This window comes from Sinohyriopsis cumingii, chromosome 5 (genome assembly GCF_028554795.1).
Source record: "Sinohyriopsis cumingii isolate HCF-2022 chromosome 5, ASM2855479v2, whole genome shotgun sequence".
Classification (NCBI taxonomy): domain Eukaryota; kingdom Metazoa; phylum Mollusca; class Bivalvia; order Unionida; family Unionidae; genus Sinohyriopsis; species Sinohyriopsis cumingii.
Window position 1 is genome coordinate 3,057,679 of NC_142965.1, and position 72,089 is coordinate 3,129,767.

At 37.7% G+C, this 72,089-nt stretch overlaps 1 protein-coding gene across 1 annotated transcript; it reads left to right on the top strand.

Annotated features, from left to right (window-relative positions):
- Positions 1–25,744: 25,744 nt before the first annotated feature.
- LOC149798533 (uncharacterized) lies at positions 25,745–46,141 on the top strand. The gene is made up of 4 exons (XM_089957347.1): positions 25,745–26,084; positions 26,465–26,606; positions 44,411–44,482; positions 44,794–46,141. Exons 1-4 carry the CDS (start codon positions 25,821–25,823, stop codon positions 45,273–45,275), a joined length of 960 nt encoding a protein of 319 aa, XP_089813473.1. The 5' UTR covers positions 25,745–25,820; the 3' UTR covers positions 45,276–46,141.
- Positions 46,142–72,089: the final 25,948 nt, after the last annotated feature.

The following is a 72,089-nucleotide window of genomic DNA, read 5'->3' on the forward strand; positions in this document are numbered from 1 at the left end:
TCATCTACAGATGGAGCTACTAGATTCAACTTATCCCATTTGAGCCATCTCATTATCAAATTAAGCAGCAAATGTGTTTTATCAAACCTGGATGGTCCAATTATTATAATTCGGATAGAATTTCGTAGTGCTGCATGATGTTTGACTGGCTCTAGCCTTCGTGTCACTGAGAAATCAATTACATCCATGTTGTAGAAATATAATAAATAATATAGGTCTATATTGTGTGAAATGCAGGTCTCGTACCCCCACAAGTTGACTAACAACTATTACAACAAAAAAATAACATATCAGATGTTACAGGTAAGTGTGAACGATGTGGTACAAAGAAATTTAAATTTATCCCTAATCCAAACAGTCTTAAAAAAATAAAGGAGGTGATATTGCCGCTTCGTTAACAAAGTTACCAAGAACTCCGTGGGCCAAATATCCAGGAGAAAAATATCTTCCAGGTTATAACTACTGCGGTCCTGCTACCATACTTGATATCAGATTTGATAACCAAAATCAAACAAGACCTGGAGAGTATCCAGTAAATGATATTGATAAAGCATATCACGCTCATAATGTAGCTTATAAAAGTAAAAACCTAAAATATGGACATATTGCAGACGTAAAACTAATCCATTCATTAAATTCCTTATAAAATAAATCTTTCCGAGAATCATTAGCTAATTGGTTGGTAAGATCTGCGATGAAAGGTAAACTAGAATTAGGAGCCGGTAACTGATCATCCGATTATTATAATGGAATCTATTTATTATAGCCCAAGATGATACTAGAAAGGTAGAACAGCGATTAGTAAACTCGCGAAGCAACAAAAGTTACACATGTTGCTACTGAAAAATGGTTAGCACGACAGGCAATATGCAAAATTATCTACCACCACCTGAAAAAATTCAGCATGCACATTTTAATGTCAGTGTTCCAAATGAAGTTCATCAAGCAGATATTCTATTTTTACCAAACGATACCATCAAAATTAGAAGACGTCAAATAACATGCAAATACGTGTTAACCATCGTTGACGTTGCAAGTAGGTACAAAGAATCAGAGCCACTATCAACAAAGACAGGAACTGAAGTAGTTTCTGCGTTTGAACGAATTTTTCAACGAGGACCCTTACAATGGCCACAGCTGCTACAAGTTTATCCTGGCAAGGAATTTCTTGGTGCAGAATCATCGTTGATGAAGCAACACAGTGTTCTAATACACGGAGGACACACTGCAATTCATCGTGATCAGGCAATTGTTGAACGATTTAATCGAACTTTTGCTGAGTGGTTATTTGGATATCAATATGCAAAGGAAATAATTAAAGTTAAGAGATCTCGCGAATGGGTTGCAAGATTACCAAGTGTGATAACTGCATTAAATAATGAAATTACTCAAACAACTGCGTTGAAACCAATTAATGCAATTACAAAAAAACATATACCCTTACAACGACATGATTGTTCAAAACAACCAATATTGGGTTTTGTTATTGTAAGATATTTATATGAGCCCGGTGAATTTGAAGGTGGTCAAAGAAAGAGCAACCGATCCTATCTGGAGTATTACAACGCATACAATTTCTAGCGTGGTAAGATCCACGGATAGACCCGCAATCTACAGATCAGATTCAACTGCTTCTCATTGCGAGCATTGAGGATCTTAAATAAGTAAACTGAGGCGACTCACCATCAATATAACCAACAATTGTACCTAATCGTGTTCCGTGAGACAAGTAAGCGTTTTCTCGATTTACAAATATATTTCTCTTCGTTGCATCAGCAATTATAAAACTGAGTTCAACATCGTCTATAATTAATCTTGTATAATGTCGTTTATGATCATATGCTCAGCTTTGAGTAAATTTACCGATTATTCTTCTACCGAGATCTTTTGCGGCTTTATTTTCATCATCAGAATAATTCTCCTGTGGTGGTTACCAAACTTCTTTCTGAGAACGGTGTGATATAATTGCTTCACTTACAATCAACGATATCCGTATTTTTGCATCGAGCATATATCGTATTAAAATTATTGGTGCCCAACGTTTTTCTGAAAAGTGTCTACCAAACCAAACATAACAGATCGGATTAAGACCTTCAGCAAACTGCAATGACTCGATAAGGGCGAATCCAGTTAGATCAAAATCGGGTGGGGGTCCATTTATTGATGCTATAGTCATCTCGTGTGTGGGGTGTCCACATCTTTTAAAATATACAGACCACTCTCCCTTCCCAAGAAAATTTCCCGGATAACACGCGACCGAGATAACGTCGTTGTGGTCATACTTAGTATTCCACAATCCACCGTGTCCGTATTCACAGCAGCTTAGCTGTACGTCTTCAAGGAATTCAAATCGTGTTGGCTTCCACGAATTGTTCTCTCTTGCAAAGTGAGCATAAGCTGACGGAACGGTGAAACAATTATTTAGTAATTGTTCAGTATTCTGCGATGAAAATTTCTGCGCAAGATTTTTCATTTCTTCCTGGAGAGATTCTTTACGATATATTTCGCCGTTAGGTCGTACAAATTAAACATATATTTCATTATCAGAATTTTGAAATAACCAGACTGATACAGGATCGCTTTTACTTATTTCGTGAATACAATCAAACATATTTCCCTCAGAGTATTTCTCGGGGGGGGGGGTAAAATCTTACGTTCGATCACGTGGAAATATTAAAACTGCGCTAGTCCACGCCTGCACATTATGATCAACGATATTTATTTGAGCTTCCTCATTATGTATAATGTTTCGAATAGTGTAAAATCTTATCTATTATCGTTTTTACTATTATTTGGAATTTTAGTGTTTTTTCTAACTTAGCGACATCATTTATGGTTGCTCCGGTATCCTTGACTAATTGAGCCCACTTGTTTATATTTTTACGTCGCTGATCCCTTAACAGATTTCCACGTATCGCGTTTATAAAATGTTCGATCAGTCGTTCGGCTACACAATTTAGTCTTGACAATGTCATCGGTGCAAGATCATTGACATTGGGTTTATCATTAACGAATAAATTCTATAAATAACCGCTGTAATATGGTTTATCAATACCAGTCAACATTCCTGGCTTGGAATTTTTAATTAATACTACGGTTTTTCCATTAACAAGCACAGGGTAACGTTTGTCAAGGATATTCCACCCAGCGGAATCACTGGGATTGTCTGTTTCTGAAAACACAATAAACTTTATTCTGAAAAAATATATTTGATCTTTGAGATAGTTAATAATCATTTCCGCCCGCTCATCGTTCATTGTAGCATCAATGACTTTATCATAAAGTATGGCTTTGTCTGTTGACCACACATGAGATGCCCCATCATCAAAAATTCTCTTTTAGCATCCCGAATACTGTTAATCAGAGTTCTCGTTGGTTAAACCAGAGCTTGCCTCCGCAAGTTGGGTTTTCTTCTGTCAAGATAGAATCTGGATTCAAGAAACGAAGTTGTTTTCCAATTTTCGATTGTGGATAATCTCTCAAACTGTTCCATATTACATTTTAAATAAGTATTTAAATTAAAAATATTATATATACATTGACTCAAATAAAGAAACAATATAAGTGGCTGAGGACAGGGTCTGCAACTCCTTGTTACAAATCTTGTGTAAATGAATTCTGCGGACAACATTCACAAAGCGTACGGAGAGAGAGAGTCTAGGTCCAAAACCGTGCTTACAGTGTGGTGTGGAGTTAGAGGGAAATCGCAGTTGTGTGTGTGCAATGTGGTGGTAAAAATATAGAGAACTAAAACTTGATTATGATAAAAAGAAATAACAGCCTTGACAGAGTCAAACACTCTGCCCTTGATAAAAAGCTGCACGATAAGTTTATAAGAAACCCTGAAGACTATATAGCAAGATTTGTAAAGACTAATTATTATTAATAAAATGGAGCCAAAAGAATTTGTCAGACATCCTATCATCAAGAATTATGAAGCATCTCGTGATGGTGTCATCAGACACTGTCAGCTGAAAAAACCAGTTGGTACTGTTGATAATACTCGTTATTTTAGATTTACTGTTGGGGAGAAGCGTTATCTCTCTCATAAATTTAGATACGAATGTTTATGTGGGGTGCTTAAAGACGGTCTTGTGATCGATTATATTGGGGAACAAAAGGTCAATAACTCTTTGGATAACCTGCAAGCTAACATACAGCGCGAGAATTGCAAGTTCGGTGGTGCTGGAAAGTATAAAAGGATTCCAAGAGTCGTTAAATCTGTAAATACTGCGACTGGTGAAGAAATAATATTTCAATCAATAAATGCAGCTGGCAAGTATTTCGGTATTTGCGCACCATCAGCACAACGTGTTGCAAATAAAGTATACAAAAAAGCATATTCTAAATGGTACAAACAAAAAATTTGCTTGAGTATCTCCCGTTTGTGTGGGATGCAGAAAACAAAGAGAGATAACTCTGCCGCGGATGTGTAACGCCCTTAATTGAGTTATCGTTGTCCTTCACAGAGTCAACCAGATAGATTTCAGAATAGTATTGACTCGTAAAAAAATACATATATTTTTTGGTGGTTAATTCTCTCTCCAAGAGTCACCCTCCAATGAGTTCCACTTGGGGGTCAGGTATTCCTAAAAGTCACAACTAACGGATGGAAAAACGATGTATTCAGTGCAACACCTATTACTGTAATGTTAACTGGACAGGAAGAAATTGAGCACGTAAGTAAATTACTGTGGCCTTAGTAGAACCGTCTATTACAACAATCTAGCATGTGTGCATTATATTTCAAGGAAGTACAAACAACGTTATCTACTTCAAGCGCAGACAGTTGTCTCTATTGTTTTTATAACATTATTTCCCCTGATTGTCAGTAAAGGTAGGTGCAATCTTTAATTAAGGATAAATTATTTTTTTCTTCTTCAGAAGCAATATTCTTGTTTTACTAAATCCGTCCGGTTTCCTGGTTCATCTGTATTTTTTCTGCTATTATAATTAAGAAAACATAAAAATAATAACAGCAAATAAACCATGCCCATCGCGTGAGCTATTTTCCAAGTTCCAAGTATTGGTTACCTTAAATACTATACGACCCGTTCTATCATTGGGGGTCCTCCCTGAAATGTTCGATCTTCAATAGACAAACACACCTCTCACCATGTCACCACGTGTTGGGTGATCCGTTTGCACTCTCCCGAGGTTGATTATGGGGGCTGTTGTGGAAAACTCTGTTGAATTTAGAGAATGGCTCCCGTGCATGTTGTGCCGTCCTTAGAATTAAGTAAGATATTATTTATGTACTGTGTCATCCTTAAAATTAAAATTGTATATACTGTAAATACTATATGTACTGTGCCGTCCTCCTTAGAGATCTAAGGAATTAAGGTTTACTGTAATGTAAATGTAATGTAAATATTCCTCCTGGACTTGCTAGGATGTCATACGGCAATCTAGGAATTCATATGGGTAGTTGTGCCAGTCTCCTTAGAGATCTAAAGGATTAAGGTTTACTGTAAATATATCCCCTGAGCGTGCAAGACTGTCAAATGGCAATCTAGGGTTCACATGGGGTTTTGCTGTCCTTAGAATTAAGTTAGATAAGATTTATGTATTGTGCCGTCCTCTACTAAACACGCCCTCCTGAGCCAAACTGGCTCTTAGTGCATTTCGTATGTCATGTAATATTTTTAATGATTCTATTAACTAGCACCTCAAGATCCTAATGAATAACAAATGCTGACGATCCTGTTTTTTTTTAAAATCATGCAACCCATGTTGCAAGCTGCGGCCTACACGCGTTTCATCGGATTCAGTGCTGTAAAATATTTTTGAGATAACGTATCGATTTGTTTTGTTTAGCGACAAAGTGTTGTCATCGGTTTTTCTCGCAAGTGCAACAGGATTACTTTATTACGAAAAAAGTTTTAAAATAGTCCATCAGACTAAGACAGACTGCAGTAAAGAAATTTCCCTTTTGTTAGTATCAGTAAATGGGTCTCTGTCCACAGTCGTTGTTTAAGATAGCCGAAACTGTAACGATTTCATTATGAAGACGCTTACACCTGTAAAGAATACGATGTACCAAGCTTAGACTGTTATTAAACATTAATCGTTCTTAATGTATTTGAAGGTAAAACTAAGTAATTGATGGCCTTACATAATAAAATTCACTACATATAGAATACATAAATCTTATTCCTCACGGAACGGCAAACGTGAGTAAATGACGGATGCCACATTCAGCTCAAACGGATGAAGGCTGACGATTGCAGACAGCAATGTCTCAGTTACGGGGAGCAGCAGGGAGGGCGAACCAACCTTTTTTGTAGGAGCGTCCAAATGTCGAAAATAAGCCTTCCTGCAACTGATCGAAAAATAAAAAGCGTCGGCAGATTTATAAAAGCGTCTACATTTTTACTGAGAAAATCTCTCCGGAATGTTTCCAATTAATATTACTCCATTGTCGTTGGTGATTTTTTCTAGTTTATTATGCACGTTGTTTACGCAATTACGTCTTAATTGAGGTCGCACCCTCCCTGATTCTATTCATCCAAATATTTTATCGAGAACTACACGAGATCGGGATCTAGGATCATATAAATTTATTGTTATAAATCCATGCGGAGTAGCTTGCGCTCGTGAAAGGAAATTTCTAAATTTAATTATATCCTTATCTCCGCTACACCAAGTTTGATGAATATTGCGTAACGTATGTGTGTCTACGCCATTAAACACAACTAAAACATTACAGTTATCCCTGATTACTTTCAGAATCTGTACGTATCGCTGAGTAACATATATCACATCAGTGTTTTTATGTCTTCCTCGAGAAAATATTCTAGCTGGATTGATTGTTTGTCCAGCATCACATCATCGTATACAACTAAATTATTAATAAATCCGTTTATGGAATCTACGGACGGTGCTTCATCAATATCTGTTATGAACTCGATAACATCGTTATCTTCGTCCAGTAATCGTGCGTTTTCATTAAAATCTTTAAGCACATCATAACATCGTTGATCATCTATAGACGGGGCTACTAAATGCAACTTATCCCATTTCAACCATTATCAGATTAAGTAATAACTGTGTCTTACCCGATCGTTTATTTTTTTTATCAGATTGTTTATAACCAGCTATTTTTTTTCTTATTATATCATTGCCAATATCATCACTAATCACTGACTCGTCCAAGGCAATCCTCCGCAACTGAGATATTCTTGTGACTCGAGACACTGCGAGATAAACTAAGTTTGACCACTCGATACGATCATCTATTATCCAAACAACTGTATCAGAAATAGTTAATCCCTGAGATGAGTGAATCGTCATTGCATATCCTAGTGTCCACGGAGATTTGTTCAACGATAATGCATCTTCAACAGCGTTGATATCAACTGTGATAATATCATTTAATACTGAATTCTGTTTCTCGGTCTGTCCTGGTATATCAACGTCAATATTCTGTCGTCGTGTATCAGCCGGTTGAAAACATAACGGAACTGGCAAGGTTGGAAATTTTTATTTATGTAACTGAAACAATTCCCGTTGAAGTGTATCATGAACTATTTTTCTACTTGCAACTATCAGATCATTCGGTTTCCACGTCTGCAGAAAGTTGTTCATCGAAGTTTCTGGAATTATTCCACGCATTACTTCACATTGAGTTTTATTCGGCTGTAGTCTGATTAATTTTTAAACTGTCTTAATTCTGCATCAAGCGTTCTATGATCATCATTTTTTTCTTCGTAATAATCGACAAAGTTCTTTAGCCATCCATGTGGAGATAGTCCAACAAACGGTGGTGGTTGACCGTGATCGCCACACATTATTAGAGCAATATTTCTTATTGACAACCAATCTAGAAATGTTTTTAATGTTTCTAACTGCACTGTGCATATTTCATCCCAAATGATGATCCTTGGAATATATTTTTCTCCCATCCTTAAAGATGTCCATGCATCACCCTTCCATCGGAAGAAGCTATGATAAGTACCTGATTGTACTCCTCGTTGTTTCATCTCTCGCGCGAGTCTGTGTGTAGGTGTCAGCACGATCATATCTGAGTTCTGAAATAGTTCGATCGCTCGAGTGGTTTTACCAGAATTTCCAGGTCCGTTTAGATAAACCGTTTTATTTCTAGTTATTGGGTCGTACACCGATGGTGCAGATAATAAGTGTAGTTTTTGATGTTTTTTTACAATAATAATCTTTAACCGCAACATCAGCTGATTCGGAATAATCGAGTATATTTTCGTTTTTTTATTCTCCACGAACCCCATGATGCACAAGTACCGATATGTAGTTGTTCTAGTAATCCTGAATATTTTTTATTGATATAAAATGAATCTGTAGCGACTCTGACAGCGAGTGTAGAAACTTTATTTATCATCGATAATAGATTTATTGAAACGTACGCGAGCATCGATGATCTTAAATGAGTATACTGCGGTGACTCACCGTCCATATGACTTACAATTGTACCTAATTTAGTTCCATTTGACAAGAAAGCTATTGATCGACTAATAAACGTTTTTCTGCTCGTTGTATCAGCGATTATAAAATCTAACTCGGCATCGTCCATGATCAATCTTGTGATCATATGCTCCTCCTTGAGTGAACTTGCCGATTATTTATCTACCGATATCTTTTGTAATTTTATTCTCGTAATTGGTTATATCAGGATTTTCATCATCAGAACATTTCTTTTGTTTTGGTAACCAAACTTCGGTTTGTTTCCGATATGATATAATTGCTTCACTTACAATCAACAGTGTTAACATCACACAATCAAGCATATACCATAATAGTACTATTGGTGCCCATATTTTTTCTGAAAAATGTTTTCCAAACCAAACATAACAAATCGAATGGAGATCTTTAGACATTTCAAATGACTCGATACAAGCAAATCCAGTTAAGTCAAAATCCGGTAATGGTCCATTTATCGATACTCGCGTTATCTCGTGCGTCGGATGACCGAATCGCTGAAAGTAACAAGAACAATCTCCGTATCCAAGAAAACCTCCAGGATAACACTCGACCATATCAACTGAAATAACATCTTTATGATCGTATTTAGTATTCCATAGTCCACCGTGTCCGTATTCGACACAACTCGATATTATATGATCAAGAAAATCGGACCGAGTTGGTTTCCACGAATTTGTCTTTCTAGGAAAATGAGCCACAACTGACGGAACAGTAAAATAGTTGCTCAATAGTTCGTCAATGTCATCAGTATATTGCAGCGCAAGATTTTTCATTTTGTCGTGGAGAAGATCTGTTCGATAAATAACACCATTTGGTCGTACAAACTGATCGAACTTGATTTTTACTTCCATATCTGATTCGTCGTTAGAAATCTGAAACAGCCATACTGACACAGGATCGTTTTTACTTATCTCGTTAATAAAATCAACCATATCTCCGCGATAATATTTAACAGTTCGATTTCGTGGAAACACTGTTACTGCGCTGGTCAACGCGTGTGCGTTATGATCAATGATATTTATTGGAGCTCCTCCTTTTTTATAATGTTTCGAATTATATAAAATCTCCCCTGTTATAGTTTTTACTATTATTGGGAATTTTAGTGTTTTTTTTCCAACTTAGCAACATCGTTTATTGTAGCTCCAGTATCCTTCACTAAACCAGCCCGTTTATTTATTTTTTCACGTCGTAAATTCGTCAGACCATTTCCAGGGGCCGCGTTTGCAAAATGTTCTGTTACTCGTTCAGCCATACAGTTTATTTTTGAAAATCTCATCGGCGCCAGTTTACTAATGCTGAGATTTTCATTTATCACATAGATTCCATAAATAACTGCTTTTACAGGATACACTCGCTCATAATACGGTTTGTCAATACCAGTCAGCGCTCCTGGTTTGGAATATTTACTTAATATAACGATTTTTTTTATTACCAATGATAGGGTCATATTTGTCACGGATAATCCAATTATCTGTTTCTGTTAACACGACAAATTTTGTTCTAAAAAGATAACTTCTATCATCGAGCTGCTCAATAATAGCTGCCACTCGTTTGTCATTCATCGTAGCGTCGATTATATCTTTGTCGCGTATAATCTTGAACGTTGACCATACATGAGATGCGCCATCTGCGTGAAATTCTTTCTTGGCGTCGTGAATTTATTGATCAATCTTTTATTTTTCTTATCAACTAGATGTTTTATTGGTAAATCAGAAGATATCTTGTCGAGGTTGAATTTACTTGTTTTCCAAGGCTTGATTCTGGATAATCTCTCGAATTCTCCCATATTATATTTCAGACAAGTATTTAAATAAAAAAATATCGCATATACAATGTCTCAACAGAACAAGTGCAAATGGTTGATGATCGGATCATTAACTCCCTGCAATAAATCCTGCAGGAAGGAATTCTGCGGGATTCACTTGCAGAGCGTTCGTAGATGTTGTTTAGGACCGATACCGTGTCTGCGATGTGGTGTTGGAGTATGAGGTAAAACAGAGTTATGTGCAAATTTCTACGGTAACAAATATCGCAAGCTTAAAAGATATTATGATAAAAAATGATGTCAGTGACGGAGCTATAAAATCCGTGGAGGATTATTTAACTAAGTTTTCAGACAAATCATGATTTAAACAAATAATATTATTGTATAATGGAGCAAAATGAATTTGTCAAACATCCTGTTAGAACAAACTACGAATCAAATCTTGATGGTGTGATCAGAAATTGTCAGAAGAAAGTAGCAGTTGGTTTTGTTACTGATACTGGTTATCTAAGATTTACTGTTGGGAAGAAACCTTATCTCTGTCATCGATTTGTGTACGAGTGTCACAAGGGGTTAATCAAAGACGGTCTTGTGATCGATCATATTGACCGGGATCCTGAGAATAATAATTTATCCAACCTTCAAGGTGTTACACAGAGCGAGAATAATACACGTGGTAATACTGGGAGATGTAAAACAACCGGAAAGAGGGCGGTAAAATCTACAAATATAGAAACTGGCGAAGAAATTATATTTCAATCAATGAACGCGGCTGCGAAATACTTTGATATTAACTCGCGTGTGGTAAAATACATCGCAGATAATATAACCAAATCCGCTCTTTCCAAGAAATATAAACAGAAAATTATTTTCCAGTATCAATAATGGAGATGAACTATCATCACTATCAAGTAATTACCTCGAATTATATTTATTAACTATTTATTTTGGGTTCCAGCATTTTGTACTCGTATACTACTTATTTTTTCAATTTGAGCGAAAGGGAGATAACTCTGTAATATAGCTTTCTCTGTAGATTTCTGATTTTTACGGTCGTAATTAGTCAATTAACCATCTACGTCGTAATTAATATCAATAATTATACTCGTAGAAAGATATTTATGGTTTTTAGCTTATAAAATAGAAGAATAAACGTATTTTACATCGTACAATGTAGCGAGTTATTTTTAAATATGTTATGAGAAATCGAGGCAGAACACACTGTTAGTGCAGATATTGACAATCTGTTCAGAAACCGCTGTTATAATGCAGAAATATTTAAAGCGTTCTATAGGTAATAAAACGTTTGATGGTACAGTGGTAGGAGATGTACATATATTTTATCAAGGCAGATCACTCTGTTTGAGTGCAGATATTTACAATCTGTTACGAGAAATCGAGGCAGAACACTGTTACATTTATATATTTACAACCTATTCAGAAACCACTGTTTTAATACAGAAATATTTACAATCTATCCAGAAACCGCTGTTTTAGTGCAGAAATATGTATAGCGTACAATCTATTCAGAAACCGTAGTTATATAATAATTTCCGAAACGTATAATTGTTAGATGATTCGATAGCTTAGTTGATAACGTATCGGACCGTGATACTCGAGGCCCGGCGATCTAGTCCTCATGGCTGACAACTGTCGGTAGTTACGCATATTTGCGATTTTTATAATTAATTGGGGCTCCGCTTAAAGCCTCGAAACTCAACAGAAAAAAAGATACCCCCCACCTCGTCACCGGTGGTGGATACATGTTTTGTATCACCCACGGGCTGATTATTGGGGTGGGTGTCAAAATCTGTTGAGTGTTGAGAAGGACCCCGTATATGTTTGTGCCGTCGTTAATTAAGATTTATGTTTGTACTGTCATTCATTCATTGTATATATTTCATATCATTCATTCATTGTATATATTTCATGTACCCCCTGAACTCGCTAGAACACTCGATTAGGGGTTCATGTGGGGATTGTCATTCATTGTATATATTCCATATATGTTTGTGCCGTCCTTAATTAAGATTGTCATTCATTCATTGTATATATTTAATATACCCCCTGAACTTGCAAAAACACTCGAATAGAGTCATTCATTCATTGTATATATTCCATATACCCCCTGAACTTGCTAAAACACTCGAATAGAGGTTCATGTTTGGATTGTCATTCATTGTATATGTTGTGCTGTCCTTGAAACATCCTCCTGAACTCGCTAAAACACTCGATTAGGGGTTCACATGGGGATTTATTTTTTTGATTTAAATATATATATGTATACCGTAAAATAATGAATCACGAAAATATTATTGATATTATTTCTGCTATTAAAAAATTGAAAAAAGATGGTATTAATATATCTGATGAACTAAATCCTGAAAAAATAATTTCCGATTTTGAAATTTTACAATACAGGTTCATTAAACGAATTCAGGCGGCGATGTTTCAGTCGCTAGCTACTGTAGAAGATGATCAAGTGAAGGAATTCGTTCCTCTCTCTGCTGCAGTAGAAAAAATTCGATCGTAATTATCCCGCGAGTACGAAGCAAAAAAATTAGTACTCGTATAAGACAATTAAGAAAAATTATGTCAGATCATGAAGCGACCGAGCATGTCTAATATTTTATATTATTCAGAAATATTTTATTTTATTTTTTCTGAAATATTTTATTTTATTTTATAATATTCAGAAACATTTTATTTTTTCTGAAATATTTATTTTTTCTGAAATATTTCTTTTTTATTTTATCAGAAATATTTTATTTCATTTTATCAGAAATATATTATTCAGAAACATTTTTATTTTATCAGAAATATTTATTTTATTTTTTCTAAAATATTTTATTTTATCAGAAATATTTTTATTTTTTCTGAAAATTTGATCATTTTACATAATTCTGAGTACCAACTACCCCATCAAAATTACGAAATTGATTGGTTTGCACAACTCTGAGTACCAACTACCCCATCAAAATTACGAAATTGATTGGTTTGCACGATTCTGAGTACCAACTACCCCATCAATTTCAGAAAAAATAAAAATATTTCTGATAAAATAAAATAATTCAGATAAAATGAAATATTTCAGAAAAAATAAAATATTTCTGATGAGTTTAAATATTTCTGATAAAATAAAAATATCAAGATCAAAGATCTATGATCAAAAATCATTACGATAAAAGTCTTTAAGACAGAAATCATTATGATAAAAGTCTTTAAGACTTTACATGTAGGTTCACAATCAATTCTTCCCCACGCAGGTCAATTAATCGTCCTATGCGGTCGGTGAGGTTGAAATTGATTCGTGACAAATACTGATTATATGTACGGAGATAAATAGGATTGGTTGGCTCTTGCACGATCAAACTCCCAGGAGATACTTGTGGTGTGAACGTGTATAAAATATATCCTTGTTGAACCTGATTTGACTTTCCAAGATCGATTTGATAGCTACCATCGATTACGTCACAAACAAGATTGACTGCGATCGTTGATGTTATATTAACGATTCCTGGTGAAAGATGTCTACCACCTCCGTAAAGGGTCATTGTTGTATCTAATAACAGTTGCTGGTGGTATCATCTTTCTCCATGCATCAAGTATTTTAGGAAAGTTTTCGTTGATAAGATCACTGAGAGATTTTTTTAACTCATCTGCATTGTACCCGGGAAATTTAAAATTCGGTAGATCTACATCTTTTATCGAATACGTGTTTATAAAATCTCGTTTGTCCTTGCTGGTGTTATTAATTGTTGCCTGGATTACTCGCCGGTTGATATATCCCATGTCAGATACAAGCTGATTTAATACCTCCACGCGACCAATTATTTCTCTACATGAACTCGTTGCTACAAAGATACATTCTTGGAAATATTGCCGTATTCGCTCTAGTTGTGTTTCGTATTCTCGGTTGATTTCCCCAAAATATTTAATGATATCAATCAGATGAAGAACATTACCCACACTCATCCCCACTGCATCTTCTTTAATTCCAAAATACCAGGATACATCACCTTTACTGTGCAATAAAATTAAGTGATCAAATATTGCGTCTTTTATATTAAGTAATCTTTGCTTGTATGCTGGGGTAATTTCACGATATTATTGCTTATCCGTGACATAATCAGACTTTTTCGGTTCTGGTGGTATTGGTTTTTCAGGTGGAGGAATTTCAGGTCATCCTAGTACTGATCTTATCGATGATTGATAAATATCAACGGCGTAATCAGGTGAATGTGTTTCAATCGTTGCTGATAAAGTTGGCTCATGAACGTTAATTGATATTTTTGATTCTTTTCCTGTTATTGATTTCATTCTGCATTGAAATTCGTCGTTGGTTTCCTCGACCTCATAACTGCCAGTTGGTATTCCAACAACGAACCAATCAGGTGTTCCATCTGGTTTTTTCTTATTAGCAAATACAAGCGAATTATTTGCTGGTGTTCCATTAAATGATTTCCATCTGATGTTTGGCCAGCTGTAATATACTCGTAATTGCGCTAACGCGATTTCATTTGCACGAATCGCAGTTGGAAAATTAACACTAAATTCAGGATTAGTCGATCTTACCTAGATCATTGTTGTTTTTGGTGGAGCTGTGTTTGTCACGATCTGCTGCAGTAGCTCTACTGATGTCATTATTAATACTCGTACCTTTAACAGCACTGTTATATATTTTAATCAGATCTGAAAACTCAAAATCAGAAATTTTTCCATCGCTGAGGCTTGCTGATAGCAACGAAGATAACTTCGAGTATGCGACCGTCGCTGTGTGTTATGTAATCGGATAATTTTTCATTCATGCAGGTGCATATTTTTTTTGCAACGATATTAAGAACACCTGCAATAGTTGTTGTGGCTGAAATACAGATTGTTACGGCTACTGGTGCCATCATCGTCATTGTTGACAATATAACACCTGTTGCAGCAACGACAACGGATACTGAATAAACAATCACGTCAACGATAACTAGTCGTCGACGATATTTTTTTTACTTTTACCGTATATTGTTCGATGATATCTTTCAACGCTGCTTGCCATTCACGCGCTTGATTATACCTGTATTGAGATGCATCGTCGATTGAGGTACTCATTATATTTTATGCAGTAACCAATTGAGGTGTTTCAGCTACAAATTCCAAACACCACCAGTAAGATGTTGTGGTTAATTTCTTATCAGCTGCTTCCAGAATAAATATTTCTTCGGTTCCCTTGTTTAATATGATAGTTACAACTCCAGAAAACCTATCAGTTAAATGACGCCATGGATACGTTGTAAATATCTCGAATTTTGCAGCACTGAACACAGATAGCCTGTACACGCCAGTGACTATTGCGATATATTTAATAGTTTCATTCTGCGTTGACCATGTTGCAAATCCCGATGATACCGTGTATACGATGTTGACAATATGCCCGGGGTTATTCCAGGTGGAATTTTACTCAAACTAATTTTGTTAACGATCTCAGGAATCCCCGCTACGATGTCTTCGACTGTTTTTTTTTAATCGTGTGGATGTTAGTTTTGATATCAGAGAGTTTTATATCAGCGGTGAGCGGAGTGCCAAAACATTCCTCTGCGGTTTCGTTAATTTTTCTAAAATTTACGCGGAGATTTGTGAAGGCGTTTACGTGAACATCATACTCGGCCCGCAACGTGGATAATTTACCATCTACAGTGTTGTAGTTGACGTCGACGTATTTTTTCGTTGCTGCGTCTTCGTCGGATGTTGCATCCCTCAACACTACTATCTTATTCCCGTTCATGTTGAGTTCTCCCGTCATTGTGTCACCGGTATTTTTCACGCGATTAGCAACGATTCTTGCAATTTCATCTCTGATGGTTGTAAATGATATACTTGTCTCTGATTTTTCCGCTGTCAGTAAACACAGGGATGTTATCCGTGACCGAACCGAGTACTCGTCAAACTATGTCATTCCATTTGATGTTACTCGTTTTTAAAACACCATATCGGTCCTGAAAAACAACAACTTCATCTCGGTCAACTCCAGCAAGATTCATAATATCAGCGAATTCATCCTTAGTTGCGTACTTTGACAAATCCATGTCATCGGATTTTTTCTTACTTTTGTTACATGTAGAGGAAGATCTTCCGTAAATATCAATCATTATATAAGATCCTTGATCTGTTTAAAACACCTTGCACGCAACGAAGCGGTTACTTGTATAATCATGCACAACTTTATGTGGCGGTTTGGATGATTTTGATATGGCGTTAAGCACATTAATTGCTTCACGGCCGCATATTGGCGGATCTGTCATTGTTCGTGTTGGTAGCGTTGAATACCAAACTTTTTTATGAAGTGGCTCGACATACTTGATAAATTCAACGGGTGGAGCTAACCCGTATGAATCAAAATAAACGATTCCACGTGGATCAATTGCGTATGATACCCAAATAGTACCGGGTCCTGAATTCGAGTCAAGATTAATAATACCCGTTTCAACGCTGTTTGGTCGTTGTGGTAATTGATCTCGCATAAAAACACCTCTAAAGGCAAATATTTTTAGTTGTTTAGCAGCATTAATAAATCAAAAGTTGATGCTGGAACGTCTAGCGTGTTCCTGGAAGCCTCAGACCTCATCCCCAACGAGATCCTGGTAATCATAGGCCGCGTCCCGTTTTTGTATCCGTTTCCTGTTGCTTTCTTTAGAGCCATTCCAGGAGCTGTTCCAACAGCACCTAACGCGGCTGCTTTTGCTACGGCTGGAACAGCAGCAGCTATTAATGCCAGAATGTCCGCGAGAAGTGGAAAAATACTACCTGTTTTAACCATGTCCTTGATGACGCTCGGAGAAAGATGAAATTGAACTCCTGTTTTTGATTCCAGCGCTTTATTGAGATGTTTAATCTGTTTATTTGTCAACGATAATTTGCTTGGACCGCCACTAGAAATCTGTTCTCACTTTAGTGATATTTTTGTTCCGCATTTGTTGGCGTTTTTTGATTGTAATTTTTTCACCTGACCGGGAGTCAGAGTGACATTAACGTGATTGTATGACATTTTATGATAAATACTTACCACGCTCCAAATAATGATTAAAGATTTTCCACTGGTGCATCAATGACTCTCATTCGACCGCTACCAGCTTCAAGTAACATGGCTTTATCGCTGAGTATGACCGCGATTCCTCTATAATTAACACCACCACCTGTTAATGTTGCTTTGAGATGTATATCAACGACAGATTGTTTTCATAGATCAAGATGCTCCAGCGAAAAATAATAGATAGGATACAAAGTTCTGAAATCATGTTGTGATATTTGCAAACCGGTATCCACATTTTGATCACGTCCCATGAATAACATCAAACGATGATATACACATCCTATATGATTTTGTCCATAATTAAGTTGTATATTCTCTGTTGGTTCTTGTTGTCCATTTATCCGTAAAGAAATATCTGTGATACCTAGTTTGTCAAATATCATATGAGTATGTTCTTGATTATTTAATCGATTATATTCCTTAAACGCAATAAAAATATGCCGCGGTGCAGAAACACTTTGTTGTGATGCTATATGCCATGCAAACTGACCGTTAGCGGTACTTTGTATACTATCCGTGCTTTTTGTCAACCATGACAACAGGGATTTATCACCTGTGTCCATGAAAGAAAGCAATTTTTATTCTTCTGCGATCGTTGGAGTCATCACCGGCATCCACAAGGAAAATTTTGTTAATACTACTTTACCAGCATCACCAACATGTCTCCACAGAGCATCGTTATCACCACCCATTCTTACAAAAACAACCGTGTGTCTAGCTCCAAAAATAACTTTTCTAACATTCCTATAAAATCCAAAAATATGCGATAGTGGAATTGTACATGACAAACTTCTTTTGACTCCTAGCAACATATTTTTACGCCTTGCCAATCCCAAGTTGAAATTTGGATTAGAACCATGAACCACCGGCGCCACATCAGCGTCATCGGCAGCAGTAGAGTGTTTTTTTTCGGTCGTCTTATATAATACGGACTATCATCGGGGTGATCATTATTATCTTTTACAAACATTATCGTGGGACCTGCTGATCTTGTATAATCATCAGAATATCTTGCTAATTCTATTATTGTTGTAGCAACGTCGACATCTTTCTGAATCGATTCGATATTTTTTCCATCAGTCATATAAGTGGAGCTATCAAACAGTGCCATAATACCATTGTTAACAAAACCAACTTTTACTACATCTTCGTAATCATTATTATTCGTTTTGTATAGTTTCACCTTCTACCTCAAGAAAAGCCTCAGCAGATAAAAAGTATCTACTTGTATCATGAACTTGTAGCTCTATTCTTCCACGTTGATCTGGTAATCGTGCGTCATAAGAATAAAACTGATAATCGCGTACAGACTCAACTTTAAGGACAGGTGCTTCCATGTCAAATGCTGTGTCGGACATGCGCTTGAACATTTTATTGTAATTATTTTTCGTCTAACACGTTGATTACCGCGTTCAGGAAATTCCACTTCGGGAAGTTCCACTTCCGGATATTAAACTTGAAATATTGTTCCCTGGTTCACCTAATCCCTGATTTGCTAATTCTGCCAGTTTTTTATTTGCAGCTTGATTTATTATTTTACTGACATCTGCGGGCATCACTTCAGTACTTGGTAATTTTACTGGTTGTCGTTTTCGTCGTATTAATCGTGCTAGTCTATCTTTGATCGCCGAGAACGCCTTACCAGCAACATTGATAATTGCACCAGAAGCTTTTTCACGAACAACATCGATAGGTTTCATCGATAATTGTTTTGCAACAGTTGCTACTTTTAGGGCTAATCTTCTAAATAATCCCTGAATAACATCACCAAGTCCATCTCCGTAAATTGCTCCGTAGACTGGTAGTCGTGAGTTTACTACTCTGACCGGTACAGGTCTACGATAATTATTATGTATGATCATCTTATCTTATTTATCATTTATCTAATCGCGGTGACTAATCATCAACGAGCTCATCAATAAGTTCCAGGTAAACACCGATATCGATGATGCCGCCGCGAAATAATCGCTGACAAATATCAGCTGCTTCATTAATTATTTCTGGTGAATTATTTCTTGCACGTTTTCCCCCTATGAGAACTTCCAACCGCGACACGTCATTGAGGATATTATCAGGACAGGTTTTAAAACCACTTCCCACTGTATTCAGGGAAGATAGATCACTTGGCCGCCAGAGTTCTCCATGTTGCGTGAGAGTCTGATTTAGTGTTTTGAAGTTAATTTCTCTCATCTTCTGCACATTCTTTGTGTTTGCAAGACAAAAATATTGTCTAATCGCAATGCAAAACACTAGACGGCACCTATCTTTCTTTTGCAACATAATGAGTGTTACGTGTTTAGGCTCGAACAAACAGTAACACAGAAAGAGTGTAAACAACAAGAAACTTTATGAGCTAAAGCATTATTGTCAGCGGCACGAGCAGCATTTTCCAAGGTTGCGAACTGATGCTCGTCAGGATAGACTCTAATGTCACTATGAACACAGTTCTTAAACTCTTCAACCAATATGACTTGTCTGAGACTTTCGTAATCTTTATTAACCTTTCCAAAAGAGCACCACGTATCAAATTGTCGTGCTTTTTCCTATGCAAATTCAACATAGGTCTGGTCAGCTTCTTTTTTTATAGTTTCTGAATTTTTGACGATAAGCCTCGGGGACTAACTCGTAACCCACCAATATATTGTCCTTAACTATATCATAGTCAGCGCTCCGCTCTAATGACAGTTAAATGTAAATATCACGAACTCTACCAGTGAGTACACATTGCAATAATATAGTCCAATGAGTACACATTGCAATAATAGAGTCCAGTGAGTACACATTGGAATAATATAGTCCAGTACTCTCTTGGCCACTTAAAACTCTCAGCAATTCTTTCAAAACGAAAAAAATTCTGTCTACTTCTTCTTCCAGAAAAGGAGGTACTAACTTGATATTTCTTAAAACATCAAAAGAAGGGGAGTGTTTTCCTTTTGTTAGTTCTAATTCTTTTAACCGAATTTGAAATTCCCCTTTATCCTTTTCATTTTGCATTTGCATTACTTCCATCTCTTTTTGTAACTGTATTTGTTCTTTTTGTAATTGTATTTGTCTTTCTTTCTCTCTTTCTTCCAATTACATTTGTTTGTTTTTTCTCTCTTTCCTTTCTCTCTCTCCTCTTTCTCAAATTGTAAATGCATTTGTCTTTCTCTCTCCTCACTCAATTTTTGCAACTCCATTCGTTTTACTCCCATCTCTTTCTGAAACTGCTTTCGTCTTATTTCCAACTCTCTTTCCATTTGTATCTCTTCTATCTGAAACTGAACCTGTCTTATATCTAATTTCAACTTTTTTAGCTGTACTTCCATTTTCAAAATTTCCAACCACTCCTTAGTAAAATTCGAAAGAATTCTCTACTTTGATGATATTTTAGGAAAAGCTTGTCGATCTCACTAAAGATTTTAAAAACATGGGGAAATTAAAATTTCAAAAAACAATGTTTTCTGAAATATTTTAGCCAAAATACAAAACTAGCGGACGAACCCCCAATTTATATGTTACGTGTTTAGGCTCGAATAAACAGTAACACAGAATGAGTGAAAACAACAAGCTTTTTAAAATTTAACAAATAATTTATTTTCCTGGAAAATTTCTGTAAAAATGAAAAAAGAAGAACTTACGGTTTCAAGAATCAAATCCAAAAATAATCTAAAAATAATCCAAGAATTATTTTGCAAAAGTCTTAGTAACAAATGTTCTAATAATTTCAAGGTCGAATCCTGATGGAAAATCCAAGATGAATGACGATGACGTATGCTGTGGTCAGTACTGTGCTTATCTACCGTTCCTTGTAGAAATACGAATGATGGCACTCCGGTCTTGGAAATCCAAATTATATTTGTAAGCAATATCTTTCCAAAATCTATGTGTGAGCTCTGCTCAAACTATTTCCAGAGAATAAAGGATTAATCCTTTTGAAATCCAATTGATCTGAAGAAAGCTATAGCTCAAAATCTGGCTACAACAAACTAATTTGACATCAGTGTAAAAAGCCCCAAACTGAGAGCTCTCTCTCTAAAACAAAGGTTATATTGTATTATAAGACTCTGTTTCGAAATTCCCCCAAGATGCGAAATCAGAAGGGGAAGGGTTCACGTGATCATGTTTATATCACGTACACAGAATATGGCCTTGACTAGACCAATAATTTTCTCTAAGAAAAAAAAAGAAGAGAAAAAAGTTGTTTACATCTTAAACCCAAAGCCCCATCATGACCTTGACAACAACCAATCATTTTAAAATAAAAATAGAACTTTGTTTAGTAATTTTGAATCAATGTCAGCATCCAGGCCAACAGTTGGTGTTTATGAAAAGAATGATTCAGGTCAACCAATTTTCTGGAAAAATATCATCTCCAGTGAATAAATTTACATTATAATAGCATAAAAAATAGAATAAAAAATGTAAAACTGACAAACAATTAAATTAAAATAAAAGTGAATTAAATAAGATATACGTAACACTCAGTTACAATTGTACATCTCTTAGCTCAGTATTATACGTAAATTCGAGTATTTAAAAATATCATGATAACGACAATATTTAGATCTAATGAAATCTGTGGTGAAAAACGCGGATATAATAATGGTCATTTGTATATATACTTTCGTCGAGTTGCTTATCAAATATACAGAATGTTTCAAAAGTCGCGATTTTAACATTTTTTTGTAAGAACGCTAATGTATTACTCCTCCAACTTCTTGCTAAGTGGACCATTCTAATTTAAGTGAATTGAATAAAAGGTGGTAGACTATTTATTTGGTTATGTAGCCCAAAAAGTTAAATGAAAGAAATATCTCGTGTGCAAGGCTCTGCCTCCAAAGGCATACATTTATGATGAGCAGGTCATATTTTCACTACAATTTTCCAAATTTCTTCTCAAAGTAAGACTTTATATCTTGCTAATGTCACTTCAACAATAACATTAATTTAGTCAGAGAAAGAGATTGTGGAAAGAATGCAAAATAACGTTTTACTCATAGAGCTTACAATTTAACACATGGAAATATTTGGATTCTAAAAAGAGTGTTGCATAATTGCTCAAACGTTCCTCTTAGTTGTGGCGTCTTTAAGAAAAGAAATGATCGTATTACTGTATTTTAATGCTGGATGCGTGATGAATGCTATGTGAAAATGTAATGGTTACAAACCAGGCAATACGAAACACACCCAAAAATATGAGTTTGAGGAAATATTATGAGATGATTAGTGATGCTGGAATCTGTGTATCATGTGAACGCTATTCTATTCCTCCAAATGTTGTCTTTTAAAATAAAATTGCCCCTTCTACAAGAACAAGTTATTTGTCTTTTAAAATGTAAGTGTTTCTCATACCATAACATTTTATTTGTCTTTCAAAATATACTTGCCACTTCTACCATAACAGTTATTTACACCTGTTTCTGCTAATTTAAGGTAAATTCTCATGTTAATACTGCCACAACATTTGTGTATTTTTATGGTATTTAGTCGTTTGTTTACTTTTTTCATTATTTCTGCAACTACAGATTATAGTCATATATTCTCAAGAAAATTATATTTATTTCTGTTCTGCTTTCAATTACTACTCATTTTAAATAACATATCTCTTCTTTAAATAAAAAGGAAACAAACCAAACCCTCTAGAGTCTTTATTTTGGGTTGTCACTTGCATAACCTTTGTGTGTGATTGTCACTTGCAAAACCTTTGTGTGTGGTTGTCACTTGCATAACCTTTGTGTTTGGGTGTCGCTTGCATAACCTTTGTGTGTAGTTGCCTCTTGCATAACCTTTGTGTGTAGTTACTATTTGCATAAGTTTGTGTATGGTTGTCACTTGCATAACCTTTGCGTGTGGTTGTCACTTGCGTAACGTTCGTGTGTGGTTGTCACTTGCGTAACCTTTGTGTGTGGTCATCGTATGAAAACTATGAGCTTTACGTAAGCAGTCCAGAAAGGATATTAGCAATTTCCCTGGGCAAAATAAAAACGTTCTCCTTATGTAAACGAGACTTTATTCCTTATCTCTCTCATTTGACATTGCCATGCAGGAAAATCCCCTGTCTGAGTCTTGGATTGCCTATGTTAGTAACTATGCTAGAAATTGGATATTCGTTTATTATGATGATGATGATGATGATGATGATGATGATGATGATTATTATTATTATTATTATTAAAACGTAGTTTTCCTTATATAATATTTTACTGATTTGTTTTTCAAATGTATTGATTCCGTTTGTTGCTTTATATTTCAACCTGCGCGGGAGTACATCTATCCGATACTTTCCAAAGCCAGTCAGTTTACTTGAGTACTCAGCTTGATTCAGTACCTTGTGCTTAATCCCACAAACGTATGTCTGATATTAACTGCATTTTAGCATGCACTGACAAAATATAGTTCATTTAAATGCCATTTGTCGTTTTATTTCAATACTGAAAATTACACCTCCTATTCCCGAAACAAAAACAACTGTAGTTGTTTTTTACGATGCTTTGCGTTCATGTACTGCTTGTTAAACAGCAGCAATTCAGTTAGGGAAACAAACAAGTTTTCATTTCTTTTTGAGTAGCCTACGAATATACTACAGAGAGATAAGATATGGTAATTATATGCACTAAAGGAAGGAACAGTCAGATTTCGATTACGTGGGTGCATTTGTTGGTGATATCAACAACCACCATGAGGATCGAGAAGTCAAACAATAATAATACATCTATCCTTCGGGCAAATGATGCATCTTTATCATTTTATAAATGATACATATTGTCTGCTAATAGAATGCCTACCATTAATTGGTACTGCTATTTGGGTTGGTATCGTTTCTGTAAAATTTAAACCGTAGTGTGAAAAAATAAACTGTAAGAAGAAATAGATGAAAGTGAATGCGACTTCTTCAAACTATTTAAGGACTGAGCGAATCGCAAGCGCATACGTGCTTTAAAGATGTTGTTAATTTATAAGATGAAGTTATGTTGATGCTTTGTCTCCTAATGTTTTAGAACGATAAAATTATGCAAGTTTGATCTTTTAAGGTTTTATACTTTAAGTAGTTCTGGTCATTTTACGATAAAGGTTGACCAGTTAACAAAATTTCTCGAACAACATTACTTCTCAAAAGGTTGTTTATTTCGTGTTTGTGTTTTTTTTTTTAAATTATATTCTTTTGAAAACCTTCTCATCGGTTGTGGAACTGAGTCAAAACTTGTCTGTCACTTTTTTGATAATTTCAAAAATATGACAAAGCATAGCTAACATTTTCCATAAACATAGCGTTCTCCATTCTTCAGCTTTAAGTTTGCTGGACTTGCTAAAGTAATGTAGTTAGTATTGGATGAGTGTTGATGTTGCACTTCGTTTTTCAGGAAGTGCAGTTTTTCGTGAGAAGGCATCATGGGTAAACAGGAAATTTAAAATGGTTCCTATTGCTGTTATCAATCTGGATCAATTTCTATTTACTTTAAAGCCTAATGTATATTAAAAATTGCAAATATTTTGTTGCATTAGACAAATAATTAAGCTCAGAAAATATTTTCAATGCTGTTACCGTATATACTAGCTTATAAGTTGTATTCAGGTTTAAACCGCAAAGATCACTATATGCCGTCGAACAATGGGGTTTGCTATGAGTAATAAGTATAATAATGGACATATATCCTGATCTGGCAGCCCACTATGTAAGGGCAGATAATAAAATATGTTCTTTGCAGCAGCCTACTCTTTTAAGCGGGCATATACTGTATTATATTTATTAAATATGCAATCATTTCATAAGTGCATACTTAGTGATTAACTTTGTGTCTTATATGACAAACTTCAGTCGTGTTTACCTCAGTCTTTGTATTGTTTTTAAATCTATCTCTTGGTAGGCCAAATAATATTCACTTTTTCCAACCTTTATGGTTAGTAGAGATCGAATGATTCACCTGTCATCTATAAAACAAAGCTAAAACATATATAGTCACACGGAAATTATTTGAAAGTTCAAGTTAAATTTATTTTATTTTTAGTTTGGAGTTGTTGGATTTTTTGTTCCAGTTCAGAAAACAGAGTTTTGATGTAACTAGAACTTAATAAATAAAACAAATTCAAAATATATTAGCACACTCTCCGTCTCCACTATCATATTAATTAGAAACGAACATGTGTTACTTTCTATCATTATACAGAAATGAGAATAAAACTTTATGCAAAATTAAAAATAGCTTAATCACAAACATCTGCGTTTCTACATCTGTGATGCATAATGCTTCGGGATGTAAAAAGTACACACTTTGAATTATTTGTATTGTTATTTTTTACAACAAAAGTGTGTTTCGATTATGAGTAAAGTATGTTTCCGTTTTGAGCGCAAGACCTAGCATGTATGTAGGTGAAATACTTTAGAAAGCAGCCAACATAAATATCGAATTTTTCATTTCCAGCCAATAGAGAACAGGCCCTTGAGTGTCGATTGCCACTTAACATATCTCGCTACGAAATTCCTTCAGTACTTGTTCTTGTTTTCTAAGTCTTTTGTTCATTTACGTTTTTCTTCTCATCTTTATGAACACCATGTTACAACAGACCGATATTATTATGTCTAAAATTGGAGTTCGAGGCGTGGTCAGCCTTATGGCGTTTGTGATGGTTGTTTGTCTGTCTGTTCTACAAATGAAAAGTCATGCAGACTTACACGAACTTGGATTGACCGTGGCTGCAATGAAACGGAACGAGAAGCATAATGTTGAAAAAGACCTGGATAAGGCTGGAAGAGGCAGAAAAATGTATCGGGATGAAGTATATGAGGAAGACATTGAGAGATTGCGGGTAAATGATATGATACTACAATTAGAGCGATTCGTCGTCTGTCGATAAAAAGATAATAGTGTAACGTTGACACACACACACACACACACACACACACACACACATTAACGGCGTGTAAATGATAAGGCTGTGATATAACCAAGCAACTGTTTGTAATATTGTAGTGTGCTTGTGAGACTTTCTTTTAACTATCTACACATTCAAACCTACCCAAACAATACAGTTTATCTTTGCCGTAAATCAACCATGTTATCAAGATGTCGTCAAATAAGTTCTTCTGTGGAAATTCCGAATTTAACCACTACATTTTAATGTTATAAAATTAGTGTCTTGGCATGACTATTTTTCATCTCGAATCTAGATTACTTTTCATATTTCAGAAATTAACCTCTAGTCAACCCAATTTCGTTCAGACCCCAAAACGTGAACGTCGCCGCCGTGCAGTGGATGATGTAGATCAAGCAAGAGCCAACGCAACAATGAACAAAGATCACCAACATATACATACACCAACTGGGACTGGTACAATTTTCTTCCTCCTTCTCACTGCTGTTGTCTCTACACTCGCACAGTATTAAAAATGTGTATCTCAGTACTATGAACCCAGCTGTCCAGTCAATGTCAGTATTGCAGGACATATGTCCAGGCTACCTCCTTAGTTTAGGCCATCTGTTTAGCCAAATGTCGGTACTACCGGCTGTCTCACCAGTCTGTATCCGTATCACCGGAGGTATGTCCATTCAATATCAATAATGTTCCATGCATGTCGGTACTATGGACCAAAACAAAATAACTTATATCTACAAATATAACATATACACCGTAAAGATATATAATAATAATAATAATAATAATAATAATGAGGAAATTGTATAGCCCCTAATCTTTAGAAGCTCTAAGAGCTTTACAACATTAGACAACATCTATGAGATAAAAAACATAAAATGATATGATTACAAAACCAAACACCATGAAATTAGAAGCCATTAAAAAAACATGCTGCGAATTTTTAAGGTAGGAAACATTATTAGGTCTTTAAGTTTGTTCTTGCAGTCGAAATAAGTGAGTTTTTAGAGCCCTCTTGAATCTGATCACTGTGTCTTTGTGTCTAAGTTCAGTGGGCAATTCATTCCACGTTGCTGGGCCCTGGTATGCAAACAAACGCTGTCCATATGACTTTGTTTTCATAGTGGGAATAATGAGTAAACGATTGTCAGTAGAGGAGCGTAAGTATCTTGCTGGTGTATACACATGGGTGAGGTCGGATAGTATGTTGGACTAGAGTCCGACAGTGAAACATAGCACAGAGAACAAATTTTGTGTTTGATTCTGGATCGAATGGATAGCCAGTGTAGGGTACAGAGCAGGGGGGAGGTGTGCTCTGACCGTGGTACTCTAAGTATGATCCGAGCATCTGTGTTTCTAACTTTTTGAAGTTTCTATAGCAGATATTGAGATGAACCAGACAGAACTGAGATACAATAGTCCAGTCTTGAAAGTACTAATGAGCAACACACAAGTGTTTTAGTGGCATCAGCTGAAAGATATTTGCGAATTGAGCTGATTCGTCTCAGCTCAAGATATGCAGCCTTGCATGTGTTCATGACATGTTGGTGCAATGTGAGAGTACTGTCCAGAGTAACACCTAGGTTTCGTACTGATTGTGTGAATTTAATGTTGGTGTTGCTGATATTTATTGTCTGAGGTAAAGGATGTTTATGAGAAAGTCTTTGTGTTGTGATCAGAATGGCCTCAGTTTTATCATCATTCGTCTGCAGCTTGTTACATGTCATCCATGATTTCACATCCGAAATGCACCTTTCTACACCTTGGATGGTAGTATCAACTTCAGTTGGGTGGCTAGATTTGTATATTTGGGTGTCATCAGCGTACAATTGGTGAGACAGAGGATGATGATCTATGATACTTGAGAGCGACTGAGTGTACAAAATGAAGAGAACAGGTCCTACAACAGACCCCTGTGGAACACCACAACATAGATCAACTGGTCTGGAGTGTATTCCATTTGCAGATACAATTTGCGTCCTGTTGACCAAGTAGGACTTGATCCACAGTAAGGCTGTATCATGAATGCCAAATACATGCTGGAGACGGCGAAGTAATATATCATGGTCTATTGTGTCAAATGCTGCATCAAATCAAGGAGGGTGAAGACTGTAATCTTTCCGCTATCCAACTCAGACAGAATGTCATTAACTACTTTTAGAAGAGTAGTTTCAGTACTGTAGCAAGGGCGATATGCAGATACTTCTGATGGTATATACATTGTTCTAGTTATAATGAGATGCGAAATATTTGTTTGTTTTCCAGAATGCGTATAGATTTCTCACAGTGACCTAATATTGTATATGGGATTACTTTTCACCTGCAGATTTAAGTTCATGAATGGATATGCTGTAAGCGCAATAAAGCATATGCTCGACAACAGCAAGAGGAAGAATAATAAAAAATAAAATAAAGACAAAATAATAAAACCAAAAATTATAATTAAACATCTATTTGATTCTTTCACAAACATAATATAGAAAAAGGAAAAAGTAGAAAGCAGTATATCCCGTTATTGCGGTTTTCTAAATGCCCTAAATTGGAATTTACGTCTAATAGCAATAATCTTCCTTAGTTTACAGAAGTTATTCTTGTAAATTGACTTTTATCTTAAGGTCTGGGGTCGTTATTAGAAGCGTCTCATTATTCTTGTAAATTGGCTTTTATCTAAAGATCTGGGATCGGCTAGGGAAAGCTTCGTAAAATTCTTCAAAAACTGGCAAAACCATTAGATCTTGGATCGGCTAGCAGATGCCGCTCGTAATTCTTGTTAATTAGTATAGGTCCCTGCTACGCATGCTCCCTGCACTGCCCTCCATTAAACCAAGTCTGGACAGCGCCGACGCTGAATTGTCACGTGCTCAAACAAATGGCCTCGCATGGAGAATCTCGTTCCTCTAACAGCGTAGAGTTTATTCATTTAGTGACACGATGCGAACTTTACTATTACTGTAGATTTGAACTATAGTAGTATTTGTCATGTGCTGAAGATTAACCAGTAATTCGGTCATATAATTCTTTTTACAAATGTTTTTACTAGTATAGGAAGATGAAGGAAACGGGTACACACAATTATATTTTGTTTATATTTCAATTTCCGATAGCGTCATCTAAGCACTTCTTTCTCTTGTCGATTCCGCGAATAATCGTACGTCGAAATTGATATCAATTAATATAAAGCAACCTTAATTTTTCCAAAGATTAAAACAAAGGTATCATGTTTCAAAAGGCGGCGAGAGTAACTATTGTTTTGCGAATATTGCAAATTTCACACCTTGTCATTGTTACGGATGTATTTTAATAATACAGTTTTAATCTAAGTTATTTAGTTAATGATGATATTGTTTAAAGGAAATGTCACTTCGCTTGTGTAGAATTCATGTACAATACGTTGTGTAATTTACAGTCATAAATAAAGGTCCAATTACTAAGTTCACATCAACAACTAATTCGGTCAATGCAGGCCATAAACGAGTTGAATGGAAATCACGAAATCATCACATGATTTTTTTCTGTCACTGTAGAGTTAGTACAAGTGGAGAATAGATGATGGAAAAGGCAGTGTCACATGCGTTCGGTGGATGACAATGTGTATCGCGCCAGTTTGGCGTTGAAGTCATGGTTGACTTGTATTTGAGGTTCGTAAGAGACGTGTTCTTCTCTGAAAAATTAGAGGAAACTTTAGGCATAGAATGGACACGTCGGGCTTTCTAATTTACAACTGAGGTTGTATGGAAGTCTTTGGAAAGTCGGGGTAAACTTATAACTTCTAGCGAGAATCGAGCCAGGGTTTGACAACCGCTCGGTCAACTAAATACCCGTGTGCGTGTAACAATATGTATTGTTGATACGATGATCTTTTAATTTGCGGATTGGCTCACATCGAAAATAAAGCGATGATTGTTAAGATCTTTTGCAAATGAAAAAAAAATATTTTAGCAATGTCCAATTGTCGACTTGATGCGTATATAGTGATTACAAGAAGGAATTAAATTACGAGTTTCATTCTACAGTTATATTTTAGTTCTGCAAGAGTTACGAGAAGATTTAGATTTATTTATATATTGTTCGTTGAAATTGCAGAGTGTAAAACATGTGTATAAAACAACGAGTACTCAGCTGGATTATTGTGAAACATTTAAGGACTGTGATATTTATATAATTGGAATACCGTACAACATTCAACGACTATTGTAACATTATCCTTTCAAATGATTTGCCTTGAAGTAAAAACTTTTGGATATTAGAGCAGGTATTCTTCAGTATTGCAGGCACATAAGCACATTAGAGCTTTCATTCGGAATATTTTTTTTATCCTTTTCTTATTTCTGTGAAATTGATGGAACATTTAAGGAAATAATCTAGGAATTCATACCATATCATAATTTTATTTCCAATTCTTTAAATAATTTAATTTTATATCCTAGGGAATTCAATTTATATTTCGGAGTATAGAATGCTTGTTGGTTTTTACCTTTTTTTGTTATGTAGTTTAAGCCCATAAGTCGTAACAGTCATCTAAAATGTTACTGTTGCAACAAATTCCTTTATCGATGATTTACATCGATATTGAAAATCTTCTTCTATATGACAACTCAGATTTTTGCAACCCACCTCCCACGAGTGTGTGAATGTGAAGATATTCTGTCCAATGTTGCACATTCCTAATGCATGGTGTAAAAAGGTACGTTTGCAATCGATTCCTTTATACCTTTCACGTTGGAATTGATGTAAGGCGATAGATGAGAGCCTTTCTTTTGCCAAAGATTAAGAACGAAATACCATCTCTCTTCTATAAGTGTGTGTGTGTGTGTGTGTGTGTGTGTGTGTGTGAGAGAGAGAGAGAGAGAGAGAGAGAGAGAAAGAGAAAACATATTTTGTCAAATGTGTATATCTGAGATTACACCATCTAAAAGTTCGATTGGTAAATTGATTCAGTAATAAATTTTGCGTCGATGTTGATGTATCCGTCTACATGACAAATCAGATTTCACCAATCATCTAGATCAAGTCATCTTCTATAATGGGGTGAGGGCGATGTATTAGCAATATTGGACATTTCGGACTTTCACCTAAAATTACAGTTGCAATTGGTTCCTTGAACAAAGCAGCACGGCATCTGCCCAAGCAACCCTTACAACTAGGGGTGGGAGCTGAGATTATCATGAAACAGCTTTTTCATTGGGAGGGAGCCCCAGAATTACGTTTTGGGTTAGTAATGGCAGAAGTTCTTGCTATTCCGCTGCTTGAACAATTTAACATTGATATATCGTGGCACATACATTATATTCACCGTGTACCATTAGGCAAGGAACATTACTTCAGAATGATATAAACTTAAATGTGCTGCTGTGTTTTAAGATTCCCCCAAACAAGCCAAACATGCCTTGTCTTAAAAACCTGCGTCATAGTATTGACTTATTTAATTTATGGTAACATACAATCAGCATTAGTGCAATCTTCACTGTTATCATGATTTTATCAGGGGAATAAGAAATACAATCAACAGTCAGATTTCACATTTGTGTCAAATGGAATAAGCTGGGAGAATGAAGTTAGCTTAACCAAGTGGTATTGACACTCCATTATACAGTAGTTGCATATTTCTTTAATTCACTTTAAATGCGTTTTGGTTTCAAAAACACGCTTCTATTCTTAAGATCCTTAAAAAAATCACTTATTTTATCACCAAAATTGAAAAGACTATGACATTATGTTTTATTATTAATAATAGATCAGCCGGTTTTAATGTTCGCATCAATAATTTCATTAGCTGCCACAGTGAAAACTTTTTTCAATATTTGGTCAATAAAAATCTAGACCTTATTAGAAACGTAATATTTTTGTCAGTATCAGTGTAATTACGTCATTAATGATAATGAGAGAAGGTGACAAATTGAATTGGTTAAGGTTGATGAAGCCATACTTCTATTTCGATGAGATTGCTTAAGAATGTTTCCAACAAAGTGTGTCAATTAAACTACTAAGTATTCCAGTTGTTGGATGTTCATGTGAGGGGATGATTTCAGAATTACAGTAAAGTATTTGTGACAAGATATTTGCATTATTTGATTTGAAAAGGTACAGTAGAACAATAATAATTTGTTTGGATCCAGAATTTCATCACATACTAAACAAACATGAGCTCATTAGATAGTTGATACGGCTGAATACAATTCTGTTAGTTTGGAGACCGGTATATGTCCTTATTGTTTTCTAAACATAGGTGAATTTATTGAGTCATATAAGTTGACAAACAAATCACGCGTTCAAATGGGCGTGGTCCTTGTGACAGGGCCCCCGACCCGCTATCCATTGATTGATATCCTTTGTTTATTTCTAACAAATTATTATCAGGTCAAATCGCCATTTTCTGACAGATATAACCGTTTTTGCCTGATGCTAATTGGGCAATCCATTCGAAAAATAACAACCAAAATGCTGATAGGTAGTAATAGCAAAAATAAAGGTTTCAGACGGTGGGGTGGGGAAAATTGCCACTGTTGTTGCCAATTAGTAAAGACAATGCTTTTTGTTCATTAGGCCAGTCCTTTAAAAATCTTTTCTGTTTTTGACAAGGTGTTCCATAAGTTTGTATCTTTTCCCCCTGATATCCACAAAAGACCTGTTACTTTGGTATGCAGTGCAAAAATTGCATGATGCCTGCTGATTTCAATTTAATTGCAAGACCTCCAGAAGATATTTACATCTGTAGTTATGAATATTGCATATCAACATGGCAACCGAATAACCTGTCCTCTCAGATTTGTGTTTCATATCCAAGAGCTGCATGTGCAGTACACCAACCTGTAATACAGTATTGCCATATACTGCAATAAATATTTGAAAAAGTCACATATTGTGCTTGACCTCCGCAACAGAAAATATTGCTTACAGTGATAGTTATATGCTTATAAAATTGACAAGCGTTTAATAAGTTAGCGAAATGTGAATAATTTGCCGGACAGAGGTACACCGGTTACTACCATTATCTGAACATGGGTATGTGGATGCTCTGAGACTGTGCTAAGGGAGCTTATAACGTCATGCCATCCGTCCAGAATGAACGTTCTATAAATATTGGTAGAAAATTATATAGTGTGAGTCACATTGTGCATTTCACAATATAGTTTGAACATCCTGTAAGCCATTTACCACGTATATAATTTAATGTGATTAATTGTATAACATAGTGTTGCAAGCTGATGTTCCTTTACGAAAATACCAGTGCATTGATGATTGATTCATTATAGCTTAAATGATAGTTGCATGAAATCTGTTATTCTGGTTTTATTCCCAAACATTAATGTCATTCACAATCTATTCAGCTATAAAGTGTTTTGCAATGTTTGTCATCCTTTATACCTTTCAAATCTGAAGTTATTAACTGGAAAATGTAACTGGCAACTTTCAAATGAAGTAGTACATATAACTAGAATTTGGTCTGACTTGTATGTCCCTCAGGAAACTAACTACACAACATGGTATAATAAAAGTTTATTACAGATGTTCTTGTCTTGCCTCCGAGTACGAACACCGCCTTTAAATTTTTTCCTTTAGAAATCGGAAAAAGGGTGATAAATAGGCAAGCGTTATTGGACAGACGGACGTTCTTAAACTCTCATTTTGTGTTATTAATTTATAAGACAAGATTATGCAGCGTCAAATTGCAGCACCAGTAATGGAGATGCAGTAAAAATAATGTTCGGGACTGGACACCAGAGTCATGCTGAAGAAGCAAATCGCAGGGCAAGTATTCTCTGAGCATGCGTGTCTTGGCTTGCATTTTCCCAGTGAAATACCATTGACGGTATTATTGATTTCAATATTGCAGACCGATTTTTGTAAGTGATTATTGTAATAAACAAGCTTGTGTCCATATGTGCAACATACATGTTGGGTGTTACGAACACGTCAGATTGAAATCGTGTATAGTTATCAAACTTTAACTTTAAAAAGAATACTGAATAGAGAAACTCGCACATTTTCATAATGGCATTTGAAATAAGGAAATATAACAGAAATGATGTTTCAAAGTAAATAAGGCCTCCATAATACACAACGATTGTTTTTTGTTTTTCAGGCATGTTAATTGTGCTCCTGGGCAAGCGAAATTTAGTTTTTACTTGTCTGGTAGGCGTGATAGGAAAATGAAATTTTTCCTGCTCTAATTCCGGTGCAAGTTAAACACTAAACAACTTTGAAAACAGAACGTAAAATCATATGAAACTATGTAATAAACACAAATGCTAAATTTCGATATTAACATGCGAAAATATCAAAATGAAAGTATAAACATTCGAGTAAGACAGCAGCATTCCTGTTGTAAATAAATACAGGCAAATGAAAGTGTCAAACTCAGTCACTTTGTCACCAGAATTTTAACATGTATGATAAACGTCAATTGTGTCAGTTGAACAGTTTTCCCTACTTGTTAAAATATTGGTGACAGCTTCTGACTTCTAGGCTATGACATATTTCAAACGGATGAGAATTCAATGTTTGTTTTTAGTTGGTCTATAATTAACCATAACCTGTGACATAACTTTAAAGAAATACGAACCGAAGCTAACTGACACATAAAGTAGGAATAACATCTGAGCATTCTGTTTGAGCAGTTTGGCTAGATAATATGCCGATTGTTAGATTCCATGTTCAAGCTGGTCTTGCCCAAGAAAATTCAGATAATATGCCATTCACTATCAAGAATGTTAAATGCTGGGCATCTCAATGGGAGAAAAACTTCAACGAGAGAGAGAGAGAGAGAGAGAGAGAGGAGAGTGTGTGTGTGTTTGTGTTTGTGCGTGATTTAATTTCTAACTAGCTTTAACAATGTTTCAGTCATTGTTGTCTAAAATGTCTAAAGTGTGGCAGTTTATGGTGATGTCTAGCACTTGGGCCATCATTGCCGCAGACATGTAGCATGATGTCCCACCCAGTCACATTATCCTGACACCAGGTCGACTAATCCTAACACTAACGTCTTAATGCTGAGCGCCTAGCGAAGCAGCTATGAGTACCATTTTATAAATCTTTGATTAGATTCAGCCGGGGCACGAACCCGTGACCTCCCGCATCTGAGGCGGACGCTCTAACCAATAGGACACCGGAGCGGTTGAAAAAAAGATAACAGCTTTTCATGAGTCTGTTCATTTTTCATAGCGTTAAATATTCTCTTTGGTAAAAGTGACATGATGCTGTGAGTACCATTTAATAAGCCTTTGGTTAGATTCGGCTGGGGCACAAACCCGTGACCTCCCGCATCTGAGGCAGACGCTCTAACCACTAGGACACCAGAGCGGTTCAAAAAAAGATAACGTTTCATGAGTCTGTTCATTTTTCCTAGCGTAAGATAAAAGTGTCAATTTTGTAAATCTATTACTCCGAAGTTTTGAGTATACAAGCTCTAATTTAGGCAGAAATAGCCTGATGTGCCGAATCATGCCTAATCATGCCCAGTTTACGTGTCACTTCATACGAGTTTACAAAGCAAATGTTCTGTGCATGTATCATTGCATAAAATGTTAAAGACACATGTTGTTCATAAGTTATACAGACTGAGGAGACCTTTTTCATCTTCCAAAATGAATAACATATTTACATCTTTTATGAGTGAATCTGTTTTTAACAGTTTCGGCAATGTTGCTCTATTGGAAACTTACAGCATCACATGATAATAATCCTGTATCTGATAATGTGGTAGCTAGTATTTCCACCTCACGTTTTGATATTGGTAATTTATCTTGTACAGAAAGATAGTTCCACTCGTTTTCAGATCCTCTGAAAAGGAAATGTCATATAATGATCAAATAAAACATAGAACATGTAGAAGGACTGCATGTGTTATTAGTTACAATAAATACCGGTAAGTGCGTTGTGAAGTTCATCTAGACAGAGGTAATTTGACTGCTGCCAGGAAGAAAGTTTAGGTCTTTCATTGCATTCAATGATCCTCTGCCAATGATGTGAAACAGCTTGTATAAAGTCTTCTCTCCGGACTGATTGATTATGTATAAAAGGGGTTTTACTGAGTCGATACTTCATGTTTTGGGTGAGCTGTTGGATGCATCATTAATGGTAGTGCAATTGTCACTGGCCAAACATGCAGAAGGGAGCCAGCATTTCACCCTGGCATACTTTGATCTGCATGAAGCCCCTGAATATTTAGAAAAACTCCAATTACGTAAAGAATTTTCAAAACAAGATATATAACTATATAACAGAAGCGTAGAGTTAAATGCAAAAACAAAATAATCCAATCGACTTGTGATATGTAGATCACTGACTTTCTTCAAAATGTTTTTTTTATATTGATCCAGAGGGTGTGGATGGTAGCTTTAAGGGGCATGGAGCGTAACGCATAAGGATAAAATGACATTCATGTTACAGAACATATGTTGGTAAATGTTACCTGATTTCATTAAAGTGCCATACCAGTGTAGATAAAGTAAATACAATTCAATATTATTTGAATAGAAAATCAAGTCTGGAAGCGGTATAAAAAAACCCGATGAAAAAATTCGCCACAATAACTGAGAAATACGCTCAGGTGTGTTTTCGAAAATAATACTCATCGGACCAATTTTATCGCTCGGTAATTTCCGGAGTGTGTAGATCTCCTGACGTCATATTTTGAACACACACATTACTTCCGTTTCTATCGAAAGATAAACAATGCACTTGTTCCGTTCCATATTAGCTAGTTTGAAAAGTTTTATCATCACAGTCATGCCAAGAGGAGATCGTGGAGGTACAAGCAAGGACAGCGGGGTCAGGTGTGTTACAGCAAATTGTTGGAATTCAAATGCTGATGGGTTTTCCATGCATTCCTTTCCGAAAGACCAAGCACTTCGTCGCAGGTGGACAGATTTTGCAACAATCAAAAGAGCAAACTGGGATGGTCCGACTGAGTTTTCTGCCATCTACTCCTTTCATTTCACACCAGAATGCTTCCCATTTAGGTAAAGATTTGATGTTGAGCATATGGGTAGGGTACCAAAGAAAGTCAAGCTCAATTATGATGCTGCTCCGTCATTCCACTGAGTGAAGGAAACTGACAACCAAGCCAAGGTAACTGCAAATGTATCAGAAACTTCAGCACCAAAGCATCAACTGTGTAGGCTTGAAATGTTGCCACCATCAGAGGAAGTAACTTGTTAAGTGTCACCACCAAAGAAAGTAGGAAGAGGCTAGTCAAAGAGAGAAGTTGCAAGGGTGAGTTTTTAATGACATGTACCATGTTATATATATGATATTCAACAGATCAGTCACTGCAACATTTCCATTTCTACCATGTAGAACGTTTTTTCATAGTTTTCAAAACAAATGCATTAAATATCTGATCAATCAAGAACTGAGATATAAACAGTGGATAAATAGTCACAATTTTCATGTTGCCTTCAACTTTGTTTGACCATGTGAATAGAAAAATCTTTCTGCTGGTAGATTTAGAAGGCCTACATATATTTTTCATTGTCGGACAAATGTGTGAATCAGATTACATATAGATATTAACAAACGTGACGAGGTTTATTCCCATCCGCAATGAATAAAAGTCTGAATAACACAAAATGTAGTAGAAATTTTACAAAATTGTGTTATGATTTTTTCAGTGGTTGTGGTGTTGTCATGTTCAAAACTTTTTCAGTCGTATCTTGGCAACAATCATTTAAGTCCATCAAGTTTTTCAATTAGTAGATTTATTTCTTATTGATCAATGATATTTGGTATGTAAAAGCATCTTATGGAGCACATGTCATATAGGTATGTGACTTTGATTTAACTGTGTTGGTCTAGTAATTTATTGAATTTAGATACATTTTTGTTAGTGCACACTTTAAAAAAATTACTGATTCAGGTTTTCAGTGTTTTATTTATAGTCCAGTATTTTCATATTCAAATTAAATCATATGTATCAAGATCTGATCTTTTGATATCCTACAATGTAAAATTGTATAACAGTTTTTAGTGTTTTGGAATGTTTGCAAATAACGTATCTATAAAAATAAATTATCTGTATGCTGATAGAATTATATACTGTATTTTGCATCTTTATTTACTTTGAAATAGGCTTTAGCTAGCTGCATTACATTTTAATGAAAACAGATAAAGAGAGAAAGCATGCACTAAGGATGTGAGAGCCAGGATATAAAATACTGTATCCAAAGTACAAGAAAGGAGAATACACTGTCAGGAAAATCCTTGTTGACTCATCATATGGCAAGAATATACATTAGTAATTAATGAACATAAAGACATATATCACTTAGAAATATACCAAGTGTTGTACCAAGTGTAAGTACCTATATTATTTTTTTTTAATTATTAAATTTAAACAGTAAAGGCAAAATATTTGCTAAAGTTGACACTCCTTTAATTTTAAAGGTCATGAATTTTCCCTGTGGTAAAATAATAAAAATATGCAAACAATTGTAAAGACAAATACTTTTAATTCATGTATTAACTTCAACAAAAGGTTGCAGTTTTTGGCTTGTACAATACAATGCATATTAAATTTAATTTGCAGATTATGTTGAATGTCTGATTAAAACAGCATTCACAGTTGGACAGGTGTCTCACATGAATGATGAAGGAGTAAAGCTTATGGTAGATGTATCACCACCATTATGTAGTCTGTATGAGAGGCCTGACAAGGATATTGCTACACAAAATATTCTTAGCAGGTTTAATTGCTGTCAGCCTCATGAAAGCCAGTGTAGCTCAGGTTTTGATCAGGAAAGGCAGCACGGATCCTCCTAACAACACATGATAGAATGATGACCCTCACTTCCTTGCCCAAGAAGTGCCAACACCACCGAGCAAATTGTCTATATGCTGTATACCGATGTCTTCTGAAATAATAATTTGAAAATTTAGTTGAAATAAAATATGCTTTATGCATTAGATAAAGTGGTTTATTTATTTGCTGTATTAATAACCCCAATACTATGCTGTCATGCATAGATCATGAAAGCAAAATTTATGAAAACAAAAGAACATGAAAAATTACTCAGACATTTTACTTACTCATTTCCTTGTTCTGGATGTTCTCCAAATTGTTGTCTTTACTGGTAGTACGCAACTTTTAAAACAAGGATGTAGAGACGAGCTGCAATGAACCCTGGATGGTGTGTCTCCCCTGGTATTCATTGCGGATACTTGTGACATTCTCTATGTCACAACAACATACACATTCCCTTGTTGTAAGCATTACCAAACAATGTTCACAATTACACATAAAATAGAGTTTTCTTCTTTAATGCATAGTGCTGTGCTTGTCAAATTTAATCTCATTTTATGAACACATCAATAGCACAGTACAATGACACAAACTGACTGAAGTCAGGAACAGATAAAACGTTTAGTATAGCACTGTAAAGTTAAATTAGATATGAAAGAAAATAAAAATTGCAAGAAGATGATTACCACAGACAAAAAAGGTTTATTTCATAGTTTATCAAAATCAACTATTAGCATACATATGAGAAATTCGAAATTTTTACTTATAACACAGCGCACAGAATATGAATTCAATTTTAATGTCATGAGGGTAATATCCTGCCTACTTCAACAGTTGTGCCAAAGCGAAACTCCTCTCCTAGAAATCTTAAGTACTTCTAAATCATATCAACTTGTTCATAGGTTTTCAAAGCTTACAACTGTGATCCGATGTACCTTTTACTTATCAACGTATAGATACGTCTCTACCCATGAAATACTGTACACTTGTGCAGCCTTTATTACAGGTGAGAAAAAATCCAAATTTGTAAAGGAACAGGAGACTGTCAATATCGTCGGATACACATATTTATCGTAACTTAGGCCGTAGACATATTCAGAAAACAATTACCATGAATTGTCCGTCAATCTATCTTGTCTTTCTTCTTCGTCATCTTCATCAGCAACTTCGGATTGTTCGGTATTGGAAATATAGGGTTCAGACTGGTACGGATTAATTTGGGTGACGATACCAACTGAGCCTTTGTTTACAGCAAGTGTTCATAATGTGATGTCACGCTTTGTTTTCACTAAATACCGGAAGTGGTCGGCGGTTGCATTCTGTTATTATCGTAAACAGGTCCAAACGCGATATTAGGTAGGCTCCCACGCAGTTATTACTGAAAATTTTTCAATCGGATTTTTTACATTCGTATTTTGAATTTATAATCTCTTTCACCAAGAAATGAACTGAATAAATGTAGATACACTGCTGTGACACTTTAACTGGTGCTATCTCATGTTCCTCCACAAACTTTCTCATTGCTTCTCTTTGTTCCATTTCTTGTTTGATCTGCTCTGGTCTGGGAACTGCAACAAATAAGCCGCTGGAAGCTATACTTTTTTAAATAAACGGTAAGAAGGTGTTTGTACAGTAAGTATAAATCTGAACATAAAATATCAGGAAGCACGTTTTTGTAACAAGTTTAAAAAATAAAGAGTTGTTAGTAATTCGGTATCTTAGGTTGCTTAGTAATAGGAGTATTTCTTACCTACTGTTTTCTAATAAAAAGGACCATATTTTCAAACATTCCCCACCCCTTAAAGAAATATATTATGCTAACTGCATAACAACAAAAGAAAATCTCGGCAAAGGAATATATTTTTATAGCAACCAAGATGATGTATAGAAAGACCACACAATGAAAATAGCAAGGGAGTACTAGTTCTTGGACTATAAATCAAATGTCTGCTTTTATGTCATTTGTATTTGTCTATAAAAACAAAACAGAGGTCTTGTAATATTGTAGTTTCCTCTCACCCCTGCCACCCCAATTTTGTTATTTGATGTCTATGTTGGGGCGTAGTGTTAGAGTCCACTGCCCATCGAAAACTTCGAATTCGCCGACACCATTTGGTGTCGTCATAGAGTAGACGCTTTCTAGCTAGCGTAGCAAACTTGAATGACTTATCATTGACATATACCTTCATGCAATCGATAGGAATATGATTTTCGCAAACATCGCGAGCGTTGCATTCGTCATGTCTTTAATCCGCTGACAGACGAGACGGAAGTACATCGTTGTTGCAATTTTACCTGGATCTGCATTACGAGTCACATGACTATACAAATCTCGCAGGCTACATATCAATAACACTAGAGAGGTTATATAGTCACGTGATATCAACAATAAACTATTTCTAGTGTTGCTGTAGGAAATCAAATCTTACATATAATAAAACTCGCGTGATCTTTATAGAAAAATGGAAAAACAAACTTCTCAAAATATTTATTTTGAAAATAATGACGGAAATATGTCGATGTTGCAGCAACATGAAGAAAACCCGATTTGCTAAGCAAAGAGCACGTGTCAATGCGGTAGTCACGTGATACCAACATAAACATTGCTGAGACTTGCTCGGTACTTGTTCAAAATGGTTTTCGCCAAGCTGATGTGATACCGACAGGTCTCTGGTCGTTGGTCTCAGAATAAATATGTTGAGAATTAAGTATGCATTATATTTATTTACGAACATTTGGTGACTTCTATATAATATTTCCAGATTCTATGCACACGAACTTTGGAGATTGGTTTATTGTCGATATTACGTGACTATTTGGCCTCTGATGTCATTGACATGTAGGTTGCATAGTCATGTGATTATTTGTATAGTCATGTGATTCGGAATGCAAATGGCGAGATCCTGATCAAATTTCAGCAGCAATGTACTTTCGTCTTATGGATTCTGCCTCAACACCCCAACATTAATATACAAATATAAAAAATTTGGACCTTGCCTCTGCACCCTAACATAAATATACAAATATCAAAAATGGGGTGGCAAGGGTCCGAGAAAACTCGAACTAGTAATATAGTACTTGTAGGTGTTACACTGTTTGATGTATGCATGACTGGCATGACAACGATTCACGTAATACAGAGCAATTATTTTTGTTACAAGTATACCATTATTTTAATAGTCTATACCTTTATTGTCTGCATACATTATCATGTTCCATTACAAAACAATATTTATATAACTTAGTACCATGACGATAGGATCACACTTTGCCATAGAGTTTTATTTAATGCTTAAAACAAGACCTTTTTTAAATGTCGACGTAAACACAAAATATCGATGTAAACAAAGATGGTACGAATGATACATTTTGAACGATACAGTCATAATCGGGCTTTGTCATTCCATTACTCCGTCTCAATCTAAGTCCCCAGCACTGCGCAGAAAAGAAAGCCGGTGTTTGGGGTTTAGTCGGTGCTCCAGTTACAACGAAACAAATGGACGCTCTCCTCTTGACCTCAGTGCCCTTCCACCTCCTCCTCAATATTCATTTCTCAAACATTTCTTTTTAAACCGTGTGGTTCTATATCAAATCATCATATTTTTTTTATGTTTATCTCATGTAAGATAACAACATGCATGTGCTTTAATCTGTTTTTATTTTCAAACGGAAGAAATTCAGACCAGAATGAGCTGCATGTACCTTTTTGAACACTGCCTTTTCCTTCAACAAAAGTATTCCTCACAGCAAGGAATTCATAGCGGAAGCATGATTAATCTTTGACAAAATCCGGACTGTCATGTAGAATGTTATATCAATACCAACGTAAATTTGATGAATAAATATACTGTAAATGGAACGTTTAGAAACGTTAGATCCTGCAGTCGCAAGTTTGCAATATCGTCAGCTTACACTACCCCCTCATCCGCCGCCCATCCCACGTCCGTCTTGATAGAAGCGAGCGGGTATTTTGATCTTAGTCTTTTGCACATGAAGGCTGTCATCTATCGCCTTGCAACTATTTTTATATCAATAAATCCATTGCAAAAATGGAAAATTGTAAATGATGCTGTCGAAATGATGCTGTCGAAATGTACAAAATTCGACCGAACATCGTCACATTCGTGGAAGAGTGTTAACATTTCAGTCATAATATTTGGCAAAATATGAGATGTCATGTAAAACAAGTTTATCGATGTAAACTTTATTGCTACTAGAATAATTTAGATGACGCAGTGAGAAATCTGCAATATTTGCACACAAAAAAAAAAATCCTCACCCTCACCTCCTCATAAAAGAGAGATGATAATTTCGTCATCATCTTTAGAAAGATTAAGGCTGTCGCACATCGTCTTATATAAATTTCGACGTAAATGTTTTAACGTAATAGATTGGACAAGTAATGTTTTAGATGATACTGTGAACAATGTGCAATATTAAATTATTTCCATGTGTAACCCTTTACTTCGTCTTCGCCTACTATTAAAACTATTTGTAAAATTAATTGTATGACCGAAATGTGGTTAAGCTTGAACACAAGATAGCGACTGTTATAGATCAGATAGAAAGTATTAGTAAAGTTCACATTGTGTCACTAACAAACAGAATATTAAAAGAATAATTTTGGCGCAGATAGATTAATCAGATTTCTCCATATGAGACAATTCGTTTTGATCAAGTGACAACATGGCGTATAGTGGAATGCAAAGCATGGAGCATACGAAACATAGAGCAGGCTACTTGTAAAATGACTTGTATCTTAAGATCTGGGATCAGCTAGGGTAAGCGTTTCATAATTTTTGTAAATTGGCTTTTATCCTAGGATCTGGGATCGGCTATAAAGCCTATCATAATTATTGTAAATAGGCTTGTATACCAAGGTCTAGAATCGGCTAATGGATGCCACTCATAATTTGAATACCCATCTTCGATCGCCATTATTTAGAAAATCTATGTCAGAAAAAGCATTAAAAAACTATTTTAAACATGAAATCGATCTTAAGTTAAAAGTCCCAGACACTTAGAAACAGAAATATTTGCTTTTAATAAATATTTGAAGACAATATTAGAAACTGACAATGTAAATGAATTTCCATTTTCTCATCACTTGCAACTAATTTAAGGACACCGATGCATTTTAAGTATCACACCTAATACAGCGGATATACTTGTGGTTGGGGATCACTGCTCAAGATCATTACAAAGAAGGACCCTGCTTTATCTAATATTCTCTCAAATTTGGAATCGAATTAAATGGAAGGACACGAGTTTATGCTGAATGTTACGTTTGTACAGTTCACATAGATACCGTTGACTCGTTATGATATTATACGAGCCCTACATCTTACCCAAACATGCATAATGGGTTTCAAAAGATTTATATAGGATGGATGAGTCGATGATATCCTTAACCTGAGCGTGCGTATTTCAAAACGTAATTATTGACTGCACACATTACGGTCACAGACAGAAAGTTTCAATCAGCCTTGGTGCCATCATTTATTCTTTTTAATATACACAGGTGGCGCTGTATACACGCGGTGGGGAAGAACGACCTGCCCAGACGATGTCGATACGGAACTAGTTTATTCAGGTCAGTACATTATGTAATTCGATGGTAAGAATACTGGAATTTGTAGTAAATATGCAATAAGGATCATCAGCTAAGTAAAACCCATGATTTTCACGTATCAAGTTTTTGTATAAGATGTAATCATACTAACCTGATATCCATATGTTACACTTGAAACGCCATTAAGGGTGTTAATATAATTTCTTCTTTCAAAACAAAAAATCCACCAGTCTTAAATTACCATTATTTTCTTTATACGTTTTGATCTACATTGATAATATTTAGTACAACGGATATTCATGGCCATTTTTATTGCTTTCTTTTCCATCTAGGTATCTCTGCTGGCTCGTGGTATGCCAATACTGGCGCTGCAGTAAACACACTTTGCCTTCCACTTGAGCCAATATGGGGCACCTACACAGACGGCCTCGAGAGTCTCGCATTCATATATGGTGCTGAATACAAGGATCACACTCTCTTCAAACTAACCAATGCCGAAGCACTCTTTGATCATAACATGCCATGTGCCGTCTGCCGGAGTAGGCTGAGGACCTCCACCATTATGCTTCCAGCGAGAAATCGTTGTTTTGGTGACTGGAATATGGAATATCACGGCTATCTGATGACGGGACATTATAGCCAGCTAGCGTCCACGGATTATATATGTGTGGACCAGGCTCCAGAGGCGGATCCATCCGGCTTTCGGAGTGAGAACGGTCGTCTTCTGTACAGAGTGGAGGCCATATGCGGCTCTCTACCGTGTCCACAGTATGTGCAGGGGCGAGAACTGACCTGTGCAGTTTGTAGCAAATAAATATGCACATTGTCTCTTGTTTTGCTCTTTCTAGAACAATTAACTAAACACAACTGACAATATGTACTTTTCTGAATAAAGATGGAACATTGAAACTTAAATATTAAACATCTTCTCAGTCTGCTGTAAATACATGTGTTACAAGAGATATCTAGTTATAAGTCCTAGCTTAAAATGTATCTGTTGTGTAGAAGAATGCAAACATTTTCTCTCTTTCTCCTTGTCTTTCTGTCTCTCATATATATATAAAATATGCTATCATCATTAAAAACTCCGGCTGTCAGGCTAATCAGTCGATATAAAATGGAATTTCAGTATGAATACTACGATTTATTTTTATTTATTTAAATTTGTTTATTACAGTTCAAGGGAAATTACTTTTTGTTTGGCCTAGTTGAAGCAGATATAACCACTGTAAATAACCTGGATAAAATATATCCATAGCCCATTCTCATTCTTTTGTTAGTCAGTTACGTTAAATTTATTTATAATCTTAGAAATAATTTGTCCCTATTTTGTTTTAGTTGCTTTCTAGGTCCAATTTTCACTCAAGTTCATTTTTAAAAACAGGTATTATGGGATAAATAATAAAATACAGTGTAATTCATTTTCTCAGCAGCTCTATAAATAACGCCTTTCCCTAAAAAATCCGAATGTCGTAAATTCGAGCTCATAAATTTATGGTAAAAAATTCCACACTTCAAAAATCAGAAAATAGATAATTGCAATTATTAAAGTTTGGGGATGACAATTCTACAGGATTTTAGAATTAAGTTTGTATAAGATTAATGCATTTGTCTTTGTTTGGTCAAATCGAGTGCCAATACTAGTATATATACAAAGAAATAAACGAGTTTACGTGATCAGTATTTGTTACGTGTCGTATCTTGCTTCTGTAATTTGGCAACTTATCGAGGATGTTTTGCTTTCGTTTGTTTTTTTCATACATTTCATCCATTTTCTCAAATGTTGGACTGATTTTATAACCGACGGTGGGTTCTCTCTCTCTCTCTGTCTCTGTCTCTCTCTCTGCTTCAGGTACATCGATGTAACTTGTCGAGGAAACATTTACCTTTGATAGTGGATAAACAATTAACTTATAATTTTATTACCACATAAAGGTGTTTCTCGAATGAGGTGAAAAGTTGGAATCTAAATACTTTTTATGCATCAAGAAGTGTCAAAGGGAAACGTTTGTTGTGTATGGAAAATGTCACCAATTTATGATATCAGTGTACGCCAAAAATTAATTACAAACTATTTTCAAAACGTTGATTACGTAACAACTATCTGTTGAAGGTTTCAAGTAACTACACTGTTGACTGTGCATAACTACTAATAAAGTAAATTTGATTTTATGTCACATACAACTTATTAATTTACTATCTACAGAACCAGGCTATATGTGGTGGTATATTAAATACAGACCCAGTCATTGTGTACTGGTATATTAGTAGTAATAAGGGATACCCTACGGACAATGGGAATTAGCATTACAGAACCCCTTGGGACAATCTACGGACAATGGAAATTTAACATGGCGAAAAATCGTGGGACAATCTACGGACAAGGGGAATTTAACATGGGAATAAATCGTGGGACAATCTACGGACAAGGGGAATTTAACATGGGAATAAATCGTGGGACAATCTACGGACAAGGGAAATTTAACATGGCGAAAAATCGTGGGACAATCTACGGACAAGGGGAATTTAACATGGGATTTTTTAAAATTTTTTTTAAAAAAAGGGGTAGGCAATTCAAAGACTATCTCTTTTCGAGAAATATGGCTGGCCCTGAAAAGGGCCTTTGGGTTTTCTTCTTCTTCTAATTTCTTCTTTTCCTCCACCAAGTTCTTATTTTATCTCCTACACTCTTCTTCTCTTTCTTTTTTTTCTTCTCCTCCTCCTCTTCTTTCTTCTTCTCTTCCTCCTCTTCTTTCTTCCTCTTTTCATTTTCTTCTTCTTTTTCAATTTTTTCGTTCCAATTGCTTATTCTTATTCTTTCCTCTTCATCCTCCTTCTCCTCCTTGATCTCTTTCATTACACCACTAATCTTGTCCTTTGCTTTCCTTAAATTATTAATTTCCATCTTCACACGATGGGGACTATAGGAATAATGGTCTTCAACCAGTCTTAATAGCATCTGTTCCATTATTCCTAAGTTGTCTAAAACGTCTTGCAAGGTTTGTATTTTGTCCATTTGGTTTGACGCCATCTTCTTTTTATTCTTTGCAGAATGGTTTGAACGACGAATACTGTTGGTTATTATAGTGAAAGCGCGGACGTGATGGAAAACATCCCCCTAATAACATAAAATTCATCTTACCTAGATCATGACCAAAAAAAAAAAACAACAACGCGCGGACCTAAAAGAAACACTCACTCACTTTTTATGCTACCCATCATTATTTTAAATTTTTTTATAAATCACTTCAATTGACTATCACATAAGCAAAGCAATCCAATCTAACCCCAAATATACACCTCAAACACCTGAAAGACATCATTTTAATCTACTATCCACAACAACCTACTTTATCACTTACAAACACACAAACTCATACACTCTCACTATCAATAAAGAGTTAGTGTTTATATACACACTACTCTACCTACTCACATTGGCAAATGGATCGTTATTTCTTTTCTAGAGTATTGGGTAGCCCTGAAAAGGGCTGTTTTGTTTGGAACTTCATGGGCACCTGGTTAATGGTGGCACCTTCCAGGCCTGGCGCCACATACACATCTTATCCCCCAGTTACTTTTTACCTTTTTGGGGGAGAGAGCAGAGGCAGGATATGTCGCTTCAGAATCCCAATTTTCGCTCTCTGGGATTTTGAAATTTCTTCTCTCCTTTTCCTCCTCTTCTTTGTTTCTTCTTTCCTCTTTATATCTTCTTTCTTCTTCTTCTTTATATCTTCTCTCCTCCTCTTCTTTGTTTCTTCTTTCCTCCTCTCTTATCCTTCCCTCCTCGACAATGGCTTCCGCGGCCAGTTCATTTAATATGCGCCTGGCATATTCCAGATGCACATGAAGCTCCAACAGTTTCTCAAGTCTCGTGTTCATATTTGGTGTTGATCAATCAACAAGGGTAGCTGGACTGCCGAACGAGTTTCAATTTATACTGAAAGCGCGGACGTGAACGAAAACATCCCCTAAAAACATAAAATCCATCTTACCTAGATCATGACCAAAAAACAACAACAACAACGCGGACCTAAAAGAAACACTCGCTCACGTTTTTATGCTACCCATCACTTCAATTGACTATCCACATACGCAAGGCAATCCAATCTAACCCCAAATATACACCTCAAGCACCCCCAAAAAAACAAACTAACATCATTTTAATCTACTATACACATCAATCTATTTTTTCACTTACTAACACACAAACACATACACTCTCACTATCAATGAAGAGTTAGTGTTTATTTTCACACTACTCTACCTACACACATTGGCAAATGGATCATTACTTCTTTTCTAGAGTATTGGGTAGCCCTGAAAAGGGCTGTTTTTTGTTTTGCTATGGCATTCTTTTTTAGTTTCTAAGAATGCGATGTCCTCTGAGGATAGACTTTCTGGCAATAGGTCTGCTTCTTCGGAAAGAGAAGAAGAACTCTTTGGTGTCGATACGGCAATCGACAAAGCCTCTGTCAGGTTCAGGTTGCTGCTGCTGCTGCTGTTCTTGTTGTTGCTGCTGTTTTTGAAGTCTGTACTTCTCTGTCCATTCTTCTTTTTCCCTGTTCACTTCTTCTCTGAAGAGCTCTTCTATTAGGTCTTCAGTGATTTTTAACATTCTCACATTCTCTATTTCTTCTGGCTTCGGTATCAGACTGTGTCTGACCCTATGCAAATTCACGTAGGCTTCGTTGAGCTTAGCTAGTTTGGAGCACATCTTCTTAGGAGGATGAGTCGACAATGGATGGTTAGACTGGAAACAACCCCGGTTATTATAGTGAAAGCGCGGACGTGAAGGAAAACATCCCCCACACGGTTTTCGAGCCGCAACGTTCATGAGAGGGATAGTAAGAAATGAAAGAGCATCAATCCAACATTCTTATAGCTAAACAAAAGACAAAGGCATTTTTTTCAAAACACAACATTTTTTATTCAAAAATCACTTAACACTAAACAACAACATTTTTAACAATAATCCAACACTATAACATCAAACAAATTTTTTTCAAATCACCAACATTTTTTTCTCAAATAACAATCTACTTTAAACAGGGCTGACAACGTTGTGAATGAAATTGTGATTTCCACTGTTGGAAATCATTAGGCCATTGATGGACACTACGTTTCCTAGCTTGAGACAAAAGATAAGCATAATGGTCACAAAACCATCGATCTACTTTCACATCGTTTCTAGCAGAAGAACGAGGATCGAAATGAGTCACTAAATGTTCTAAGGAATAGCCCAGGCTGCGATGATGCAGAAAATACACGCAGTACTGTCCACACACCAAGGAATCTGTGCCTTGTAATTTCACATTATTGAATCGGGTGGTTTGAGCATTTCTTCTCATAAAGTCGATGATATCGTCTTCCAAAGGGGGCAATCCGTACGAATCGAAATATTCCACACATCCTTCTTGAGGAAAGTAGACGGCTACCCAGTGGGTTCCTGGGAGATGACTGTCGTCCGTGTTGATCACGTAAGCTTGATGGTCTTTAGGTTTGCGATGAGGGAGTTCATCTTTAGCACAGACGACAGGATTCCAAGAAGCCGTATACGAACTGTGGTTCAAAAGGTAATAAAGTTCCCAGGTATCCATTGATTTGTGTTTTTTCTTCTTCTTCTTCACAGGTAATAATAAGTCATCAATTCGATCCTGACTTTTTGCTTGAAAATGTCTGACGAATAAACGGTGATTCGTTCTGTTTCCTCACTCTGATTTAGGAGAGCTTCGATACGATGGATCTCTTGAGTGGTTAATGGTGGACAAGAATGTTCACGCAAGTCTTTATACCACTGGTGCAACACGTCTTTGTTCGAGATGAGACTCCAAGCTTCGTCCAGATACTCGTCCAATTTTTCTTCTTGGCTCAACATCAGGCATTTATCGTGTTGAATTTGACTGGGATGATCGTTTTGACATCCATAACAATTTTTCTTGATCAATTCCGTCATTTTGTCGACCAAGTGTTTGGCAAAACAGGAGACTAAATGGGCTTCTTGTTCTGGCCATCTTGACTTCATCATGATCACTTCTTCTTCCACAGTCTCCTCACATTTCATGTCCAAAGTTTCTCCACTTTGTAAAGAGGGATAACAGTCTTCCATGGTTTCTAGTAATCCAGAATGACTTCTCTCAAACTGTTGATTTCTATGGTATTGTCGAATTCTGCATACAGGATGACGTTCACCGTTTCATCAGGGATTCGGTTTGCAAATTGAATTTCCACACGAATCTGGCCAGATTTTATAGGGTGGAAATGTCCCTCGTCGCTGCCTTGGTCTGGAGTGAAATCGAAAGCCCACAAAGTGTAGCCTCCTGCATAATCCTCGTACGTAATACCGTGACTGGTATTGGTTCCTAACTGACCCGTGGCTTCGTACAGGGACAAGTACGATCTCAAGTAATTCTTCTTGGTAAAGTCAGGTTCGAAAGGTCGGGTACACAAGGTCTTGCCATCGCGACTCACTTCGATCTTGGACACGCCAAAGTGTTGAAAGTTGAAAGGATTTTTACCCAAATCTCCGTTGAAGGCTGTATTTTCGACGATACCAACGATCAAACGTTTGGGTAGCTGTCCTTGAAACAGATGATCTTCGATCATGGATCGTTGTCCCTTGGGAATGGTGAAGGTTTTCACTTCCACGCGTCGGATCGGATACTTAGCGGTCGTTCTGCTCAACGTCTGACTGATGTCGTTACCCACTTTAGGTAACACTTCTACGCGTCGTACGTAGAGCCTGGCTTCCTCGATGACAGTTTTGCAAGCAGTTTTACCTATCAAATGGAAAGCGGTACTGCTACGATTCAGTCTCAGGCGGACATTCACCCCGTTCAGCAAATACTTCTCTTGCAACCACATGTCCAAATGCAAACGATCCATCAGTTCTAAACTATCTCCACTTTTGATTCTGTTTCTTCGTTCTATAAATCCATCATTTGTTGATTTAGTTTTATCCTTTGTATCAATTTCGAATTCTTCAAACTGGCCTGCTTCGTCAGCTTCCCATAGCACACAGGCATTGAGATGAGTGTTCTTGGCATCTATTCCGTACGTCAAGAGATTTTCCAGGTACGCTCGATAAGGGTAAGTATCCATGCTGCTGCTGACCAGTTTGTTGTTCAAGTACAAGTCCACTCCGCTAAACAAGGAATGCATGAAATTGTTGACGGGAGCTATTACCTCATCGCCATCTAGGGTCGAATTGTCCTCATCGACAACTTTGACTTTCAAGTACAAGTAACTGCTATTCAGATCGATGTAATCTTCGGGCTGTCCTTTGATTTCAAACTCGATGGGAGCTGAGGCTGTCAATGAGGAGACGGGATGAAATTCCACCCATTGGGATTCTTGCATCGTCATCATGGTGGGGGGCATGGCAAACAGATCCAGTTCCGTCTTGGAACAAGCGCAAGATTCTCGGTGCATCATTTTTTTGTCTCTTTTCTCAATAATCGAAAACGTCTAAGTCTCGAACGGTTCTTCTTTTCTTGGCCTTTCTCGCTTGAAGTCTGGTGAAAGGGTGTTTTCTTCGTCGTCGTCTTTTTCTGCCTTGTCCTTGCTGAATGCCTGATTCGGTAGCGTGCAGGGCATTTATAGGTGTGTCTCGTCGGCCCAAAATGTCTTTGCCCGTTTGCAGCAAGACATTTTTGCCTGCCCTCATGAAGGCTTCTTTAGGGTTTTGTTTGTCGATGATGACATTTTGGAGAAATTCTTTGCCTTGCGTCAGTGCCGCATCTTTCAAAGCGTGCAATCCGCGTGTCACCATCGGTTTCAACACTGGGGCCACCGAACGAAAGGCCGATTTTAACATGTCTCCTAAACCGTGTCCTCGCTGTCGAGCAACCCCTTGGTACACTGGATACATGACTTACTTACGAGTCGTGAGAGAACCGTTTTCGAAAATGGAGTTTCACCGTGACTTTTCCTTTGGTGAATGGAATATTTTGTCCCAAATCTCCTTTTATAGCAATGTTGACCGTGTCCAAATACGACTTGCTGACAGGCAAATAGTGAGGATGGACAAATTCGCGGTGGACGTGGTAAGTGTTTCCACCTTCCTGGTCACTGACCGTGGTATTATCCACTTTGAAAGGAATGACACGCAGTAACGGTACAGAGGTGTGTCCCACCACGTTATACTCCACCACATCGGAGTACACGAACATTAAATTCAGTCCTTGATTCAGTTCTATAGGGAATCTAAAAAACTTGTAAAATTCCGTATTGCTGTTGATCTTCGGATTAAAATTTGGAGCCATGTTTGTGTCTCCACCTAAAATATCAAACAAGTCACGATTGAAACTGATGGACATCGTTTGGGTATCCTGAAATTTCATCAGTAAGCGACGAGCCACTTTATGGTACTCCAGGGTGACACTTTTTTTGGTTCTGTTCAGGGCTTTGGCAAAGGCGAACTCGAACCTGTCCGCAATAGTGTCCACCAAATGTTGGCCGCTAAAATAAAACCCTGGTGGAATTTTCACGGTGTAGATTTTGAAGGCTGGATTGCTGGTGGATGTTGTTGTGATCCCTGAAAACCCGATGTCAGTCATGGCTTCTTGTAATTGTTGGTTCAGGATTTCGACCTCAAAAAAGTTTTGAGTTTCAGTGATGTTTTTGATTTGTGTAGGGTGAATCATTTCTACTAAAGCCACTTCCCAATGGGCTTCGTGATCTAAGGGGATGGCTTGAGGTAATTTGGCCGTGTAACAGCACAACGTGTTCTTGGGAAACACCTCCATGGAACTGTCACTGGGTAAGGTTAAGTAAAATTGGTTTTGGTGACTCATAATTCCAGAGTTCTGTGGCTGTCCGAGGGGTTATTAATGGATGTCAGAGGCGTGTCTCCGCCCAAAATGGGGTTCTGATTGTGGTTGTTGTTGGAGTGGTGACTGGCACTGGACACAACGTTCCCGTTCGAGGAGAATTTCAGGGAGGGATTGGGAAGCAGGTAACCGATGCAACTGCTCAATAAAATGGTCCACAATTGTTTGTCTCCTTGTTGCAAACTCAAATTGGCAATGGCTGCCCCGATGACACAATACACCACGAAGATTTGGCAGAAAAAGACGATTTGCGTTTTAGGCACACGTTCTCCACACCACACCCACAAGGGTTGTTTTTGTAAATCTTGCACAGAAGAACTAGGGGAAGAAGGACTGATTGACGTAGTTGCGTCTGCTGCTGTGTGAAAGGGCATGATGGTCACTTCTTCTTTTTATAGTCGATGACTTGCGAAGCGTCGATCCAAGAATCGAAACTGGGTGGATATCCTTTCCAACGTACTTTGACTTCTTTGACACGTCGTTTGCCCACTTTACGGGTTCTGCGTTCGAGAATGCTTTCGATGTCGTACACGTCGTCTTCTTTTTTGGTGACACGTTGTAACTCGGGCAAATAAAACGTTCCTTTGAGTACTTCTCCGTTCATGTCTTCCAATTTATAGACGGCAGGATGACGGCCATGCACTCGTCCAGTGACGCGAAACAATTCGGTCGTCCAGTTAGGTAAGTAACCTTTGTCGAAAGTGCGTTTGGTTTTGCCAATGCGCACCCAATCTCCTACGGTCAACTCTCCACTTTTCTTGGGGACAGCCCTCGTCGGGGACGTACCAAACAGACGCTCGAACACCAGCACTTCGTTGTCGGGAGTCACGTCTTGCGGGGCACGTCCGATGCTTCGATGGTAAGATTGGTTGTACGCTTGCACCAGGTGCGGTAAGATGTCGATGTACTTCAGAGTGTGGTGATGCGTAAAATATTTCCACATGCGTTCTTTCAAAGTACGTTGAAAACGTTCCACGATGCTGGCTTTGGTTTCGGGATTCTCGGTGGTAAAAAAATGAATGTCACGTTTCTTTAATTCTTTTTGGAAAGCTTGGTTCAGAAATTCGGTGCCTTTGTCCGTTTGCCATCGAAGAGGGCGACGACCGCTTTGTTTCAACACCCGTTGCAGGGCTCGCACTAACTCGCTGCTCGATTTGGAAGTCAAAGGCACGACCCAGGCAAATTTGGAAAAGACGTCGATGACACAAAACAAATATTTGTAGCCGCGATTGTAGCTGGCCAAATGAGAGACATCGGCTAAATCGGCTTGCCATTGATGATCGATGCCTTCCACTCGGGTGCGACTTCTGGCAAACTTGCGTCGAATGGGTTTGTGTAAAGTGTAGGTAGCTTGTTCTTGTAACCATCGTTGCACTTGAGGTAAACGGAGACTTTTCAGTCGAGTTTTGGCAGCACGATACAATTTTTGAACTCCTGCGTAACCTGCAGGATGGGAGGGATCGTAGTAAATGCTGGCTAAGACTTTTTCCATTTTTTATTTTGTGTTGGCGTGTTAATAAGTCACCCACTCTTCGGTGATGCTACTTTGGGTGGGTCGAAAGGGTGGTTTGGAAACGGATTTACGTGTCCGATGGGCTACGGGAGTAGAAGTCGAAGGTAGTGGTGGTGGTGGTGGCAATGGAATGGCTTTGGTTTTCTTTTCTTTTTTCGCTTCTGGTTTCCCTTCTTTCTTTTTCACTTCTGTCGAAGGAGGTGTGGACATCATCTTTTTAACCCAAGCTTTCATTTCTTCTCGTTGGGGTGTGGGGGACGGGGTCAACAAGGATGCTGCAATCTTACTCGAAATGGGAGCTGCTGTCGGTGTTTGAAACACTTCGCGCATCTCTTCTTCCTCAGGTCTTTGTGGGGTAGCATCTCTGGTGACCCTTGGGGATGGTAGTGGTGGTAATGATGATGATGGTGCTGGACTTTTCATCAAGGTCTTAAAATCTTTTAGAGTGGGTAAAGCTGTTTCGTCTAAAGCTTTCTGGTGAAAGAGTTGCAGTCGTTGCAAGAGTTGACCGTACTTTTGCGATTTTTCTGTTTCGGACAAATCTTGGCGATCCATCAAGGATTGCAATTCGTGTTGTAACTGGGACATCTCGCTCAAATGGGGATTGGGAGGTAAATGCGGGGTGCGTTGTTCTTGCCACCGATGGTATTCCATCCATCGTTTGTAAGGCACTAAAGCTAGTTTTCGTCCTTCCATGGGGTTGTCAGGGGTCGATTCTGAGATCTTGGGACTTTCGAAGGCCTTTTTATCTTGCTCCCATCAGTCCTCCCAACATGGTTCCCAAGACTCCTTTCAGTATGGGGCCTAACAAGAGAGGCAAAATACCTCCACGTTGGACCAACATCTTCTTTTTTTGACGAATGGGAATTTTCTTTTGAACCATTTGGCGAAGAACGTGACGATGTTTGCCTAAGCATTGTTTCTGGTGTTTGGACAAAGGGATCGTGCCTTTCAAAACGTTCAAACAACATTCGCACACGGTATCGATGACCTCTTTGGAGGCCGTTTGAATGAGTTTTTTTCGTAGGGGTGAAGAAGCTTTGGACAGGACAGATAACAGGTCCCCATGTTTGGCTAAACGTGGTGGCAGTCCTTTCCTTTTCTTTCCTTGGGGTTTTCTGGAGGGTGACATCTTTGAGTCTTTAGGAGCACCAAAAGAACACTGATACCCTACTTGGTCACAGGCCTTTTTTATACTGGAACGCGTCGCCACTGATTGTCTTTACGTTTTATCAGTTTGAGGACAGGCATGACACGTCGTGCAGGGGTACGCAACGGACTAAATCGAGCCAGTTCTTGCTTGGACAAATCCAGTAAACTTTGTAACATGCCCGATCTTTCTTGGACTTTGATTTTGGGAGAAGGTACTTTGTGAGCAGCAGCCACTGCCACTAAATTGGAGGGTCCTGCCACTGGGGAAGTTCTTTTGGGGGTCATCAACGGAGATGTTCTTGGTGTGATCAACGTCTCCAAGTACTCTTCAGTTCTGGGTGACATTAACGGAGAAGTGGATGAACGTGAGGATGCTGGAGACGCAGTCACTGCTGTGGCAGGTCGTGGTTTGCGAGTGTAAGGTTGCGTCCTGGCCGCAGTGCCTCTCTTGCGACTAGTTTTCTTCTGTGGACTTTTCTTTTTCTGGGGACTTTTTCTCTGTTTCTTTTTCTGGGGGCTTCTTTTCTTTTTTCGGGGTGGTGTCTGGTAAGAGGAGGGTCCCGCCACTGGAGAAGTTCTTCTCTTTGGGGACCTGGTCTTTTTCTTCTTGGGGCTTCGTTGGACTTTTGTCTTGGGGATAACTTTGGGGGCATTAGGATCCCATCTTAAGAGTGAGCGAATGATGACCCCTCCTAGAGTACCGCTCCCTCCAGGTTTCAAAATGATTTGTTTTTTGGTTTGAGTGTCGATGCGGGGATCGGCCAGTTGGACCAAAGCGACTTTGTTTCGATCGAAAAAGCGTTGGGTTTGATGAGGAATCTGAATGATTCCTTGGAGTAATTGACGTGCCGTCACCGTAAACCATCGTAAGACTTCTTTGAGACTAGCTTCTAAGACACGGGCTCGTGTTTGTGGATCTTTTTCTCGACTGATGCCATACAAGGCACGAATCAATTTGACGGGAAGATGCGACTGAAGGGACGTCATGTTCGCACTGAGTGTGAGACAGACGAAAAAGGGTCTGAGGTTTTTATAGATTTTTTGATGGGGAGTGAAATGAAGTCGAGGACGGAGACGTGTACAGGACAGGCCCTCCGTCTTGGCACCAGTGGTGAAACAAGTGGGTACGAAATCGCAAATCCTCGGGGGTCGTAGGTTTCAAATCGACGAGTAAATAGGCGTGTGGCGTTTGAGTGGCATCGTCGTACGCCTGAGTCAGCCAAGGCGTTCCTAACTGTTTGGCTAAGACTTGCACTTGCGATTTATCTCGAGGGCTTTTAAACAAGACCACGTAATGCGCATTGAGACTGATGGTGCGATGGGCTTTACTTTGTTGAAACAAATTTTGGGTGATGTAAATGACACTGGCATTACGGTGATGCCCTTTGCGCGTGAACCACAATTTAATTTCTTCTTCGTCTTCTCCTAACATGTCGTCGAAAATGACCAAATGGGTTTGACGGGAGTCAGAGACGATGCCGTCGTCTTCTTTAGGAATGCCTTCCACAAACACGATGGAATCGCCTTGACTTTCTCGCAAGAGACTGTACGCCGATTGCCACTCTTTGTAACACCACACGATCCGTTGAGGGGGCCGATCGATCAAATGATGTTTATGTTCGATCAAACGTTTGACGAATTCGGTTTTGCCTGAACCGCTAGGTCCAGCAATGAGCATGTTAAAGGGATGGCGAAGATACAAAGCCTCCCAACTGGCACGATCTAAGTGTTCGTCGATGACTTTGACAGTAGAGGAAGAGGGAGTAGAGACAGCAGAGGTAGCCATGGTGTAAGAAATGTCACTTGTGACACGAAAACGAACAAGACAAGAGTTTATATACTTTTTCAGAACACGTTTATTGAATGTTTTTTTATCAAACATGAATACGAAAGACAAAAATACATAAAAGCCAAAGGCTTAAGTACAAGGATAAAAGGCACATGATAACGATGAACGTGGAATAAACACAAGTGTCTGTACAACAATCACATCTTTTGGGTAATGTTCTAACCAGTTCAACAGGGGGTAAGGTCACACAAGTGTCCTCCCGAAAGGGTCTTTCAGGTCTGTCCACGACAGTCCTGTCCTGGGTGACGGGTTCTTCTGGCACCGTCACTAACACGGGTTGAAAAGTAACTTTTTTCCTTGAACAACTCTCGTGCATACTGGGCCACTTCTTGGGTCCAAGCCTCAAAATCCCATTCTTTCCAGGCACGGACATCTGTCCAATGGGGATGTAAGTCACAAGCTACACACACATCGTCATACACGTCTTGGGTCGCTAAAAGTTGACGAATCTTTTTTTCCCGTAGAGGTCGAGAAGTATCCAGATGAAACCGCAAGGCTTTGAGCAAAAGGAGTTTTTCGTGACCATTTAAGGCCATGGAGGTGGTAAGTACTGATCGTAAAGAGTCCACAAAGAATCGGCTGGTAAACGAAATCCCAGAAAACAAGTCACTAAGACACACACCACTTGTCGTCCAAAATTGAATGGATACAGTTCTTGTAATAATCGATGGTAATGATCCACGGTTTGAATATGGTCATTGAGTTCCTTCCACGGAATCTGTTGGATAACATGTGACATAAGTCGTGGCATGGCAGCCTGTTTTTATAGTCTCTTTGTTTCGGAAACAATACACGTACTTTCTAGCCAGAGATCTTCGTTCTCCAGTAGGGAATCTAAATCTTGCATACTGTAACCGAAACTTCAGAGTTCGTTTAGAAGTTTCCTCTTCCTCTAAGTAGATTCCACGTAAAATATGTTGATAATCCTTTACCTTGTCTTCCTCAATGTATTGCTGTAGGTGAATCTCGAAGTAACCAAAATGATCAACACGTGGATCATCGGGGGCTTGGAAGTATTGAACAAGGTCTGACCACTGAAACAATTTCTGACGAATCAGTTCTCTTATACCATTCAGGTACCAGTGGTTAAAGATCTGGTGACGTATCGGATGCAATTGTTCTTTACGTTTCACTTGTATTTTCACCAGCTCTCGGTAAATGCGTTCTCTCAACTCCACAGGCAAAGCACGAATGTTCTCTTGTAAAGTATCCATGAATAGGTCATACTAAATCCTCTTTGGTCTGACACAAGAAATGTACTCTTTGCACAAACATGGTTTCACTTCAGTGTCGAATTTAAATCGTTGAGTCACTAATCTACACATTACAATTCGTTCAGAAGTTTCCTCTTTCACCAAGTTGACATTGTGTGAAAGATGTTGGTAATTCGTTAACTCTTCCTCTGGAATTCGATGCAGTACGTTTACAATGTAGTAGATAAAATCGTCCATACCAAACCATTCCTTTTTATAACCAGGAGGTCGTTGATCAATGTCTGTCCAATGGAACACTTTCAATTGAATCAGTCCTTGTATAGCCTTCAGGTACCAGTGGTTCAAACACCGGTGACGTATCGGATGCAATTGTTCTTTACGTTTCACTTGTATTTTGACCAGTTCTCGATAAATGCGTTCTCTCAACTCCACAGGCAAAGCACGAATGTTTTCTTGTAAAGTATTCATGAACAGATGATTATGGTAAGAAGTTACTTCAATGTCTCGGTCCCACTAAGGGTAAGTAATGACAATTCGGTGACCATCGAGCATGTTCTACGTAGGCCGAATCTTGCGGTTCCCAGTGGTGAAGTGTCACATCGCAACTGAAGCACCTGACTTTATCTCCTTCGCCCAAGTAGAAAAATCCGGCTCTGGCTAATTCTTCGGGGGTCGGTCCTCCCAGATACTTTGGCCATTTTCCTTTGAACGATTGAAGACGATTTTCAAAGTCGCAGTATTCCGACAAACGCACAGGAAAAGAATATTCGTTTTTCACAGGTTCGTTTCTATGAGGGTTGAGTGACATGGGTAGGAGTTTGCTCAGGGCTGGATGACATCCGTAGGGGGGTAGACGTGAAGGTGGACATTCCCCTTTAAAACGAAACCCAGTAAAATGTCCAAGAGGACGAGCAGCATCGCTTTCGCATCCCACAGGTTTGACACGCACAGCATCACTTTCCATGATAGGGGTAGGGGCACTAAAGTTCCCATGATGCTTTACGGCATCGCTCAGGTCACAAGGTACAGCATCGTATCCATCGCAAGGCTCACAATCGCACTCGTCTGCAAACTCCGTTACGCAATTACAATGGTAACCACATGGACAATCGCAGTTTCCTTCCGGACATTTTCCGTCGCAATGCCTGGGTCTTATCCATCCAATATTAGTCACACTAGAGGAAGATACAACTTTTTTACAATCCCCAAACTGGAACGATGTCTCTTTCAAAGTATTCATCTTGTTCGCTCGGTCTTGGTAGTCCCAATGAACTATCGATCTTGCCTAGGGTTCCTTTTTATATACAGACCAATACCGATGTGACCGTACGGTAAGGTGAAATGATTGGGAAGTCGAACTCGCTTCTGGTACACGATTTGATAAACTTTTTCCAAAGGTCGACTGACGATGTGGTGAGTGGGTAAACGTACAATCTTGTTCGGTTGGTAGGTGGTCACTTTAAAGTTTCCATCCTCTCCCGATTGCAAGGCTTCTTTCATTACCCCAAAGTTGACCACTCGACTGGTACGATAATTCAGAGTCAGTCCTTTCACTTTGCACGTCGTGTGCACTTCTCCTTGTTTGTCACGGTATTCGTAGCCGTAATTTTTGGGACCGCCACTGACGAAACTTAGAATCTTGTCGTCGGGATGTTCGTCTGTCCAGGCTCCTAAACGGTCTCCTTCGATGTTAGGGTGATGTTGAATCGGGTGATGGATGTAAATGCAACTGTCCGTGTCAAAGTACAGGACGCGTTCTTCTAACAGTTCTAAAGCTTCGTACAATTTTAAGCGAGCATGGGCTGTCACGTAAGCCGCAATGATGACATTTCCAAAGGGGTCGTCTTGTACAAAGTCCAGATCTTCTTCGTAATTGACCAAGATCAAATCCTCGCGAACGACGTCCACGTGTTTCATGAATTTGGTTTTGTCGTGAATCATCTGAAAGTAGCGGGAAGGTTCTGTCAAATATTCCGTCTTGGGTAAACACGGTCGTTGTGCCATTTTACCCCACAAGCAATTTAACATCACTTTGGCAAACGATCGCCTGCCTTCGTTTTTCTCGATGTGGTCTAAAGTGATGCCTTCTTGTGCGTAGTATTTCTCTTTGAATTGTATTTGGTCTTCGGGAGTGTGACACCAGGAAGGATAGCCGCTGGCTTCTTGCTTCAGTTTCAAAAAGGCATCCACGTAGTCGGCGAAAATGCTTTTCTGAGTAGGGTCACCCTTGCGGTATTGTTGTGTCTTGGGAAAGTGGCAAATTTCGTACACTTCTAACAGTTGGTATCCCATGTCCAGAGCTTTGAACAATTCTACGCTGACCCAGGTTCCCGTCAAGGCCCGTTCTTCTTGGCTGTGATGACAAGGCTGGTCTTGGTTGCACGTTTCGGCACAAGTACGGCACAAAGGAAACATCAGTTTGCCTTGACAATGGTGAGGTAAGACGGGATGGTATAGGATCGTGGGAGGCAAAACTTTACACTTGATCAAGCCTTCGTATTGTCGAATGTTGACCAGGTCGATGTGTTCCGTGAACAATTGCGGGTGCCCTACGGGAAAACGACAATATTTGCACACGTAGGGATACAGCGAACACACGTCCAAGTATTTGATTTCTTCTCCGTTCTCTTCGTCGGCTTGGTACAGCAAACAGGTGGCATTGGTCCTTCCTCCGTACAAACTATCCCTCGGGTTCAGCGGGTCCATGAACTGGTAACTTTCCACGAGGCGTTTAAACTCGGGATCGGTTTTCATACGGTGATCGTACTCGTGTTCCCACATTTCCACCACTTGGTATCCTTCCTGTTCCAACTTTAGGCGTCGCTGACAAGTGTCCTGGTACAAGTCTTCCATGGTTCGTTGCAAAAACTGATTTTTAGTGTCACGGTCAGGGTAACAGACGGGACATCCGTGAAATAAGCAACCGTTAAACTCGTACACGATCTTGGGGTTTTCTAAGTCCCAGCCATCTACCGAATACGTTCCGATGGTCTTTTCGCCTCCTCCGTTGCGGGCATGCTGAATCCATTTGTCTTCCTTGTCACACAAGTAATGTAACCAACGTAGGGCTTTGACCGAGTATTGACGCTTGACATAGTGGGTCGTTTGAGGACTGATGACAGCCACGGTGTTTTCAGGCATGAATCGTTGGCGGTACACTAAGGAACACGCTTTGGCAATGGTGCAAGCTTCTTTCAAAGGATCGACCCCTCCGTGTTCCATGAACAGTTCTCGAAATTTTCCACAGCAACGTCGTAAAATGTCCACGTCGGAACGACAATACTTTAGCATTTCTTCCTGAAAGTCGAAAGGGTCCGAGGCATGAGCCTGGTACCAAGCGTAGAAAGCTTCTCGTTGTTCGGTACGCATGTTGTCGGGGTCGTAATAGTGAGCCTCAGGTAAATGGGGTAGAACGGCATGTTGATTGGCTTCCGTATTGAAAAAGTGTGGAAAGTACCCTTTAGCCATTTCTGTCATTCCAAACGTTTTAGGCATTCGACTCAAAGGCATGGCCAAGTAACTCATCGAATCTTTAAACTGTACTTGTCCCACTTGCATGAAAATGATTTTGGCTCCGTTCAAAGTGACTTTAGGACGCTCGGTGCCTTGTTCCGCATAGTACCTCAAAAGAAACTGTCCATCGTATCCGGATAAATTGTGAGCCATCACCGTGGCATGACGATGACAATCTCCGTAACGTTCGATGTCCTCTTGGCTCCACGTCTTGTCGATGGGGTCTAAGACCCATTGGGCAAAATCGGCTAACGTGTTTGGTCCCCGAAAGATTTTTTCACGCCCTCCTGGTATCTTGCTACAGTGAGGGCAATGACTGAAGATAGGTTCTTGAATGCACTTCTCGCACGCTCGATGAGCCACGCAGAAATTAGGAATGTGAATGCCAGTCTCTTGCATGCATTCGAAATCGAAAAAGATGAAATTGCCTTTCTTCTTGTGACCGTCCTCTTTCTCTGGTGGGGGTTGGTATTTTTGCACGTAGCATTGGTGTTCCAAGTCCACGATGTGGTGACAAATGTGACATTTTTTCTTTCCTCGACATACGTGTGCCTTGGCAGCATTGGTACATATGACTTGTTCACACGTAGGGCACAATCTCAGGAGTTGACAAGCACATTTCTTCTGTGAACCTTGCGTTTTCAGATGTTGTTGGTAACAGGTAGGGCTGACAAACGTGCGCAGACAAGTGGAACAAGGCACTGGTTCTTCGCTCAGACAGGGTGAAGAGGCCAAACATCCTGAGCATTTCAATCCACAATGCTTGTGTTGCTCTCGATTATTATAACCATGGTCACATTTCTCACAGTAATAACCGTATCCCAGAAATCCGGTGATACTGGTAATCGTATCGAAATGGTCATCGTGATGATAAACATGAATGTATTTTCCGTCCTTAAAATCTTGGCCTCGAAACAATAGAGGTCCGCGCATTTCTTGAGGGTGCACTTTCAAGGTGTATCGTGGAGCTAGGACATCTTGCAATTTTTGCATCTCAGGAATGCCGCAGGGTGTGTCATTGGGCAATCCGGCTTGTTGTAACAAGAGTTCTGCTTCGTTTCGTTGTTTGGCTCGGTCGGAACGTTGAATAGTGTCCCAGGTTCTTTTCCATTCTACCGTGTCGTTCTTGTTGGCATAGGTTCGTCCCACCACGATGGCACGGGCTAAACACATCTGGTCTTGAGGGTTGTTAATTCGGACGAGACTTGTTTTGGTGTTGCGAAGGTCGTCTACCAATAACATCTTTTTGCGTCCAGTCCCTTGAGGAGGAGAGACGTGGGTCATGTCCAGTGTGGCTTTTCCATCGGTGATGTCAAACTGGTCATTAGATTGTTGCACGTGTTGAATCTTGTCCATGACTTTGGAAGCAGTCAATTCTGCAGGGGTGCTAAACTCGATCCAAACAGGGGATTTCAAACCGTCGTGTTGTATGGAAAGTCTCAAGCGATCGTCTTCTTTGGGTTGACATTGCTGCTTGAGTGAAGTGAGCAAAGAATCCCACACCTCGGTGATGAACACTTCTGCTTTCTCTAACGGCACTTCAGCCTTGAAATCTTTAAACTTCACCGTGTATTTGTAAGCCGTGGTTCTAAATTTTCTAGAGGAGCGCTTTTCCGTCTCTCGAATGGAATAGTACTTTTCAGGGTTGACTAAGGGTGGTGAATTTGGTTTAGAGGGTTCGGATTCTGGTTCACTCATGTCCTCTTCAAAATCACTGGCATGAATTTGTGCCAAGATTTCAGCCCTGGTACGAGGCGATAGATCACGTTTCTGCCTCTTACTTTCTTCTTCTTCTTTCTTCTCGAATGAATGGGATCGTTTCATCTTGAAAGCAAAAAGTCAAATGACTCAAGTTCAAACACCATAAACTACTTTATAGTCATAGCAGACCAGCGTATATAAAAGGATGTGTGTCTTGTCCTTTCACTATTCATTTCACTCTCAAGCCGAACACAACGATGGAAGAGACTGACCAGATGGAACGTTTCGTCAGAGCTTTGCGAGGGGTCATTAGAAAATTCTCTTCAGACCAGCCTACGGACTACTCTCCTTCCTTTAGAGATAAAAGTCAAGATACTTGCTATATCTGTCAGAAGAAAGGGCATTGGTCTTCAGAGTGTCCAGACCGTCAAAAAAGAAAAAAAACAGGGACTAAAAAAGACAAAAGTCAAGATACCTGTTATTATTGTAAAGAAAAAGGACATTGGTCTCCAGATTGCCCAAAAAAGAAACAAGAGGAGTCAGAAGAAAAGAAGGATTCTTCAGAAGAAGAGAGGGATTCTTCAGAAGAAGAGAGGAATTCTTCAGAGGAAGAAAGCAGACAGGTGAAGAAAAAGAAACAGGAGAAGAAAAGAAGAAGGGAAGACAGTGAGGAGGAAGAAGAAGAGGAAAAGAGTGAGACGGTGAAGAAATTCAAAAAAGAGAGAGACTAAACAGGGAGAAAGAAGAAGTCAATAAACTTTTAATTAAAGTGTTGTGTTGTGAATTGTAAATTGAATTGTAAAAAATGGAGAAAAGAATAAATGAATGATATAAGGTAAGTGTCTTTGAGTTATGATTTTAAAATAAGAAGCTACACTCACGCACTCATACACAGACACGTACTATAAGGGTAAAATGGGTGGGTTATTTTTTTTTTTGAGTTATTGGCAAATTGAAATTGTATTTCTTTTCGAGATATGTGGGTGGCCCTGAAAAGGGCCTTTTTTTCTTCATGGTGCAGGGGTGAGTTTAAGCAATCAACTTTAACTGCCTTATGCCTTTGCCACGGCCAAGGCCTACTTCTGGACTGCGTAATGTTGATGATAATGATTGGGTTGAAATCACTAAGGGTGGTACGGTAGGCTTAGTCACAGGGTTGACGTGTTTAGCTCGGGAAGGTCGTATTCTCTTCGGTCGTGATAATGAAGTCTGATACATTTGTTTCAGACTTCTTAACTCCGCTAAAATGTCCAACAGTACCGTGGCCATTTGATTTTCACCCTCTTGTTTCTTTGCTGCTACTTCTTCTTCTTGCTGTTGCTGCTGTTGTTTTTTTCTTACCTCTTCTTCTTCTTGTTGCTGTTGCTGTAGGAGAAAAGCTTGTTCCGCTTCCTTTTGTCGTTGCATAAATTTCTCCAATTCTTCTTTCTGTCTCTGTCTAAAATTCTCCACTTGCGGTAATGAAGAAGCTAACGAAGGTTCCGGAACAAATTCTTGCGAGGAGAGGAAATCCACAAAATCCCAATTCACTTCTTCTGAAAGTAAGTCCGAGTTCCCTTGGGCAGTCTCCCCTGCTGGTGCAGCCCAATGGATCGTTTTCTGAGTTTCCGTCATGTTGAATCACTGTCGCATAGATTGACTGCACACAAGCGCTAGCGAATCTATATTGACTACGTGACGTCACAGACTGCTCTCTTCGGATTGGATGCGGGCTGACTGAATTCTGTAACGCGTGTTCGGATTGGTGAATGAACTCAATCCGTTTCAATCCCTCCTGTCCCTATAAATAAGCGCCGTTCACTGCATTGATTCACCTATTCTCGTCGCTTCAAGATGTGGACTACAGTTGAGTCATCCACCCTTGTGTCTTCCATGATGTTTCGGACAGACTTGCTTATGTATGTCCGATCGAAGTGGACCGTTGTCCACAGGACCAACACCAGCCTGTGGATACGTAGGATCTACGTCGAAAGACAAGGATGCCTGAAAAGAGTGCTGATGTACGGACCAACAGTAAGACGCAGCCTAAGGAGAAGAAGAAGACCAATGCGGTGCCATTTATGTTTATGAATACATTAACATAAACCCAAAGGCCCTTTTCAGGGCCAGCCATATTTCTCGAAAAGAGATAGTCTTTGAATTGCCTACCCCTTTTTTAAAAAAAATTTTAAAAAATCCCATGTTAAATTCCCCTTGTCCGTAGATTGTCCCACGATTTTTCGCCATGTTAAATTTCCCTTGTCCGTAGATTGTCCCACGATTTATTCCCATGTTAAATTCCCCTTGTCCGTAGATTGTCCCACGATTTATTCCCATGTTAAATTCCCCTTGTCCGTAGATTGTCCCACGATTTTTCGCCATGTTAAATTTCCATTGTCCGTAGATTGTCCCAAGGGGTTCTGTAATGCTAATTCCCATTGTCCGTAGGGTATCCCTTATTACTACTTATATTAAATACAAAACCAGTCTATGTGTGGTGGTATATTAAATACAGAACCAGCCTATGTGTGATTGTATATTAAATGTAGAACAAGTCTATGTGTGGTGGTATATTAAATACAGAAGCAGTGAATGTGTGGTGGTATATTAAATACAGAACCTGTGAATGTGTGGTGGTATATTAAGCACATAACCAGTCTATGTGTGGTGGTATATTAAATACAGAACCAGCTTACGTGTGGTTGTATATAAAATGCACCAGGCTATATGTGGTGGTATATTAAATACAGAACCAGTCAATATGTGGTTGTATATTAAATAAAGAACCAGGCTATGTGTGGTGACAGATTAAATAAAGAACCAGACTATATGTGGTGGTATATTAAAGGCAGAACCAGTCTATGTATGGTATAATAAAAATAGAGAACCAGTCTATGTGTGGTGATATATTAAATGCTTTATTACAAGAATGAAGGTCGCTGATTTTCTGAAAGTTATTAACGACAAAAAAAAAAGTAATCTTTCAGCAGAACCATACGTATAGGCAAGGGTAATGCAGTAGTGGACTTAATCCGAACGCCATTTAAGTTTTCTATACAATTTTTGCATTTTTCCCTATTTATTCAAATCGTGTAAATCGATCCGGACAAAAAGAAAGCAAACCAGGTTACGTGATCAGTATTTGTTATGTGTTGTATGTTGCTTCTGCAACTTTTTTTAAATTACTGTTTCCTTTTGATTTTTTCCATTAGTTTCATTCATTTTCTAAAATATAGGACTAATTTCTTTACAGCTCTCTCTCTCTCTCTCTCTCTCTCTCAGGTACAATAATGCCATTGGTTCAGGCAACATCATTCTTGAAAGAGACCGCTTGGTATTGCAAACGTAGTGAATAGTAAAATGTTTGAATAAGTATGAGCGGATTGAAACATTTCAGTCCTTGTTGTACATAGAGTATTGTATGTGCACAACATTCTCATAAACATTTGCCAGGAAGGAGCAAAGGCAAATGAAACTGATGTAAGCGCATTGAATGAGACTAAGTAATGTTTGGAGAAACGCAATATTTTTGAATATTTTATATCGTCTTGGAGATGTTGTGACAATGCGGGATTGTCTCCCTTCGGTATAGTAGCGTTGCAATCTGCAACATAATTCAATTACATTGAGATTTACAGTATATATATATATATATATATATATATATATATATATATATATATATATATATATCCACAGATAACTCTAACTCCTTTTGCATCAATTAAGAAGTTTCAGAGGGAAACTTTTATTTTTTTTATGGATGATGCTATCAATTTATCATTATATCATGTCCCAAAACTGAAATAAATTACTGGATATCTTGAAAAAGGTAATTGTGAAAAAGCTTGCTTCAGAAGGTTACAGTGAATGGACTGGTGAGCATGGATAATTATTATGGAATTAAATTTGAATTTAGGTCACAGACAACTAATTATTATGCGAACAACGAAAACAGTTAATGCACAATGGTATATTAAAAACCGCATAGGTCGTTGTCATCGTACTGGTAAACCTGTTTGCAGACTAGGAGATCTTATAGCAGCAATTACGAGGCGGTCGGTTTATTAAGGAAGCCTGTCAACATATCATTTGCATCATTTTAAAAATTTCTTACTGGATCGATAGTTCATAGAATGTAAACGTGACCTGCCGGTCTTACCACAAGTGTATGGCAATATAGCCCAACATTAAAATTATAATAGATGGGGATTTAATTAGTTATTTGGGCACATATGGACCATAACGAATGCGTATCGATCTATTTTGCAAATTATATTCGGAATGAGCACATATGTGGTAATATTACCTATATCAAATATAGACCAGGATTATATATGTATTATATTACCACTACACGATATAGTTTGTGACGTAATGACGTGATAAAAGGTATTAAATTCTGATGTACTCTCATACCTTTATGCTTTAAAGACATTTTTCAAGAGTCGGGTAATGTCTCAGTCATCCTTACATTTATGTGACAATCGTCATACCAACATCACAAACCTTTGTATATTATTGCAGAACTTTCTCACCAAGGTTCGTGTTAGGTATACCTATATTATGTGTGTTATCATTCATGATCATTTTTGTAAAGGTCATTTAGTTAATAATATTTTAAATACTAATTTTCCCATTGATCGTGAGTTTGCACTTTAAATATGAATCTATCTTGTCTCGCTTTTTGAATGTCGAGAATGACCCAATTCAGGATTAGCTAGCGTTACCAATGTGACCCCGTTTATCAATTGCGACGTTTTTTGTATTGCATATTAGTTATCTATATAAGAGAATCATTATGTAGAATTAAGCATATGAGGAATAAACACCAGTCTTGGATGATATTCAGTTATATTGAGTGGATTCATTTATTTTGGTTATTCGTTGGAATTACAGTGCTGCAACTGTTCAGGTTAATTGGAATAATAGATGTCAGGAATTGCTGTGGTTTCATTTAGAGACTATTTGGATATTTAATAGCTGTTTCGGAATTACTGTGAATTCGTTTAAAGACTATTTGGATTTATAACTGTTATGGAATATCTGTGAATTCATGTAAAGAAATTTTGTGATCATATCATACTGTTTATTCTGTACTGTTGATACATCAGCAAACTACAGAACGTCATTCATTGGAGCTCATTAGAGTTATCGATTCTTTTAGCATTTGATAGAACATTTAGAACTGTTTAAGATTTCAGTCACTATACTGTAAGTTACTTCTACGTTTTCAATTCTTATTGTAGGGAAATAAATAATATTGTCAATTTTACAAAATTTTATGGTTTTCGCTCTTGTTGCTACTTATTTTAAGAGCGCAGTTTTAACACTCGCAGAAATATATTATCGAATTCTTATTTTCATGATAACAGCAAAAAAGAAACAACACAAACAAAACAACTAAAAACGTAAATAAACACAAGCATTAAACATGCCAGCAGTATCGAAACAATTTATCGGTTCATGTACTTTTCATATGAAGATGATGGGTATATGTACTTTATATAAAAATAAATACAGTTTCTAAGATAACCAAAGTGCACAAATTATATCAGACTGCATCTTAGTGCATTTCGTATGGTATATAATATTTTGAGTGATTCTACTAAGTAGCTCCTCAAGATCCTAACAAATAACGAATGCTGACGATCCTGTTTTTTTATATTCACTCAACATATGTTGCAAGCTGCTGCCTACACGTGTTTTCTCAGAGCAAGTACTCCAAAATATTTCAGTAATAACGTATCGATTTGCTTATGTTTAGTGCCAAAGTGTTGTCATCGGTTATCTTGCAACTGCAACAAGATTGATTCATCAATAAAAAAGTTTAAAATAGACCATCAAGCAAGGACAGATTGCATGAAATAAATTTTCCTTTTGTAAGGTGTTTCCGTCCAAACTCCTTGACTAAGGTGAAACTGGAACGATTTCCTGTTGAAGACGCTGCTCCTGTAAAGAATAATACTTACCAAGCTTAGACTGTTATTAGATATGAATGGATCCTAATATATTTAAAGGCAAATATAAAAATCATTTAATTTAAGAAAGGAATAATGTGTAGGTATAAAGGTACTTTGGGTAAACAATGCAGTAACGATTTCATTAAGTATACACATACTTACGTAAAAAATAATATATATCAAGCTTAGACTGTTAATACACATCAATGGTTCTTAACGTATTTAAAGGCAAAACTAAAATCAATTTACAAAGAGAATAATAGGTAGGGTATAAATGTAGTTGGGGTATAAAGTCTTATCATAATCGGTTCGTATGTATGTCTGTCACACTGTGGTGAACAGTTGTCTTGGTTGTTTGAGGCGCTGTTGTGGAACATCCATGTTGCGTGCACACCTTTCTAGTTCGGATCTACTAAAGACATTTAAAAGACTTTCTGTTGCAGCTCCTTCTGAGTTACTAACAGGGAGAGGTATAGCCATGTAATATGACGATCTCTGGGCAACTAACATGGAGAGGTATCATTATGTAATAGAACCGTTTCTGGGTAATTAACAGAAAGACGTATATTCATATAAAGGGCATCTCTGTGTAATTAGCAGGGAGACGCATGATAAATCCTTCCTGAGTTACGTCGCCGGAAGCCAAGTCTAAATATCACTACTCTGCGAAAAAGGCTTTTAAAGTCAACTTAGGGGTGGGGGACACTCTATACCACCTCTAGATCTACTCAGACAAAGTAAGAGTGAAGCCTAATATGGAGAAATTTCACTGGCGACTTGAAGTGTACGAGGGATGAGAGGGAAACTAACTTCCCTGACAGGGACGGGTTATGTTAATGTCTGATTACCTGTGTCGTATCTGAATAATTTCATGAAACTATAAATCTATGAATTGTTGGAAAAACATTATATGATTCATTTAAAATGAATAAAACGAAAATTAATTGCTGTAGTTGATCTTATTAGCAAATATTGTTTATTTTATGTTCTTTACGTTGTAACTTTGTAGACATTATTGTAAATAAAATTTATAAGATAGTTCTCTCTGAGCCGCACTTTTCGTCGTTCAGGAGCACACTTGCTAGCCATCTACATAATGCGTATAGCAGTCATAAACTTTCATCAACGTTAGGAATGTATGCCAGGGGCAGTAACTATCTGTAGAAAAAGTTTGATGCACGTCCGATCTCCTGCAGCACAGAACGTCTCGTTTCAACAATTCTCATTTGAAAAAGGTACTGAGCATATGTTTGAGAAGTTATGTGTACGGTTGGTCACGTGATATTGTTTCATAAAACATGTTTTTATTAATTCAAGCAAATACTTAATAGATCTAGACTCAATCATTATATCATCTTACGAGCATTGGTTTTTTTTTACTAATTCAACATTAAGATAAATTGTGACATTGATAGCCCAAAATGGACACGATCTATATATTTATTACTTTTATTGTATTTGTTTCTGCGAATTGTTTTGCATCCGAGTTAAGATTGTTTGTCGGCAACGGAAACCGTGTTAAACAATGTCTTACATGCAAATGATACATCTGAGCAAAACAAAAATTCCGATACTGTAGTGGAAGCTTAAAGCACGATACATATTTAGATGTCTCCAATATTAATATCCCACCCGATGTCATACTGGATAACTTATGTATTTAAAATAAGTACACAACTTATACCTGTGTTTCTATCTCAGGTTCATCTTGAAATACCTGCTTAGTGAAAAGCTCGTGGTTCCTCAAGGTTCCGGACTTCTATAGAACGGTATGTCTCGTCGTTCCTCAAGATTCTGAAGGCGGAAGCATACCAATATTATTTAGAAGGAATAGTACAGGAAGTAGTTTCTAAAATAAACATGCCAAACACAGACGACGTTCCATACAGTTGAAGAAATCGAATTAATGTGTG

What these genes read in the sequence shown, in the direction of transcription:
- LOC149798533 (XM_089957347.1), top strand. Translation starts at nt 25,821, where the DNA reads ATGAACACCATGTTACAACAGACCGATATTATTATGTCTAAAATTGGA. An exon ending in AAGACATTGAGAGATTGCGG is followed by an intron (nt 26,085 to 26,464) that starts GTAAATGATATG and finishes TTCATATTTCAG; the next exon opens with AAATTAACCTCTAGTCAACC. An exon ending in TACGGAACTAGTTTATTCAG is followed by an intron (nt 44,483 to 44,793) that starts GTCAGTACATTA and finishes TTTTCCATCTAG; the next exon opens with GTATCTCTGCTGGCTCGTGG.